Below are 69,896 nucleotides of genomic sequence, written 5' to 3'. Positions count from 1 at the left end.
TCAGGGTATAGTTTCAGTTCAAGGTTTAAATTGTATCTCGAGGTGTGGTAGTTACAGCATCTGTTGTCAATTTGAGACTTGAGAGTAAAGGGGTGGAGTTTAGCCTGCCAATCAGGTCGCAGTTGGTGACCTCATTTGGAGATGCTAAAGAGATAAATAACTCACTGGAGGCAGGACACTGGCTCACTCCCTGTGAGACATCACTGACAATGAGTCTGATGGCGCTATGCTGATGCAGCCAGAGCTCTGGAGCTATAGGAGCCATGCGGAGACCCCGGCCAGCACTGAGATGCTTCCACTGCCACTGGACCCACAAGACTTTCCACCCACTGGCCTGTGATCTTCCTGCATTCGGCGTCACTGCATGTGTTGTGTGACTCTGAAGAGGAATTTATAGACTTGTGCTCAACATATGGGCTAATATCGGACTTATGGACTTGGACCACACTGGGCTGGGATGCTTTCTTAATGTACAATTGCTCTTTGATATAAAACTCTCTCATACACATGAGTGTCTATGAATTTGTTTTTCTAGTCTACCCAGACTAACACATGGGGTGAGACCCTCATGAAGTGCTGTAGTCTCAACTGGTCTCGTAATAATCACTGAGTTCTGTTCCCCATTTTCCTCTTGTCCTCTCAGGGCCCGTCTATGTTCCCAATCAGGACCCCCCATAGTGGTAGCTGGGCACCATCGAGTTCTTCCAATTCGGGGGTATGTGAAAACATGGCTCTTGTAGGCTAGTAGACCTGAAGAAGAGTCTCTTCTCTAAAACGTACGTGTGTGTGTGTGTGTGTGTGTCCAGCCAGAACAAAAGGAGACATCAGACTATATTCAGATCACCGTAGGAGTCTAATGCAATGCCAAAAGTCAATATAGATCTCCCTGTGCTGCTCAGAACGAAGTCCTCATCGGCAGCTGGGAGGCTGAGGGACTTCACGCATGTCCACATTGTCCAGGCATCACTCAGGATCACAGCATCCATGATCCTATCTCATCTGCTCTCAGGGACCCTGCACCAAGAACACTGCACAGCCACCGGCTGCAGGGGGACACGATGCAGACACACACACACACACACACACACACACACACACACACACACACACCAGCAGCTCTCTCCCTTCTCACTCTGGGCACTTGAGTTCAGGCTAAAGTGCCCATCGCCAACAGCCAAGAAGAGGTCAAATTAAGAACGGTGCTCTCTTTAGCAACTACAAAAAGTTCTCCTTTTCTCATCGAGTAACGTTCTCTAATGGCTGGTAGATGAGTCCAATTTCTAATCGGTCCTGAATTGGGTCATTTCCCTCTCAGTGACTCCGGCCCCCCGCGGGGCAGATTGCCATGGGCTCCACGGGCGCCCAAGGAAACAGCAGGAGCCAGCATCTCCCCATCCGGCCGCCCTACCTTCTGGGTTTTAACTCTGCTCCAAAGCCAAAGCTTTACGAGAGACTGGAGGGGGCACAGATTCTGAAACTGTCCCCCTCAAACCGATGCAGCAGCCCACATTTCTTAAGAAAATCCCACCCCTCTTTTCTAGGTTCGCCTAGAGGACATGGGGGTGGCAGGTGGGGTGGGGGTTGGATGGGTGGACCGGGGGACTTACACTGTAGAAATAAATAACCTACAGAAGCACTCTCCATGGGGTTCTTGAGCAAGAGTTTCTGCAGTCGGGGCTGGCAGAGACCCCAATGGGCCCTACCCAGGCAACAGTGAATTGCACCTGCCTCTGGACCAGAAGTCCCCACAAAATGGGCCTCAGAGCTCCCTACCTGGCCCTGAGCATCCATGCCCACCTGTGCTTCTTCCTACCCCATCTGAGCCCAGTGTCCATAAGACATGCAACGCAGGCGCTGCCTGCTCTCCACGCAGTGGCTCAGGGGCAGCTAAGCACCTGGGGCGCTAGCTGCTGGTCATTGCCATTGAGTTAGGTGACCTTACAGGGCAGAAGGGAGCGGGGCTGGGTTCTGTGCCGGCCTCACGTCGTCGCACGCTGGAGTCTATTGCTGTGGCTGCTGGGTCACCCGGCTCGTGGGGAGTCCCCTTGTTCTCACCTTCCTTCCCGCCAGGGTGTGCTTTCCACTGACCGGTCCCTGTGTCGCCGTCCCTGCTTCCACGGACCAGTCTGGTCGCATCTCTTCTACTGGCCTGTGCCTTCTTTCAGCTGCCCACAGGGATAGTGAATGCAGGTTGCCAGGGCCACAGTTGGAACAGGTCAATGCTCCTTGTCATCCATTTGCATTACCCACCTCTCACGTGCATTGGGGGTGATTGAAAAGACCGTGGCTTGGGTCAGACACTTGATCTAGAACACTCAAGAAGCCTTAATAGGACTTTGATTGGGGGTAATGAGGCAGCTGGATATGACCTCACAGTCCCGGCTCTTAAGTCTAAGTCAAATGACTGCTTTGGCCACAGTCCATGCTGTCACCACTGATTAGTGTGCAGGATGCTGGGTGGGGCAAGTGTGGGTGCTGCTAGGTCTGTGCCGCCTTCTCCCAATGCTCTCAATGTTTAAGCACCCACTGTGTGCAGGTGTGTGTGTGGGGGGGAGAAACCAAGCACCTTCCCCGGGGCTCCCATTTGGAGGCTCAAGCCCTCCATCAGCTCCAGCACCAGGTCATCCTGCCTCCATGTCCCCTGGGTCTGTTTTACCACTGACAAAGAGGGGAGACACACCCAAGGAAGTGCCTCTGCCCCCACTGCCAGCTGCCCCCTGCCCTGAGTCTTAGAGTGTGGGGATCCTGAGCCTTGCTGGGCCCTGCAAGCTGAGCTGACTGGTGCCTCCCCAAGGACCTGTCGCTTTGCCAACCATTGACATGCTCTTGTCCTGAAGACCCACTTCTGGTCCACCCTGTAACAGAGGAGAGGCGTGGTCTTGGCAGCAGTCAGAGCCTCCCAGAGACGGAGAAACTCTCTGGGTTTCTCCAGCCCAGTAGCCTCTGGTCCACTTAGCAACCTTCTATGGCTCCCTACCACCCAGGGCAGCCAGGCTGCAAAGCCTGGCATTCAATGGACTCTAAGAGCCTACCTCTTCAATTCCACCCATTCACCACCACCCACCAACACACACACACGCACACACACACACACACACACACACACACACACACACCATCCCTCGGGCCTGCATAGAGCCTTCTCACACCACATCCTCTGGCCATCACATCTGCCACACCTGGCTCATGTTGTACCTTTTCCTGATTCGCTGGCCCTGCCTGCAGGATGCCTGCTCAGAATCCACCCCAGGCCCCCGGCAGCATGCCTCTCGTCACCATGGCTGTCCCCTCCAGTGAAGACTCGGAGCCGGGCCCTGTCACACCTCTGCAGCCTTCTGCCCACATGTGCCAGCTGAGCATGTCCTAAGACGCCTGGGGTCCAACCTGAACCCGGCCTGGCCCCCCCAAGGACTCGGGTGTGGCTCCACCACCCACAGAGACACAGCCACCCCTCTGAGGAGCCAGGAACAGAGGGGCTGCACGGGCCTGACCCTCTGAGGCCACGCCGAGGCCACGCCCCACCCAGGCTATGGCAGCTCTCTGTTGCCATGACACATTTTAATTAAGGGGAAGGATTTGTTTCTTGATAACAGAAAACCTTCTCTTTTGTTTGGATCTGTTTGGGAAAGGAGGTGGGGGTGTGGAGCTCGAAGCTGGTTCTTAGCAGAGCAGAGGGAATGTGCCAACCCCTGTTGCCCCAGTGCCCCTGCTCTGGAGCTATTTTCCAAGGCTAAGTGGTCACTAAGGGAAAGGGGACAGTGCCTGGCAGTCACTCTACTAACACCCTTGGTAAGTAATCTCGTTTCCACCAGGGATCAAAACAAGGCCACAGCCAGGCACTGGAGCAGGACAGGGCCTCTCCGCAGCCAGCCGTGTGCACAGGAATGCACACGTGAGTGCACAGAGTCACACGTATACACACACACACACACACACTTCCCCCTCTCTGGCAGACCCCGCACCAGCCACCCTGGAGCTTATGGTGACCCCAGGTGGGTCGTAAATAGAAGTGTGCTCTGGACAGTCTGGGGAAGTAGGTGACCAGGCCTTTCCTGGGAGGCACCTCTGGGTGGACTCGAAGTCCCTGTCTGTTCAGGGTAGTAGTTCAGCACAGCAGTGATTTGCGCCTCCTGAAACCCCGGCTGCGAGTCCTCCAGGAGCTCTGACTCCGTGGTGGACGCCATGATGCTGAGGGAGGCCACTCAGGGGCTGAGGGACCCGTTTTAGAGGTGAAGCCTCTGAAGCAGGATTCGAATCCAAGTCTGTCTGGCTCCAGACATAGTGTTCTCTGCCCACCAGGCTGTTAGTGTTCCCTGCACCCTGAGGGGCTCTGGGGGCTGGGGTGAGGAGCAGCGATGCCCAGCAGACATCAAATGCAGGGCATGTGGGTGATTTAAATGCCCCGGGAACCGCATTAACACATGAACACAGGTGAGATTCATTTTAAAGATAAATGTTCCTTAGCAACCTGTCCCCAAAATAGTCCAACAGGTAATCAATACAGGAAATGATGGGTGGGCCTTGTCACAGGAAGTCTTAGGAAGCACGAGCATACCTGGCCCTCGTGCCAGCTCCAGGGGCAGACTCACTCCCTTTCAAGTGCTCCCAGTGGTCATGGCCACTTGTTGGACAAGGCAGAGCCAGGCAGCCCCTCCGGCTGGCCGAGGGCTTCAGAAGGGTGGACGGAAGGTCAGCTTCTGCACCCCCAGCTCGTGCAGGAGAGGAACCGTGCTCAGAGGATAGGGGCTTTCCCAGGGCCACAGTCACTTGGTGGCAGGGCTGGGGCCGGAACCCCAGTGCCCACACTCCTGGCTGCTTCTGCTGCGCCTGCTCTCACCCCTCATGCCCTCGCCAGCACCCTGCGGTCTGGCCTCTGGGTCCCAGGAGAACAGAGCTGAGTGACCAGGGAGCAGAGGAAGCAGTTAGGTATCACCCTGTCGTCCCACTGGCCACGCTCTAAGAGGAGGTGATAAAACAGCTGGCACTTCCTGGGGGCCAGCTCTGATGACTCAAGCCCGAGGGGGTGGAAGGGCAGGCCACACAGCTAGAACCGCTGCGCTGGGCTCTGAGCTCAGACCCACCTGAGCCTGGGAGCCCAGTGCTGCCCCTCCACCTCTGCGCCCCAGACTCTATCCTCAGCCCCTCTCTATAGGGGTGGCACCAGCTCTCAGGAGGGCCCTCCGTGACCCTCTCCTTGTGCTCTAGCATTTACCTGCTTGTGGTGGTGGTGGTGGTCGCTGGCAAGTCAGTTCCAAAGCAAAGCGAACCCGCTGCCCTCCGGTCGATGCCAACTGCTCACCACCCCAGAGGACGGAGGAGAACGGCCCCTATGGCTTCCACAGCTGTCGTCTTTGCAGGACAGCTCACTGCTATCCCACAGAGCAACCGGTGGGTTCAAACCACTGTCCTTCCGATAGTGGCTCAAGGCGGAAACCCACAGAGCCACCAGGACTCCTAATCCCCGCCATCCTGAGCTCGAACCCAAGCCCAAGCCCACGGCCATTGAGTCAATTCAACCACATCGCACCCTGTAAGACCCTCAGGGTTTCTGAGGCTGCAAACCTTTGCTGGAGCAGCAAGCCTCCTCTTGCTCCCTCCGAGTGACTGATGGGTTCAAACTGCTGACCTTTGGGTTCACAGCCCAACCTGAAACCCCCGCACCCACCAGGGCTCCTGCCCACAGGCCTGTCTACATTGAACAGGGCTGCCACGGCGATGTCCTCTGCTCATGGTGGCAATGAAGGAAGGTGGCCTTGGAGACGAGACTGTGGAAGACTCCCTCGGGGTCACTCGCTCTCAGGACAGCCAGCCACCATATTGGGAGGGTGCTCAAGCATTCAGGGCGAGGCCGCCGGTGGGAGAGAGCGGAGCCTCTCGCCTGGTCAGCGCTCATGGCCGGCTCAGGAGTAAGTGGATGTCTCCTCTAACACCTACTGCAGCTGAAGAGGACAGAAAGAAGCCCCAACCCCTTGGCCACAGCCTCCTGAGGGACCTGTGCCTGGTCATCAGACCCACAGAACCCGTTGGACACCGCCGTCATTTGGGTTGAAGCCATGTCTGGGTGTGGTCTGCAAAGTGGCAATCGATCATGAATGCACCGGGGCAGAAAGGGAGAAGCGCCAGGCTGGGAGGCCCAACACACTCAGCTCAGCCCTGGACGGGCCCAGCACCATTGCCCCAACCTTCCCAGCCTCAGAGCCCCTGTCCCTCCCCCACCCCGCTGCGACCAGGGGCACTTCTTCCTTCAGACCCTTGGTGCTAAATGGCTCTGTGACACACTCATTCTCTCCATTGCCCACAAGGAATTGTGGCTTGGCCCAGCTCAAATCAGGGGTCAGGCAGGAGACCAGGCAGATGGAGGCAGCAGCCAGCTGGGAGGGATGGGGTACAGCTCCCCGGGCGAGCCTCCAAGTTATAAAGGAGCCCCCCTCCCTTTGCCTGGGCACTTACGCCAATCTCTCTCCTGCTGTTGTCTTTCCCAGATTGCTCCCAGGAATGCCTGGATCCCTGTTTAACTCCCCCCATGGCCCTCACTCCTTCGGAGGCAACGGGTGTGGGAAGTGGCCCCATAGAGCGGGCCCCAGCGAGATGGGCATTCTGGGGCCCAGCAGGATCCAGCAAGCCCTGCGTGCAACCAGTCCACGTGACATCTGCTCTGCTTTAGGGGGACATCGGTCCCACCTGCCACCTTGCGGGCAGCACAGCGTCCGTTCACCCCCTCGCTGTCCTCCCAGGATGGGGTTGGCTATGCTGTGGGGCCACAGCACGGCACACGCACCAGGACTCCCAGCATCTCCAGAGCAAAGCTCCCAGCCCCAAACATGGAGCAAGCCGAGGTGCCTGGGCTGCTGCTGTGGCATCCCTGGGCGACACAAAGGAGCCCTGACGGTGCCACAGAGGGCTACATGCTGGGCTGCTGACTTCAAGGTCAGCCGTTCAAATCTATCAGCAGCTGGACGAGAGAAAGAGGAGGCTTTCTACTCCTATAAAAAGTTACGGTCTCCGTTACTTGGCTTGGCTTGGTTTGGTTGGCACAAGTGCTTGACCCTTCAGCTACTAACAGAAAGGTTGACCGTTCAAACCCACCAGACGCAGCTTGGAAGACAGAGCTGGTGGGGTGATCACAGCCTTGAAATCCCTACCCTATGCAACAGCTCTGCTCTGTCTCTCATGTTGCCATAAGCCACAGCCACCAGGGTTGGGTGTGCCATGGCTCTCAGGTGTTGGCTGGGCACTGGGCTCAGTAGGGCTGAGAAAGAGAGAGTGCTGACTGGGCCCCAGTCTTCCTGTTGCCTTCCTTCTGAAAGAAACTTCCAGATACTGGAGGCAGATGAAGACAACCTCTCCTCACATGCCCTGGCTCAGAATCCTAGGCACTCACAGACATGCTCTGACCAGCCGTCAGGACCTTGTCAGGGGAGTCGTTGAGCTCCCATTGCACATGAAGAACTGAGAGTCCGGAAGCAGAGTAAATCGGCTCAGAGTTCTACAGGGAGTATTAAGGACAGCTGCACAATTTGCAGGTCTGCTGACCTCAAGGTCGGCAGTTCAAACCCACTAGCTGCTCTGAGGGAGAAAGAGGAGATTGCCTGCTCCTGGAAAGATTTAGCCTCAGAACCACTACATGGGGCTGCTTCGCGTTGGAATCCGCTCGATGGCAGTGGGGGGCGGTTTCTAGTAGGAATGTCACGCTGTCAGGGTCAGCACACTCCTGGGCCAAGCCCAACCCAAGACATGTTATTTTTGTAACTCAGGAACTAAAAATGTTTCTTATATTTTTTAATGATTGGTCAGAATCAAACACACAAAAGAAAAACAAACTCACTGTCATTGAGTCACGCCGACGCACGGCGATTCTAAGGGACAGGGCAGAACCGCTCCTGTGCGTTCCCCAGACTGCCACTCTTGACAGGAGTAGAAAGCCCCATCTTTCTCCCTCGGAGTGGCTGGTGGTTTCAAACTGCTGACCCTACAATTAGCGGCCCAACATAACCACTACACCGCGGGCACTCCCTTGGAGGAAATGAAAAGGTGAACGAGCTATCCTGGCACGTCAAGGGAACGCCACCCTTCACTGCCCAGAAGGACAGCTGGGAGCCTGGTGGCCCAGTGCGTCCTCAAAGGCTGGTGAGCAGAGCGCCCGCACCAGTGCCGCGTGGGGCAAGGCTGAAACCTTCGGCTTCCAGAAGCCCTGTGGGTCCTGTGAGTCTGAACAGGCTCAATGACAATAGGGGGTGAAACCTCGAAATGTGTCCATTAAAAGCCTCGTGTGTGTGGAAATTCTCTTTAAAAAGAGATGGCAGCAGCAGAGCGTCAGCGTCAGCGAGGGCTGTGCCACGCGCAGGGGCTGGCTGTCCCAGGGCTCTGAGTGAGGGTGAGCCAGAGGGATGGGGCCAGGACCTCTGTGCAGAGGCCACACGCGGAGGCCTCCAGCCCCCCACAGCTGACCCTCCTGGCTAGGCCTCAGGCTCCAGCGGGCCCGGGGCCCTGATCGCATTAGCGGAATTCAATTGCGATGCCCTCTAATGACCATCTTTTCCTAGAAGCAAGAGGACCAAACTGAATTAACAGGGGGCAACCGTCCAAATTCTCTTTTAGTGGGGAGAAAGGCGAAATTAGATTGCACTTTGTGGGACCTGGGTGGAGCTGTCCGAAGGCCCCTGCAGTTGCATCTGGTCTTTAACACACAGGGGACCCAGAGGGCTGTGGAGTGGAGAGTGGGAGGTGTCCTCTCTCAGCCCTGAAATGGGGAGAAAGCACTGCTTTGGGAAAATGAAGGTGCCCTGTGGACGTAGGGGTGGCCTGTGGGGCTGCTAACTGCAAAGTCAGCTGTTCGAAACCACCAGCCGCTGTGCGGGAGAGACGGGCGCTCTACTCCCGTCAAAAGTGGCAGTCTGGGAAAGTCACAGGGGTGGTCCTGCTCTGGGCTAAAGGGTCGCTATGAGTCTCATCAACGAGGCGGCAGTGAGGCTTCTTTGGAAATTGAGACCACACAGTAGTACTGACCCCTTTGAAAGCAGGGTCATTGAAGGGCCCAAAAGCCAAGCCAAAAACTGCCCACTAAGAAATGTGAAAACCCACGACAATAAATCAGTGTCGTGGAGGTGGTGCCAATTCACCGTGGCCCGATAGGAGACTGTAGCCTGTAGCTGTTGTCGGGAGTGAAACGCGTCGTCTTTCTCCTCGGAGCAGCCAGTGGTTTTGAACTGCTGACCTTTGTGAATCGCAGCCCCGCACATAACCACAGTGCCACCAGGGCTCCTGTGGAAACCCCAGTGCAGGTGAAATGTGTTTTGTTGTGCTGTGGGATCGCGGAGCCCTGTCGTGAGACTACATAGAATTAAAAACAGGCTCTGTTGAAATACTCACAGATCTTTCAGTCGGAGGACCTGGGCTCTCCTTTATTCTGCTCCACCATAAATATTTCATAAATTACATGCAATTATTAACAACGTCAACACTAGCAAATTAATTACTGTCGATTCATATTAATAAAACTGAATTTTGTAATAAATAAAGTTAGTTTACTGCGCGTCCGTCTCGGAGGTATTCACATTTATCAATTGTCCTCTACTTCAGGCTAAAACAAAAGTAATCAAATAACTAATTATGGTACTAAATGTATCACCGCTTGCACGTCAATGAAAACTCCTGGTTATTTATAACCCTGAGCAGTGAATATTCAAATCTGGGCTTATTTCGGCGGGGGCCAGGGGGTATTTTCCGGCCCTTCCTCCCCTCACCTACGCCTGCAGTCTCCCTGGTCATCCAGCTGGGGACAACATGGCCTGGGGCCGGGGCTCTCAGTGCAGATGCCTCAGCCAGCAGAGACTGACTCGAACAAGGTCTGCAGAATGCATGTGCCGGTGCCAGGGAGAGGCAAGAGAGGGGGCTCTGGGCAGAGGAACCCACTAAGCAGAGACCCAGGGGCTGGGCAGGGGGACCAAGAAAACCACGGCCCTAATGGTAAAAGCTGCTGACACAGCCCGGCAGTTATCCTCCGAGGGGTTACTATGCACATGTGACCGAGGAGGAAACCGAGACCCGGAGGGATCAGCAACTGGCCCAGACACCGCAGAGCTTCCCGCAACACGCAAGCTTCCGTTCACAGACAGGTCAGCTGGTGGCTACACTGAGGTGGCTTGGGCAGGAACCAGACCCGGCCTCCTGCATGGAAAGCTAGAGAGGATTCCACCACGGGACCACAGAGCCTCTTCACTAGAAAGCCGCCTTCACTCACGCAACACATGCAATGATGCCGAGTGCAGGAAGATCACAGGCCGGTGGGCGGAAAGTCTTGTGGATCCAGTGGCGGTGGAAACATCTCAGCGCTGGCGTGGGTCTCCACATGGCTCCTCTACCTCTAGGGCTCTGGCTCTATCAGTGAAGCTCCATGTGTCTTGTCAACAGGACTGTCTCACAGGGAGTGAGTGTGCATCCTGCCTCAGAGAGCTATTTAGCTCCTTAGCCCCTCCAAATGAGGTCATCAAGCTGTGACCTGACTGACAGGCTAGACTCCACCCCTTCACTCTAAGAGTCTCAAGTTGACAACAGACGTTGCAACTACCACACCTTGCAGTTACAGGCCAACATGTATCCACTACACCACCAGGGCTCCCTCAGCCAGGGGCTTGGGAGACTCCAAATAGGGACCATCAGCCCAGGAGGTGGAGGGAGGGGGAGGGACTCGTGCTCATGGGCGTGGTCTCATTATGCAAGGGATAATGGAGCAGTAAAAATCAAAGCAGAAGCACACTTGTTTGCCCCACTCCCCCCCCCTTCAAGTCCTTCACAAGAGAAAGACTGTGGCCTTGAGGAGGTCCAGCCTCGGGACCCACAGGCCCCTTCTACTCTAGTGTGTAGGGTCTCTGTGCGCTGGACTCGACTCTATGGCGCGGAGTTTGGTTCGGGTTTTCAAGATCTGGAGGAGCTTGGAAATCCTCTCGTGGGACTCCTGCATTTTACAGTCAAAGGAAGAGGAACCGGGAGGCTGTGAGGCCAAGCCTCAAGCCCAAGACCCTCTTTCCATCACCCTCTGCTGCGGCCGCCTAAGAAATGCTGCTCCTTCAGGAAGGTAGCCAGAAAAGCAGTAGACACACATGCATATATACACACATATGCACATGCACACATCCATCCAGCCATGCATGCACATACATATGCATCGTTTTTTCATGTTTAAAAAAAAACGAATCCAGGAGCTCAAATGTTGACATGACATTGCCTTTCATTAATGATGACCTCATCACTTTCTCTTGTCAACCACAGAGTGAGGTAAGGGACTGCCAACCCTGAGGGTCTTACGTTTTAATAGTAGCTACCAGCACCTTGAAGTGTCTCAAATGTAGTCGCTTTGCATTGAATTGAAATACAGTAAAGGAAAGACCAAATAAAGGTACTTTAACTCCCAGAGGAGGGACAGGGGTGGGGTGGGGGGTTGGAGCATGAAGCAAAGAGGGCACATATTACGTAACTTTGTGAGGAAATTACCCGAACACAAAGACGTGGACCACATTCGACACTGGATATTGTCCAGAAAAATTAAACCTAGGTTGCTGCCTCCTGCGTCTGAATACAAGGAGTTGGCAGAAAGAAAAAAAGAAAGGGGGAAAAAACACATCTATTCTATGAGTAATAGCTTCTGCAGTTCTGGAGAGCAGCAGTACATAAATTTTTTAAAAAGAAAAGAAAGGGTAGGGAAAAAGAAAAGGAGAAAGAGGGGGTTAGGAGAGAAAGAGAAAACGAGTCCTGAGCCTTTTTTTCCCTCCAAAATGGTGCTAATGCATTCGTGAAACTTAATTTTATAATTTACTGGCAGTCAAGATGGCAGGAAATAAAATAATTTGCTATATTCTGCACAACAAACCCAGCTTTTCCTGGGAAGGGGTAATTATCCCCCATGGGAAAAAAAAAGAAAGAGAGAAAGAAAGAAAGAAAAAAAATACGCCATCTCATATTAGGCTAAAGTCTCATCAAGAAGAGAAAAAGTGCCTCATTACACGTAATTACCAGGGAATTAGAAACATCATTTAAGTAAATGAGCGAATAATGCTCAGGATATTGAAGAAACTTGCCTGCACTTCTGCAAAGCACTCTAAGTCCCATTACAAAAATTGCCCCTCTTTAATGGAATAATTTTAGGCCTTGTCTGCCTTGCTTTAAAAATAAAGAGCATCTGAGAGGCAGAAAGAGACTGAACCGGTCACAAACAACTGTTGAAAGGGACTGGGGAGAAGACGCTGTCTCTCCGGGAGCCCAAGACTCAGAATGACTCATAATCCACTGTAATCAGGAAAATTAGGCCTGGGAGTGGAAGGAAGGGCTGCCCCCTTTTTAATTGTCCTCCCTCAAGTCCACCATGTGCTCGAGCGTCCACATTAGAGACGAAAGAGCTTCGGGTTCGGGGACAGCTTCCCTGTTCCACAACAAAGGCCGCTGGGTATGGTCCTTCGATGCTCTCGAAAACAACAAAGAGGAGGACATACCTGCAGACTGATGTTCAGTGCCGCTGCATGCGGTGGGTTTCTAGTCACTAGAAGGCTCCTGGACTTGGGCTGGGAGCCCCCTCACCACCACCCACCCGTCGGTACTTTTCCGAGATTCCAGGATTTAGGATGGAAACCATGAGTGTCGTGGTGCTGCCTGCACTGTTACTCGCTCAGGGAGCCAGGAGAAGGGCTACTGGTCATGGTTGCTTCCCCATTGTTGCTTGACTTTTGAGCAAGTCAAATTCAGGAAAGAATTGATAATGGCCCAGTTATTAGCACGCGTGTTTTTTTTTAAGAGGGGGCAGGGTTGGGAGCAGTCCAACGAGGTCCTTTAATAAAGAAACTGAGTCTGAGAGGGGGCTGCCGAGTCATCTCGAGGACCTTGCTCTGTGACCCAACAAGAAGCTGCCCCCAGTCACAAGCAAAGACCAGCCCCCACAGCCCCCTCATGACAGGAACTAGTTGGGTTAACTTAGGCCCAGAACTCCCCCATCGGTGTCAGAGTTGAACTGGGCTCCCTCGATTTTTCAACAGTGGACGTTTGGGAAATAGATCCCCAGGTCTTTCTTTCAAAGCACTTCTGGGTGGACTTGAACCTCCAACCTTTGGGTTAGCGGCCAACCATATGAACTGGGTTGCTCTGGGACAGTGATGCCAGTTACCGCTCGTCTCACTTAGGAAAGGTACACGAGGTGACCTGATTTGCCTATTAAGACCACACAAGTAGTATGGGGTGACCTTGAATCAGGCATAGATCCATCTGCTTCCAAGGCCCTTCCCCCACGCCCCCAGGGAAGGCCATCTTCTCCAATGAGCATTAAGGACACGCGTTGTGTGAATAACAACACTTAGCTCTGTACAGTAGAGCACTTCAACACGGTTCTCAAAGACTTTCCCCCTGTTCGCTCCACTGAGACACACCTGGATGACACAATCTCCATTTCGCACTAAAATCTGAAATAACCTGGATAAGGTCATGTCCCTGGTAGCCAAGAGCAGTGACTCTCAACCAGGTAGTCATGATAAAACAGTGGTGCTGGTGCTGGTGGAACCAGTCCTGGGAGAGGGTCCACGGCCTAACTGGTGTCAACACAGCTCCATTAATCCAGGTCATCATCGGCTTTAGTTTCTTTTTTTCAATGGAGGCAATACCAGGAGACTTTAGATATTTAAATCCCAGTGCTCTTCTTTCTCATGTTTTCCATTAGATCATCTATCTTGTGTCGTTAGTGAGCCAAGAAGGTTTAAATGATAGGAGCTAGCTCATCAAGATGACACAATAAGCCCACAATCTCTCTCCTTCAAATAGCCGGGCAATGACCGCGAGAATACAAGCGTAGACAAAAATAGACCAGAGTCAGGCCCTACAGGGAAATAGACACAGATCCATAGGGCTACCAGCAGGAAGCAGCAGAGAGGAGCTAGATGCCCACTGGACCAAGGGGGACCACGACCTACGGAGAGGGAGGGAAGTATAGAGAGAGGCGCAAACCAACAATGACCGAGGACCACAGTGTAAACCCTCCACTCAAAACAACCCTGAAGATTAAAATCGGGCATCAAAATCAACAATGAAAAGTGAATGTACCTCAGATGAGATTCCACTTACTGCTTAGCAACCACATAATTTTAATATTTAAGTTTCGAATATGCAGGGTGTAAAAATAACTTTTTTTAATTCAATAAAGGACCCAACCACCATTGAGCCATTCCCATTCATAATGGCCCTATATGTAGGGTTTCTGAGGCTGTAAATCTTTACAGGATCGGACAGCTTTCTCTTTCTCCGACAGAGCAGCTGTTGGATTTGAGCTACCAACCTGGAGGTAGGAGTCCAGAGCTTACTCGACAGCACCACCAGGTCTCCTAGAAAACGCACTATCACACCCCTGGCCATCGAATCAACGCTGCTCATAGTGACTCCGTAGGACAGGGCAGAATGGCCCCTGTGTGTTTTGTAGACTGTGACTCTACAGGGGCAGGGGGTTTCATCTTTCTCCCGTGGACCAACAGGTGGTCTCAAATAACCTTGTGGTTAGCAGCCAAACTAATAACCCTTTATGCCACCAGGGTTCCTAGAAGAAATTACTAGATGGGACTGTAGGGACAGAAAGGATCAGTAAACTGGAAGAGAGTGTGAAAGGACTCACCCAGAGCACAGCAGGGACGGACAACATTAAAGAATGAAAGAGCAATGAAGAGACATAGAGGAATACTTGAAAGAGTTATCAAGCAAGAGTACCAGATGGAGGGACTTGTGGGGAAGCAACATTCAGAGATATGATTGCTGGAAACCTTCCGGAATTGAAGGAGTGTGCCGCATCTTAATTAGCGAGCAAGGCTATGTCAAAACAAATGCAAACCTAGACACATGATAGTCAAACTACTGTATACAAAAGATAGCAAATAATTAATAGCTTCCAGAAGGAAAGAATAGAGATAGCCCTTGAAGAAACCATAACCAGACCACAGCATACCTAACAGAAGTACAAACTATATGCAAATACTGAGAAACTACTAACAATCACCTTAAAATTATATCCAGCTAAACTGTCTTTCAAGAGTGAGACCATTGGACAAAAGGAGAGTGAGAATGATTGCACAGCTGGGAAAATGTAACCAGTATTACTGAATTGTAGCTCACTTAGTGTATGTTCTGCTGTGTATATTTTCAACAACTAAAATACATTACATTTTTTAAAGAATGAGGGTCAAAATAGAGATATCTTAAATATAAACTTGTATTCTCAAGGAAGAAAATTTTCACAAGAAGGAAAAATGAACCCAAAGAAAGAAAATAACCATGGTTGGAGATTGAGAGAAATACATTCATGCACGACCTTGCTGAACTTCTAAAAATTAGGCTTCATGTTTTAAAATTGGGTGAATCTGAAACTAAGAATCAGTGATAAGATGGCGAGAGTATTCGGTAAGTCGGTAGCATGTGAGAGACCATTGCTCTTGTTGGGAAAAGGCGAGAAATACTGAACTACAGTTTGGTAGAAATTGTTGAAGTTCATTTTGAGTGTTAAACTTCTAAAGGTCCTTATCAAATTACTAAGAACAGACTAAGAGGGAACAGGCTGCTCCCGTCAAAGGAATTAGACTCTGAAAACCTCGTGGGGGATCAGTGGACCAAAATCAGAATTAGGAACAATAAAGGAAATATAGCTAGGAAAAGATTGTGTGTTCTTTTAATCACAAGAGAATACTACAAACTTAGAAGATTAGTTTTTAAAATACCTATATCTAAATTACCAAATTTGACTCCAGAAGAAATAGAAAGCTTCAATAAGTCAAACTGAATTTCTAATCAATTTTCCCCATGTTAATTAACACTTAACTCCTGAAAACTCCAGATGATTTCCTGGGAGGATTTTACCAAACTTTCTAGGATTAGATCATCCCTATTTTAAAGCATTTCAGGGAGGTGGGAAAGGGGGAGCCTGCCCAATCTGCTGTTGCCAAGCGGTAGATTTTGTGTTTCTTACGAACGGGAGGAGTTTGTGGCAGCCGTGTCCAGCAGTGCTGTTTTGCCAACACCGCACATTCACGCCATGCTGTCACCCTCTGGTCATTCTCACCACATTCTGATTAGTCTGCAGTCCACCCAAGAAGGTGTGTGTGTGTGTGTGTGTGTGTGTGTGTGTGTGTGTGCGCTTTCTTGCCACACCCGCTTCCTTGTGGCCGCCTAACCCAGCCTGCAGGATCTCTGAGGTCTGCTTCCACGTAAGAATTACTAGTATGGGCGGGGCCCGGGCCGTGTGCTGGGCTAAGCATCGAGCTGCTAATCACACGTCAGTGGTTCACATCTACCACCTGATCCCCGGAAGAAAGATGAGTCTGGCTGCTCTCAGAGAGGAAACTCAGAGGGGCAGGTCTACTCCATCCTGCAGGGTTACGGCGAGTCTCAATCGACTTGATGGCAGTGAGGCTGGTTGAGTTTAGAGCACACTGAGCCTTCACTGTGCCAGGCTGTTGATACTAGGTGCCATTGAGTCAGCTCTGACCCACAGTGACCCTGTGTACAACAGAGTGGAACACGGCTTGGTCCTGTGCCCGCCTCACACTTGTCCCTAAGTTTGAGCCCATTGTTGCAGCCGCTGTGTCCATCCATCTCATCAAGGGCTTTCTTCTTTGTTGCCACTCTACTCTACCAGCATGACGTCCCCCTCCAGGAACTGGCCTCTCCTGACAGGTCCAAAATACTTGATATGAAGTCTCACCATCCTTGCCTCTAAGACGATGCTGCTCTTGCTGCTTTGGGCAGTCCGTGGTACTGTCGATGCTCTTCTCCAGCCCCACCATTCAAATGCCCGATTCTCCTTCAGTCTTCCCCATTCAGTGTGCACCGTTCACATGCAGAAGTCCATGGAAAACGCCTGGCTTGAGCCAGGCGCACCTCAGTCCTCAAAGTAACCTCCTTACTTGTCAATACTTTGAGGAGGTCTTGTGCGGCAGATTTGCCTAATGCAACTCGCCTTGTGCTCTCTTGACTACTGCTTTCAAGAGCATTGATTTTGGACCCAAGCCAGATGAAATCCTTGACAAAGTTCATCTTTCTCCATTTATCATGATGTGAGGATTTGGGGGTAAATGAACAAATGTGGTGAAGAAAGCTGATGATGCCCGGCTATCAAAAGATATAGCATCTGGGGTCTTAAAGGCTTAAACATAAACAAGCGGCCATCTAGCTCAGAAGCAACAAAGCCCACATGGAAGAACCACATCAGCCCATGTGATCATGGGATGTCAATAGGATCAGGTATCAGGCATCAAAGAACCAAAAAAAAAATCCTATCATTGTGAATGAAGAGAAGTGTGGAGTGGAGACCCAAGGTCCATCTGTAGGCAACTGGACATCCCCTTACAGAAGGGCTGTGGGGAGGAGTCCGGCCAGTCAGGGTGCAGTGTAGCAAAGATGAAACATACAACTTTCCTCTAGTTCTTTAATGCTTCTTCCCCACGCCCCCCCAACTATCATGATCCCAATTCTACCTTATAAATTCAGCTAGACCAGAGCATGTACCCTGGTAGAGATAAGAGCTGGAAACACAGGGAATCCAGGACAGATAAACCCCTCAGGGCCAATAATGAGAGTAGCTATACCAGGCGAGGAAGGGGAAGGTGGGAGAGAAAGGGGGAACCAATTACAGTGATCTACATATAACCTCCTCCCTAGGGGGCGGACAACAGAAAAATGGGTGAAAGGAGAAATCGGACAGTGTAAGACATGAAAAAATAATAATAATCTATAAATAATCAAGGGGGAGAGAGGGAGGGAGGGTGGGAAAGAGAAAGGGGAAAATGAGGAGCTGATTCCAAGGGCTCAAGTAGAAAGCAAATGTTTTGAGAACGAGGATGGCAGCAAATGTACAGATGTGCTGGACACATTTGAGTGTATGTATGGATTGTGACAATAGCTAATACTTGTACAAGCCCCAATAAAATGATTTTGAATTGAGTCGTCGTCCACACTGAAGGCTGCAGTCCTTGATCTTCATCAGAGGAGCTTCGAGTCCTCCTCACGGTCACGTTTAGCAAGCTTGGGTCAGTTGCACACCTCAGCTTGTTAACAAGCCCTCCTCTAATCCTGATGCCTCACGCTTCTTCATATAATCCAACTTCTCTAATTGTTTGCTCACCATACCGGCTGAATAAGCACGAGGAGCGGATACAGCCCCATGCACACCTTTCCTGATTCTAAACCATGCTCCGTCCCCTTGTTCTGCTTGCACAGCAGCATCTTGGTCCATGTACAGGCTCAGCATGAGTACGATGGAGTGTTCTGAAAGTCCCATTCTTCTCACGGCTATCCATAGTTTGTTATGATTCACACCGTCAAGTGCCTTTGCACTGGGCTAGGTACTGCATATACTCATGGATAAGCCGAGTTTGTTCAGCACATTTTAATGCAGGTTTTTTTTTAATTAGGTGCCTCGGCTGATATTCTGGTTGGCTTATACTCAATTATATACATTGTTTTATATATATTTTCAAATATACAGTGCGCTCAACATTAAGGCATAATGGTTAGGTGAACCTGGGTGAGGGTAAGGGCATGCACTTGATAGGTCCTGGTCAGCCAGAACGTGAACCCCTAATAAAAATTGTCACAACTGATCACAAAAGCATGTGGGTCCTGTGAGAGGGAGAGAAGGGAGGAAGGGATAGAGAGCAGACAAACATGTGTGATGGCTGGAGATCCTGTTTTAGGAATTTTCACAAATCGGAATTTGCCTGGTTCCACACAACCACTTCCCTAGGTGGGAACTGGTCAGAAGTGTCATCTTGGTATGCATGGGGCACCTCATGATGCCCTAGAGGCCACGGGAGCCAGAAAGATTGTACTTTCTTCACCTGCATCTGGGCAGAACAGCTTTAAATAAGCAAAGGCTTTGAGGGGAGGAAAGGCCTTTTGAAAAGGACTTCACACTTGTCCCTCGTCCTCTTGCTCCTTGTGTGGGTCGGGGGAAGGCTTTACTGTGGGGATCCAACTGTGACATGGTTGTGGGGGGCTAAGGGGTGCAGGTCGAAGGGGCGCTGCGGGATCAGAGGAGACAATCCGAGGGGCTGGGGGTGTCCAGCCACCAAAGGGTCTGCCAGAAAGAGAGAGAGAGAGAGAGAGAGAGAGAGAGAGAGAGAGAAGAGGCCTCAGAAAGCAGTTGCCTCTGTCAGTGGGTCTGCAGGGTCAGGCATCAGAAAGAAGAGCTGGAAGCAAAGTGAAAGGAAGTGGGGCAAGCTGGCACCCACCAGCCACGTCTGCCAGTCTCCATCCCTCCTACCAGATGGGAGAAAACGCTCTGAGAGTAACAGCTGCCACCTCTGTAGGCCACTTCTAACCCGGAACCTTACAGCAAAGGGGGATGCTGGGAAACATAGTTCTTAGCTTAACCAAGCCCACGTTACAGGACACACTGGGCTCCTTTAATTAAATAGACCATTTTAAAGATTATTATTCACATTTGGGGAGATGTACATATTCATCATAATTACATGATAAATACTTCATGGTATATATCTTTTTCATATAATTAGAACTAAAAAAATGCAACCTCAAAAAGATGCTAAATAATTCAAATGGCTGAAGATATGATTAAGGCCCATGATTGAACTATGACCAGAATGTAATTCATGGTCTGCAAATACGATCTCTCAGACAACACGTCACAACTCAGGTGTTCTTGTGAAAAGGAAAAGGTAAGAGTGTTTTAAATAGAGCTAACCCCAAAGTTAAAACTGTGCATGACTTTAAATGTGTGGGGACGGGGGGGTATTGGTAAACAATGCATCCCGCTCATATACTCAGAGAGGCAAGGGATACCTTAGCTTATAAACCAATACCCACTCTCCTCTAGCCATCACCGGGGCCAGTACTCACTTGTTTTACAGACATTATCTTCCCCTTTTCAAGCCCGTTGAGGTTGGAGACCTCACAGCACGTAGGGCAAGAACAATGGGCACGTGGGGAAATAGTCCTTGACAAATGCCCACTGCAGCCCGTGCTCAGTGCTTCCTACTCTATACAAAGCATGGTAGTGGGTACTGGAGAGCTGGGGACCAGAGGGGTCCTTGATCTCTGCTGTTGCTGCTTCTTTCAGCTGTCGTCAAGTTGATGCCAACTCATGGCCACACACCCCCCTTCGCATGAGCAGAGCATGGCTGCACTGGAAGTAGGTGGCCAGTGGGTGGTGGGAACAGTACAAGGGATGACAGTGTACTGTCATGTACATGCAATTTATTTCAAAATAGAAACCAACTGGACTTTGCAAAGTGCTTTACTTGAAGTTCAGGGAAAGAGAATTGGGGAGCAAGGGGGCGAAATGAGGTGGATCGGATGTGGGGAGGCTTCTTACAGTAGGTGGGAGCAGGCCTTGATAGCTGACTAGGGCTCCAAAGGGGTGTGTGTGTGTGTGTGTGTGTGTGTATGTGTGCGCGCACGCGCGTGCACGCAAGAGCTCAGCTAAAAACAAAGGAAATGATTAGGGAATAATACGTTGGGGCGCAATTTTTCAGTGGATCAACTTAAATGTCCCCCATGCTTGTCCTTCAACCTGCAGAACGGTGGGTACCTGTGGATTCTATTCTTACATCTTCAACCACAGGCATGGACACTCCTATCAAGTTTTCAATCCTGAGTCTAAAGAACTTATGTTCTGTGGAGGAGATTAGAAACTTTCAGATAGACTCAGCAGTCAGTCACAAAACAAACCCCAAGCCCCTCACAGTCATCAAGCAGATCTGACTCAGTGACCCTAGAGCAGCGGTTCTCAACCTGTGGGTCACAACCCCTTTGGGGGTCGAACAACCCTTTCACAGGGGTTGTCTAAGACCATCAGAAAACACCTAAATACGTCACAATACATAATTACATATTGTTTTGAGTCATCATTATGCTTTAATGATGTTCAATTTGTAACAATGAAAATACATCCTCCACATCAGATATTTACATGACGATTCATAACAATGGCAAGATTGCAGTCATGAAGTAGCAATGGAAACAATGTGATGGTTGGGGGTCAGTCCCCACCACATGAGGACCTGTATGAAAGGGTCGCGGCATGAGGGAGGTGGCGAGCCACTGCCCTACAGCACAGAGTAGAACTGACCCTGCGGGGTTTCTGCGACTGTCAGTCTTCACTGGACTTGAAAGCCTTCTCTTTGTCCCAAGGAGCAGATGGTGGTTTTGACCTACGGACCTTGTGGGTAGCAGTCCAACTTGTAACCTACTGTGCCGCCTGAGCTCCAGTCATTCACAGACCTGACATTGATGTATTGATTATCTACTCTGGACCGGGCACAGGAGGGAAATCAAAATAAAGACACCTTTCTTACCCTCAATGCCCTTATTACCTAGTACTGAGTCTGAAACTATAAATATTGTATAGAGATGTATAGAATTAATTAATGAATGGGCAGAAAAAACACAATAAAAAAATCAACAACCCGTCAGTGCACAGGCTGTAGATTTAGGGTTCTGCGGGTGCTGGGCGTGTGGCCTGAGGACCTCACTTGACCTCTCGTGGCTTGTTTCCAACATCACTTCTTTGGCTTGCCATGAGGAAGCTCTGCAAGGAAGACTATGAAGGAGTGTCCGTTAGGCGGAATGAGTAAGATATGAAGGACTCTACGGAGAAATGGAGCCTTGGTGGTGTAGTGGTTACATGCTGGGTTGTGGTCCCCGTGGTCAGCAGTTCAAAACCACCAGCAATTTCGAGGGAGAAAGACTGAGCTTTCTACTCCCGTCAATGGTTAGTCTCAGAAACACACAGCGGGCACTGTGAGTCAGCATTGACTCCATGGCAGTGAGAGAAGCAGAAAGGGATAAATCGTTTCCATTTTTCCTGTCCCAAACCGTAATCTACTGACATGCTTAAGAAACCTACACAACCGTAGAAGTGGACGTGCAGAAGTGGAGACCTTTGGCCTCTAAAAGCAGAGACATTGAGTCAAGCCGCATCACCATGAGAAAGCCCCTTGGGGAGCCTCTCAGAGACATCTAGTCTCAAGTCCTTTGAGTCTCCCACGCCCGGCTCCCAAGTAGGCCAGGCTTCAGGCTCCTGGTACCCAGCCTAAAGCTGCCAGCGCTACTCCGCTTTGCCAGGAAATCTTTAGGAGAATTTTGGCCCCCAGAACAAGTAAGCAGGCCATATCTCCCTCACATCTTCCTCCTTCAAAAGAACTGGTCTTGGAAACTCTATTACACCATCCAAATGGCAGTCACCTTCCCAACACGCACACTCGACAGCGCAGGTTGACCATCCTCTAAAACCTGTACCAACGGGGCCCAGATGTAGGACATGGGTACCCACAAGATGCAGTGTCCTAACATGCAGCTAACAAAATATGCTCTGTCACGGTGTCCTCAAAAGGTCCAGTCATGTAATGGCATACGCATGTTAGATCTGACCCAGCGTGTGGGCTGGTGGCCATGCTGCGTTCACCATGGCCACCCTCCACCTCCTGGACCAAATGACACGGTGGTGTCTCAGGCACCCATTTCAAAAGCCCACCCACCAATGAGCACGTATCTCTAAGTCAACTTTTGCACAAATGCCTTTAATTGCCTGGAAGAAAGAGGACTGGTGGGAAAGGAGAGAGGAAAGACCTTCTTCATGGAGGCCACGACCAAGGACGGAGTCTTTAATGGCGTGTCCTTGTCGCTGGCTTCTGGGATTTTTCTCTTTTCTTTTTCTGCAAGCAGTTTATAATGATGGGCAATTCCATTAGTAGGGCAGCCAAGACTCCCTGGCTTTTCTATAAGGCCCTCAATGTTCAACCAGAAACTAGGCCTTCTGAAACTTTCCAGAACCCAATGCTTCTGAAGCCCAAGGCGCTGGACTACCCCTTGGTCAGCAGGTTCTGCTAACAAAGGAGGCCTTTTTCAACCGGATTGCTCCAGTTGTCAATTCCTGACCTTCACCTGTATTGCTGGAGCACTCACCAAAAGGAAGATGGTTTTTTCCCTCATGAAAGTCACAGTGATTCCAAAGATGAGCTTAGACCCATCCCAGCCGCCGGCCCACAGGCTCGCGTCCCCTGGCAATTGTGAGGCTCTTCGTGAAAAGCGGCACTTTTCACGGGTCCACCTGCCCCTCGCCTTCCAGACCCACGAGCCGGTGCTCAAGACAACAAGTACTGAGGCACTGCATCCTTGCCGATCAGGGGGAAATCTGTTTCGATCAACTTGATGAAGGCCAACTGGAAATGTCAACCAGCAAGTGGAGACTACTCTCCAAGAGGGGAGAGGGTGGCCAGCTGACTTCTCGGGATGCTCCTGGCTTGGGACTCGGTGACAAAGAAAAACTGCTCTGAAAATGTTGGCTGGTAACCAAATCAACATCTCGCCTCAATGGCGACCCTACAGAACAGGGTCGAACCGCCCCTGTGGGTTTCCTAGACTGTAACTCTTTACAGGGAATCGAAAGCTGCTTCTTGCTCCTTGGGAGCGGCTGGTAGTTTTGAACTGCTGACCATGCAGTTAGCAGCCCAGTACATCAGTGGGTCGAAGGTCAAACTGAAGGTTGGTCCGGTGACTTTTCGAGTCATCTGAAGAGGCTCGTGTCCTTGCGAGTCTCCTTCGGTGTGTCCCAAACCACAGGCCCAGAGGGCCTTAGGTAACCAAGCTGACTCGGTGCTTGTAGCCTAAAGGGTGCTTCTATAGAAGCACGACCTGTGCCCGACCTCAGTCACACGGTGGCTCAGGGAGTCCTCCAGGCCTGTTGGGTACACGGCTCAAAGCATTACTACAATTAAGACAAAGCACTAACAAGCCTGACCAGATGGATGGACACGGCAGAGCGGAGGCAGCAGCGGGCTCCAACGTGATCTACCATGAGGGTGGCGCAGGACCGGGCACTGCTCACGGGGAGCTACTTAAAAATTTCTCCTCCAACCTTATTTCACTGGCTTCACCTCCAAAATCAGTTGAGCGCAAATTCAGACTTCAGGGAGTCCAAATGAGGGCGCTTTCTCCAAACCCGAGGCATGAATGACCGCAGCGTCAATAGATCACACCAAAGTGCTGCATCTCACTCAAAAGCTCAGTGAGCCAACCTGTACCGGGTTCACGGGCTCCCAGCTAAGTAACAGGGAGCCAAGGTGAGGGCCTAGGTCTCAAGTGGGCAGTGCCCATGCTGGACTTCCGCTGGTTAGCTGAGCAGGATGGGATCACCTGGCGAATGGCAGCAGCGAAGGATGTGTGGGGACGCTCCTTGTTCGTATACAGGCCCTCCATTTCCACCGTCACCTTTGTGCCCGGATGTCACGTCTTCAAAACAGTACTCTCCGGAATCCCTGACACTCCGGGTGAACGGACAAGGAACTCGGCCAGGGGTGGGCTGCTCGCGTGCCAGAACTCGACGGAGGTCCACACAGCCGTTGCTGCAAGCCAGGGCTATGTCTTTGAGGAGAGCGCTGATGACCAAGTGAACGTGAAACACTGCCGGGGGCCAAGGGTGGCTTGGTCCTATGATTTGGGGAGAATGTTAGGGTCTTCCTGGCAGAGGAGACGTGGGCAATCTAACACCAAAGATAAATCACTGGTTCTTTAAGAATACGTTTTTGAAAAAAATACGTGGCTTGTGCTAGGAAAATCTTCCAGGGCCCAGGATTTTGAGAATTATAAAGTGATGTGAGAACAAGGTCAGGAGTCTGGGTGCACACATTTTAAATTACTGCAATAGCCTATACCAGAGGCCTATAAAGGGGCTGAAAGGTGCTTAGTTACCACGCTGGGAAAGCAAACTTCAGTGCTTCTAGGCCGGGAGGTGTGATTTGTACAGCTTCTTCAGGTTGTGTTAAGCGCCCGAGGTTGGCTTGTATGGTCAAGAGGTGAGAGCGAATTTCTTGGGAAATCCGTTAATGAAATAGAACCACTGGATATGAACGTCCAAGGCCAGCCTGGCTCCAGGCTCCGTGAACACGCCATAAAGTTAGGGGAAGGAGAGCGACTTCCCAGACGTTTCTTCCATCCTTCCATTTCTCGCTACAAGATCAATGCTGCCTTCCAGAAGAGCATCCGACGGCTCTGAGGGCTTCCTGGCCCAGAGGCAAAGCATCGGGGTGACTGGAAACCTTCACCCCTCACAGGAGGAAGTTAAAACACAAATAATGTTCGAGGAGCTGACTGCCGAATCGTGAGGGATATCGCAAGTAGGCAGGCCTACTCCTGCCCAGTTTCCCCAATTATAACTCTCACAATCCAGTCTGGTTTCACCCTCAGTTCCGTTCCATCAGGACACAAAATGCTTCCCAACAGACCAGAGCCCTCCAACAAGCAGCCCCGGCCATTCCATGGGGAGCATCCGAAACGAAGCACCGATTCTACATGCCACGGACCACGGAAACGGGCCGAGTACGTGCTCCATGGGCCGACTGGTTATTTGGTGGCCACCAGCTCCCCTCTCTCTCAGCACTAGTTCAAAGCCACGTGGCCAGGTGCCATTTTTAAAGGAAACTGCTGTAATTCATCCTAATGGCTTACACCCACCCTTCCCCACGTGAGATGGGCTCCTCAGACATTCAGAGACTGAGGGGGGGGGAGTGTAGGGGGGTGAGGCGGGAACTCAAACTGTAACTCACTGCCCAGCTGGCACTAAGTACATATTCTTATAGACCCATCTACTGGGCACTGCTACACATCCTCCCGGAATGCACTTCAGGGGAATGCACTAAGATGATCCGGTTTCACCCTCGAATGGCTCAGCGAGGCCAAGCTGACGAGCTTCCTGCTGTCTCCAGGACCCCTCAGCTCATGGTCTGCCTGGTGTTCGCCCTGCGAACAGGAGCTTGGGGCTTTGTCCCGATCTGCCACGGAGCCACTGCTGATGCTGAATTGGGGCATGAACATAAGCGGTTAGTGGGCTGCTCACTGCTACGTCGGCAGCTCAGTATCATCGGCCACTATCTACTCCTAGTTTCTGAAGCTCAGGGAAGTTCTACACGGTCCCATGAGGTTGCTATGAGTTGGCATCACCCCGATGGCAGGGAGCAAGATACTTACAGAAGGGGGGGCCTGGCAGCACAGGGGCTAAACCCTTGGGTCCCAAACAAAGGCCAGCAGTTCACACCCACCACCTGCTCCGAAGGGGAAAGGTGTGGCAGCCTGCTTCTGTAGAAGCAGCCTTGGGAATGCTGCAGGGCAGTCCTGTCCTGTAGGAGCATCACCGGAGTGGAGTTGATCCCCATGGCAGGGGCCTCATGGCAGTGAGGCGGGGCGGGGGCCACTCATTGGGAGATGACAGCCCAGGCGAACCCAGAGGGCAGTGTTACTGTCCCCCAGGGCTGACGGGAGGCAGAGACTTGGTGGCGATGGGTTTGGTATACTTAATGGGAATGGGACCAGTGCAGGGTGCGGATGACGTGTTAATGGTATGTGCAAGGGTTTTCTTTTAAAAAGGAGACCAAAGTGGCAAGATAGAACCTGCCGAGTCTGGATGTGTGAAAGTTCATCAATGAAAAACACACAAAAACCCGTGGCGAGTTTAAAAACTGGAAATCCCAAAGATGGTTGTGGGTTCGGCCAATTTGCTGACGTTAGCTGGCTCAAAGACAACATGGAACGAGGGCTCAAATTCTGCGGGAAGTCGGCGCCATTCCACGGGTGGAACATTCCGCAGTGCACTTTCCATCTGCCATCTCGTGGCTTAATCCTGGGAGATCAATCTGAGGCTCAGAAATGGAGCCAACTAGCTAGTGGCACAGTGGGTTCAGCAGTAAAGTCAGGGTCCAAGATTCACACTACCTCAATCAGCCAGACTTTACTCAGGGTGACATGGTCCAACTCCTTGTTCTTTTAAATACTAACCAGCTGCTCTAATGAGCTCTCTGTCCTCCAACCTGCTTTGCTAGTGTCCAGGCTCTCACCCCTCCTGCACTAACCCGGGGCGTGAACTTACTACACTGAAGGAATCACCTGACTTACCTGCAATGAGGAGCACACTAGCAGCTCATGGACGCACGGGCTGGCCGAGGGCATGAAAACAAAGCCTGGTCTCACTAAGGCACCCGCTTTATTGCTTTGCATGCTTGTCTCCTACCAGCCACCCCCTCTGCCCTTCTGAAAGCCCAGAGTTGGGGACTGAACTGTCCCCAAAGTGTGTGTCCGCACAGCTGTGCAAGGTGCGCTACTGGCTTCTCCCAGTGCAGAGCAGTGAGGAACCCAGAGTGAACTCGGCACCATCACGAGATCAGCATAGGATCTAGAAATTAAACAGTCTATGGGGGGGGGAGATACTGAACTTGTTCTTTGAAGACAGCCAAAACTGAGGACAAGACGAAGCATGCAATCCATGCCCCAAGCTACAATGTGAATGAAGGTGTGTGGGTGAACGTTGAGCAGGTGAAGGAACTATTACAGGTAAAAGGCTCCCAAGGACCGAGGCTACACAACGCTGCCCTCAGCTGCATCCGGGCAGCCCCACGGCTGGGCAGAGGAAGGCACAGGGCAAAAGGAAATGAAGGCAATCTGGAGAAGGGAGACCAGAAGACCACCAAGGCCTCCTCACCTGGGTGACTCAGGTCTGGGCGACTCATGGAAAGCGGGGTCAGCAGCCCCTGGGGAGGCAGAGAAAAGCTTGGTCCACAGGGACCACCTACAACACTCGCCGTACATTGAGCTTGCAATGTTGCTGAAGATGTTGCTTGAATTTGCCCTTTGATGGTATCATGTTCTGTTATACAATGTCTTAAAGTTTTGTCTTGTCTCTCACCCACTTACTATCGGCTGCAAACAGTCTGACTACAGAACCGTGATATTGAGCTCCTTAGAAACCTGCAGTTCCTTATTGACTGTGATCTCTTGATCTGACATGTCACCATACCTGTGCCCTTGCCTCTGCTAGGCCCCCGTTGGGTCAGGCCTGCAGCTACATGGCCTGCACTCCAAGAAACCTCTTCCATTCACCCCAACCCCACTGTCGTTAATCATCGTTACCACTCTTTAAACAAAAGGGGCAACTGAGGCAAACTGTGGGCACCAGCCACGTCCACTGGGCCTTAGGCTGTAGGACCCATGGCACCACAGCTGCGATCGATGGTCCAGGCTCGGGGACACCTCACAGCACTCCATCTGTCATACGGCGTATTTTGCATAGCACCTTAAAAGGGTGGCGAAGTGCAGGGGTAAACGGCACTGTTTACGTCCAAGGGCGTCTTCGCCTGGATCAGCACGGAGGAGGTCTTGTCATTTGGCAACACTTTGGGTGCGTGGGTGGAGACTTCTTTGGCAGCAGGACACCTGCTGGGTGGCCAGTAGCGGGAGGGTCGTGCCTGGGAGCATCTGGCAGCTGCCATGGCCTCTGTGGCTGCCCAGGGTGCCGCTGGTCCAGCCAGAGGAATGGCAGGGCTCCAAAAGCTGAACCCGGGTCAGAGCCGGCGCGACTGGCCAGGCAGCCCCCCCAGTGGATGGAGGTAAAATGTCCCCCAGCAGCCGGCTCTTGATTAAGGGGACAGTGCTTTTGCAGAAGCCTGTGAGAGTAGGAAATTGCACTCATTACCAACGTTTATAAACATCCAGCGTTGAAGGGCTCTGAACCTCAGCTTTATTAGACAGCACACAAATAACCGGTCAGATGGTGTGACAAACAGAACACGGCTGCTCAGAAAAAGCCTTGGGCTTGGGGAGGGGGGGGCAGGCGGTAAGGGACACACGGAACAATTCTTCAGACCCCTGCACAAGAATACAAAGACCCCTGATCCTAAAACGGCATCCTGTAGCACACGGTACACAGACAAGTTTCTTTTTACAACAGAAAAAGGAGAACCCCACACGCTACACCATGTGTCCCCGAGGACCACGCCACGTCCCTGAGGGGTAATCATGTCTTTGTAGCACGCACACCACGCTTTCCACAGAGAAACCACTTTCGCAGGACGGTTAGGTAGACCTGCAACGAAGAAGAGACATTGCCGGTGAGGGGCAGATTCAAACTGTTTGCAGCGCCGTTGCCCCGGACACGGAAACAGGGCGGTGTATGCGCTGGAGCTCTTTGCACAGCGGCAGCAGGGAGCAGCACACTCCAATCTGGGAGAGGACAGGCCCTGCTCGCACACATGCACTTGCAAAAGAATGAAATGAACGGCAGAGAAAAGGCCTGGGCACAAAGCTGCCACATGGGACTCCCTGAGTCGGCCTGGCTGAGTCCACGTTCTGCTTCAGTTTCCACACAAAATGAAAGCTCCTCCCGATCTATCATGGTTTTCCTCTGAACCTTCAGCCCCAACGCTGGGCCACTGAACTACATAAATGTCAGGAGAAATATGTAAACCTCATTAATGTTTCCAAAAATTCATTTAGAGATAGAAACAGGTCCAAATAGATGCCTGTCTAAATGTACTGCAATTACGTTACAATTATTTTCCAAATCCACAAATCTGCTCTGTCTTTTCTCAGTTCATTACTGACTCAAACAATCTGCCCTTCTGGGATCAATTGTTTGCTAATAAATAATTGTTTCCAGTCACAAAATGATGTTAGGAGGCTTTCTGATTCGTTTTCCTTCTGCACCCTAATAAGATTGAAAACTAGCTGATTCCCCAGAGCCTAACCTTAACCTCGCTTTGTTAACAGCCCAGGAAATGATGAACCATCTGCTTCGGCAAACAACGGCCGGCTGAGAGGAAATGCTGTTTAATTGCAGATTAACCTCCTCATGAGGCAGCCTGAAGCTGCTTCCGAAGCAGCCACAAAAACCAGCAAAAGCAACAAGCGGAGCCTTTGCCTCTCGCATCTGAGGCCCAGAAGACAGGACAAGAGAGGTCTAAGCCGTCTTTATTTACAAACACTTATTTCTACAGGGGACACAGACGTCACCAGCCACTGCTCCCTGGTCTGTTTGCCCAAAGACCTTGCACAGCAAATCTTCAACCCATCTCATGTATTTAGTGTTTTTAAAAAGAACATTGGGGGGGTAGGGGGAGGCGGGGTGTCAATAAAATCTTCTTTTCCATGATTTTCAGGTTTTTATAATATTAAGGTAGTACTTTCCCCTGGCTTCTTTGTTAAAATCAATCAGTCCACCACTAGGGAGGAGGAACTGCTTTATTATCATCAACATGGCACTTAAGTAAATCAAATCTTGTCAAGCACATGGTGACCTACAAGTTCAAAAGGAAAGAAGAACAGAGTGAGATCACAAAGGCTGGCCGGCCGGGACGACACACACACACAAGTGGCTACATGCAAACACAGGCCCTCAGCCAAGAGGCTCCAATGCCAAGTCTTTTCTAGAGCCCAGGCTCTGACAGAAAAACTGGCTACTCTGCCACCTGGGGATAAGATGGGGAGGGGGCCTCCAGCCAGTTCAAAGAGCACCACACCCATGTTTACCCAGAGGAAATCTAGGCCCCTGCTACACTCTGCTCTGCCATAAATGTTTACTGAGACCACCCCTCCAGGGGCTGAAAACAGAGGGGCCACCAACTGGACAGAGAACCTTGGGATTGGTATCTTATGGCATATCGCATGCCCTGGGATCCATTTTCCTTCAGCAGAGGGGAGGTAAGTCAGTGAAAGAAAGCAAGACGCCATTTTGGGGGGGGGGGGCGTAATCAAAAATTGCCCATGGTCTTCTCCCAGTCAACAGTTACGACCAAGAGCCAGAGACATCAGCGAAAATTTCCAAATTAAGGAAATCTGCTAGTCCAGACAAGACCAGCGTATGCAGTATGACCTGAAGATCATTCGTGCTGTGTAAATATTAGAGAAATAACCTCTGTGGAGAGAGAGGATTTTTGGCAGTTCAAATTCTTAGATATCTTAAATAGAATTTGCTCAAGCAAATTAGTCTTGAATTCCTCAGCTTCATTCCGAAGCACTGAGCTGGTCATGACTGCAGGGAGGCAAAGAACAGTGCCTATTCAAGAAGGAGGGAAGCTTGACATTCCTCTCCGAAACCCAACTGCGCGCCACTTTATCCGCCAGCCGTCTATCAACCTACGGATATTGAAAGCTTGGGTGAACAAGATAGCATCAGCTCCAGCCCTACAGCCAGCGGGAGGATCGAGCGGGCATCAGCAGTGCTGTTCGGGACTTCAGAGAAATTAATAAATCCTGGGTGGAATGCAAGAAAAGGCTCACACACAGGTGAAGCATACTCACTTGGGTTTTGTTTCTGCATCTGTCACCTGGCGAATGAAGACACCGTCTTCAGGATGCTCCGTGTCATCCATCTCATACATGTATGACGATGCTATGGCCAGCGTGGTCCCATCGCTGCTGAAGGCAAGGGATGCGATGCTGGTGGGGTACCGGTGGAACTGGCACAGTCGCTTCTTGTTAAACGGATCCCAGATATTCACAAATCCATCAGACCCACCTGCAGGGAGTGTCAGTCGTTTATAGGGTTCTTAATACCACAGACACAAGTCACCATGATCTTCACAAAGTTTAAGTTAAGGACGTCACCTTTTCCCCAGAGTATTTGATCACATGCCCTCAAACACTAACTACTACAGAGAACAAGTCTGGTTCATCTGTCTTTCCCGTCCTGCCTAGGTCCAAATGCTCAGTGTTCTCCGAAAGGAAAACAGAGGGCGCCTTGGTCAATGTTACCTGTGGCAAACGTATTGTGGATGTTGTGGAAGGAAATGGCATTGACGGGGTAGATCTGCTCAATGTTATTCTCCTTCAGCCGGTGGCACTTGAAGGCATACTTCTTCTTCTGTACCTCAGGGCTCGGGTCCAAGTACTCCACCGCCACCCGGCCCTCAATGGAGCTCAGCACGTAGCCCTGCCAGGGAAGGGCACACATGGTGAAGCCAGTGTCTGCACACAAAGCCCTGGTCCCCACATTCAACCCTTAAAAGAGGAGAGATAATTACTTCAAAATCAAAATGACCATCTAGTGAAATTGTAACCCAGTGCCAAATGGCACTGACAGAGCTACAAACATTTCAAGAATTTAATACGAATCCGTCTTCAAAATGACAATCAGGCTGCTGTCCACTGCCTCCTCCAAATGGTGCTTCCCATCTGTAAGCAAGGAGTCTGAGCAGTTTGTCTACCGGACAAGAACTCTGACGTGTTTCCGTATCATTATTTGTTATTATCATTATTTGTTATCTGCTGTCGCTCACACTCCACTCTTTCTGTTCAAGTTCTCTTTGCCCCAACAGCTGCAAGAATGCTTTCCTTCACTGGGGGTGGGGGGAGAAGGGGACACACGACACACAGCATTCACCTAAACAAACCTGGCTTACTACTCTTCTAAACATTTCCTCGTTTTTCTTGAAGTAACAAATATGCCAAAGGCAGTCCAAGATACAGAAAATGCAAAATCCACTTTTCATGCACGGAGCCAGACGCAGCCCCGAAATAAAGCTTCAGAATCACCCTACTCTGCTCAGCGGCTGACGTAGGCTGAGCTACAGGTGGGGTGGGGGGGAGTTCTCGGGGAAAGTTTAGGCTACAGTCAACAGCAATGTTCACGGGGGAAGTTTCATTGCATATTTTAGCCTCAACAAGTCCCAGGGAACTGGAATGCCTGATCTGACAGATTTACAACTTGCTGAATAAGAGTGTGGTCATCATTTGAAGTACTGAGGCAGAAGAGCCCAGGCGTAACTGCTGCTGTTCATGGTCTCCAGCCACAGCACTGCTCCAAGCCACTGGAGGCACTGCAGGGACAGTCACGGGGTTCCCAGGAGAGCTGGTGTACAGAATGGCTTCTTACGGAATTCCAACTGCATGCTGGCCCCCATCACCAACTCCCCCTAGAACCTCAGGATTTGGGGGTGAGGCTAGTCTGACAGTAGTTGTGATGGATGGGGACCCAGCCCGGACTCATTATCTCCAATCTAAAAAAAAAAATCTGAGTTCTGCAGTCAGATTGGTGAAAGAATTCAATCATTTCAGGGTTACAGAGAAACAAAGGCGGGGGGGGCGGGGGGGGAGAGCGTGCAGCAAAATTCATAAATACAAATTTCCATGTTTAAATTTGACTCCACTGGATTGTAAATGGAAATATCTGCAAAACTCTCTTCGATTATCACGTACCTATCAGGCATCTGGGGCCAGGAAGAACAAGGCCTCCCACTGGGCAAGCCCAGGCTAATTACTTAACCTCTCTGAACAGCCTGTCATTTCTCAAATGGAGTTACCACACAGACACAAGGCTGGTGAAAAGATTCCGTGAGGTTTGTCTGCAAAACTCTGGAAAATTCTGAATCACTACTCAAAAACCAAACACCAAAGTGACCACACCGTTCCATCTGGGTACCTGCTTGTTGGGGAAGGCCCGGATGCTGCGCGTCTGGTACTTGAGGCTGGACTCCCGGCGCTGCTGCACGTAGCCCATGTTCCGCAAGTCCCACACCAGCACTCGGCGGCCCGCCGTGCCCACGATCAGCCGGTCGCCAGACACGGACAGGGTGTACACCTTCGGAGAGAGATCCAGACTTGCTACAAGCCTTTTGTGAACCAGGAAACATGCGCCCAGAGAGCGCATCAAAATCGTAACGCCGCTGAAATCTTAAAATAGCTCATCAGACTCAAACGCAGGAATTAAGTTTTAAACGCTAGCTACACATAACAAGTAACTCACAAATAACAAGTCACGGTGCCCCTCATACTTGCTCACTATTTATTGTGTGACGTGCACTATAATTCATTCTATTTAGGAGCTCCGCAACCTCCATTTTCGTCATTCCCAAAACAAATTAAATCACTGAACTAATTTTTCCTGCTTTGCTTGCTTGTTTCTCGGAGACACAAACTGTGGAAGAGTAAGTAGCTCAGGCTATATACGGAGTCAGGCCACATTCCCACCGGCTCCTGGCAGTTCAGAAAGATATACTTTCCCATGAGCGTTTCTGGAAGGAGACATCATTTGGAAACACTTCCAAAATTGCCACTTCCTCGGCTGTCACCCCGAGTCAACAGGCCTTTCGAGAAAGAGGGAGCCTTCATTAATTAGCTGCCCCTTGTTTTTGGTGGCATGCAAAGTCAAACGTAGAGATCAGTAGAATGGGGACTGGTATATTCCTCTGCCCTGATGTCACAGTCACACTCAAAGACAGAAACTCATCGTTAAAGAAAAAAACCTTATAGCATTATTCTCCTGGAAATGTGTGCTTTTTCCTTTTGTAATGTCTTTTTCGAAATTAAAATAGCTTCCAGATAAAGTCCTTCCTAGCAAACCATGGTATTTCCTGAAATAAAAATGTAATGTGGTTAATTTTCCCATCTAACGTTACTTGGGGCAACAAGTTTGGCTAACAAATTCATAAAAATGGTGGCAAAAAACAAATTTTCCCCAATACTGAAACATTTTTAAATCTAAACTTCAGATAAGATATGTGACTGTACTCTGTACTACCACTTTCAATTCAAAAGCAACTAGTTTCATCTGATCTCCTTTCGAAACCTGCAGAACAAGACACATTGAAAAACGGCCCCATGACAAAGACAGACATCTCGAGAATTAAACCGCCTGGCAAATCATCGCCAGCGCATTCGCTGCACAAGTGAAGCTCAACAAAGCAAGGCCCGGCAGCAGCGACCACGTAGCCTGGAAATTCAACTACACCGAACAAGGAAAAGGAGTTATAAGGTTCAAACTACTGATTATAGATGGAGCGCAATAAACACAGCGGATGTGACATCGTTTTGTTTGTTTTTCAGTTTGCCATCATGTGAAGATTAACCAAAGATGTGGAAAAGAAAAAAAAATGTCGAAACAGGAAAAGCTCGATTTATAATGGAACAATTGTATCTGGAATTTTATCTTAAATCTTTACTGCACAGGTGACACACCAGGGGTCTGGCCAGGCTTTTGGTCCCCACTGATCGTAAATCAAGTGAAACCACTGTCATGCCACTGACGAGGTCTATACATTTATCAAGGGGAGTATTAAAAAAAAGTGACATAATGAACCTGGCTGAACCAATAAGCAGCTTGATTCAGTGGGGCTGTCCATTATATGACATTCTGTCAGCAATTTATCACAGCTGTTAACATGCTACACACAACCATAAATCAAAACTAGAAACAATGCAATTATTTTATTCAGAACAAAGGTCTTGCCAGGAGTAGATTCAACTGTGATGTGACAAAAATAATGGCTTGTTGGACGCACTACAGTATATAATGATGGCGAACAGGCGCCGGCTGGCGTATTTACACCAAGGAAACAGACTCCAGTGAGGGATACCTTTAAGCTGCTGAAACGATCCATCTTGAAAATTAACTACCACCTGATCAGGTCTGATGAGGCTACAGCAAAAATGTTCAATTACGCTTTCATCACACAGATCAGAAGGTTAGAACAATGCAGCAAGTTTCGATTTTAAGAAGCCTCATTCACTAGTGCCTTCAGACTACAGCTGACAAGCATCAAAAAATATATAAGCAAACAGCAAAAAGCCAGGGACCTGGACCACCTTTCTCATTTCCACTTGAAATAAGCCATTTTGCCTCCTTAAACAGTCAAAGCAAAGGAAACCTGGAGGCCTGGAGGAGGGGCCGGAGGTGAGCCTCCCCATGCCCTGGTGTGGAGAGATCAAATCCAGCCCAAAACAATCCACCATCTTTGCTAAATGACATCTGCTAAAATGTAAAACATACATGGAAGCGGGCTTAACGTAAGCTTAATGGCCTCTTGAACAAGCATAACAAACAACTGGAGAAAAGTTAGTCACCTCAAAGTTGCAACCTCAGTGGCAACGAAGCCAAAGTCAAGTTCCTCCTACACTGCATTTCCGTGTCGTTACAAAGCAGCGCCTGCATCAAGGTTTCCCAGCTAAGAGCAAGGTTTGTCATCCAACAATCACATCCAGTCAAATCAGCCAGGACAGTAATTCCTGTTCCGATCAAGTACCGACCTTTTCCGGCTGCGAGAAGGTTCCAGCATTACAGGGCGTTCGAGGATCCCACAACTTAACTGTCTGATCCCAACTCCCAGTAACCATCACATTCACTTCTGGACAGTACTCAACACATCTGATGGGGGCGTCATGGGTCCCGACAAGGTTTTCTATAAAAGAGGGTGGGGGAAAGGCAACACCTTGTTTAACTGATTCCTCACTTGAACCAAGGAAACATGCATTCAACCGTAAGGAACCAACTACACCAATTCTATAGAAATGACTGCAGGCAGCAAGTCCACAGTGTAAAGTTGGCCATTTGTCTCTCTTCACCTTACAGAACAGAGTTCAGTCCACTTCAGGGCAACTGCAGCAGTGGCCTTGAATCTCAGTCTACAAAAAAATAGTGGCCTGCCTGGCTCTTAAGTTCCCCTCTTGTTTCAACGTTCCTTAAAACCGGAACTCTGTTTCACTCTGGACCTCTGATTGTATCTGGTGCATAGTAGGTGCTCAAGAAATACCTGCTGAGCGAACAAGTGAGTGAAGAACTCTGATGCTTACAAGACACTCGTGTGCATGGTTACAGGAGTAGCTGAGAACCTGGGATGAGGAAGGAAGGGCAGGCGGGGGGGGGGGGGGGGGGGGAGCGGGGGAGGAATCTTAGTTCATTTGTTTTTCATGTGGGGCAAGCGTCCAACACAAACTTTCATTCTCTCAACTCTTCACACTATCTCATCCACTCATCCAAAAGCCATCACTGAGTGGCCTGGAGGTGCCAGTCTGCCACACACCAGGGCAAAGCAAAGGACAATCTGTGGTCCGGACCCTCCAGCTACTTCTTGAGAAACACACCACTTTACAAGAGAAAGCAAAGGTGAGTGGTCTGGCAGTGCTTTCCAGAATAAGCAGTCAGATCCCTAGATTACGGCAAGATCTCAAATCTGCTTGCTTTCCAGTGGTCCTTCTGCCCTCATCTTTGCAATATTCCCATCCCTCACCACCAACCCATGCCCCCACCAATTTTTCAGCAAAGAGAACCTAAGCCTGTAAACTTACCAAGTATCAGTTATAAGTGACTTGCACAAATTTCTTTTGAATTGATGGGCTGTTTTTTTGACACAGTGTTACACCCCTACTTGCCACTGTCCCCTCCTCTACATTTAGTCAGATCTCTGTGCCCACCTACGTTTGTCTAATACACACACTTGTCCACCCCAAGACTCAGCTAGAGTCTGTGGGTTTGGGCTCGACTCCAACCTCTGCCCCAAAGGCACCAAAACCATGGAGACAAGTTCACCCCACAGTTGGACCTCAAAGAAAATATGGGCTCTTGATCCTGACTCAGTTAGCCCAAGTGAAGCACATCTTACTGCTCAATAATTAAACGAATAGAGCGCTAGAAGGCAGTTTAGACAACAAAACCTCCTATCTCTCTTAACTGAAACAAAGGTAGCTGCAGGAAAGCGTTCTGAAGCATGAGCACGGTGCTGAAAATCTCTTATGACCCACGGATCACCGCAGGATTCGGTGCGTGGCCTGGGACAAGGGGAGCACTGAGAACTACTTCATGTTAACACCTGGGGTCCAGAGCACAATGAACTTCTCTGCAGAATCACAGGGCTTCCAAAAGTGTGTGGAAACCTAGCATTGGCAGACAATGGAATTTTTCAGCCAGCTTTTTAAGCCCCCTTGTACACACGTATGTATGTACACATCCAAATAACAAACATTTTCTGATAGGGGCATGAATAGACAGTAGTTAAATTTTAGAAGTCCTCAATTCCAGTTACTTCTATCTGTGACTATTTCAGGAATGACTCCCCTGAGATAAACCCTTATCTCTTAGGCCCCAGAAGCTACATACTCCGACCCAATAATTCACCAGCAACATGGTGGTTATATTACCTTGATCAGTATTCAAATCATGCATTTTCAGTTGATGATCTAACCCCCCACTCCAAGCATGAGTTGGATCCTAAAAAATAAAAAGTTTTCAAGTCATTTAAAACTTCTGGGACTTTCTTTTTTCAAAGCTTAAAAATTCCTGTTTCTACAGCTAACTCTGGTCTGTACTCTGAATGACATCTCCTGGGCTCAACTATAAAACGGCTCCAAGGTCCAGAGGAGGCAAACACTACGCACCAGGTTCACTGTGCCACCAAAGCATTGATTCTGACTTACAGGGTCACTTTGGGCTACTGCAAAAACCACCCCCATCCCCACCACCCCTGTAAATCTTTGGGGGGTCCAAACGGCCTCAGGTTTCTACTGCAGCGGTGCTAGAGGGTTTGGACCAGGCAGCCCAAAGCCTACCCCACCGCGGCACTAGGGCTACTTCACCAAGCTGCTTGTGAGTCCCAAGGCATCCTTTATAAACCTTCCTCTTCGGAGGGCGGTCAGATTGTACTGTTTCACTGCCAAGTTCCAATTCAAAGTGTCACACACGTCCAGAGAGGGTCCCGGGCTACTCTACTGGACTCAGCCGGAAAAGGAAGGCCCCCCAACTCAGGGGCTGCCAGATGCGCTCCACCCGGCGGCCCCCAGAGCCCGTGCGGGCCGGCTGGGCGGCACCTACATAGAAGGCGCAGTCCAGGACGGCGCCGGTGTGCTGGTACTTGAGCCGCATGGAGTTGGCCGGCACATCGTAGAGGCGCACGGACGTGTCCCACGAGGACACGAGCAGGAACTGGGACGTGTTGGGGCTGAACTTCACCGACGAGATGCCATCCTCGGGCGGCTGGTTCAGCTTGAACTCGTTAGAGCCGGTCATCTACGGGAGAAGAGCCCAGTGAAGCCCCCACGTGTCCCGGCGTAGAGGGGCTAGGGAGCCCGGTGGCGGGGCGGTGGGGGTTTGCAGGAAAAGATCCCACGCGGGAAAAGAGAACTGGGCTTCGACGCCAAGCCATCGCTCCCGCCACCGTCCGCCGCCCCTCCCCCGCGCCCCCACCGGCCAGCGCGGCCACCCGCGCTTCCTACCCCGCCCGCGAGGCCGGTAGCCCGAACGCTGCCGGGGAGGAGGACGGTGGAAGCGCACCGGGCTCCCCTCCGGACGGCTCCGCCAGCTCGGGGCCCGTCGCCTGGCTCTCTACCTTAAGCTCCGCTCAGAAACAACGCTGCCGCCGCCGCCGTTCCCGCCGCTGGGCCACTTTCGGAGCGGTAGCGGGCTGGGCAAAGGAGGCGGAGAAAAAGCTCTAGCGGATGCCTACCGTTGGCTGGTTTCAAACGCCAACGTCTCACCCTAGACAGCCGATTGGTCCGCTCAACGGCTCGCCTTCAGTCAACCCAGTCATCCAGTTCCGGCTCAAAGGGAAACCGCGGCGCTTCCGGTCACATGGTCTCGCAGTACACCCCGGGTGAGGCACCCGCGCGAGGGCTGCGCAGATGAAAACTACAACTCCCAGCGAGCATCGCGCAAGAGCGGATTTCACGTTCTTTCCTGCCTGTTTGCGGCACGCTGGGAGATGTAGTCCTTCTGAGTCGACGCCCTGCCGGGACTCAAGAGTCGTAATCCGGACAGATGCTCCTTCTAGCGCTTTTCATAGCGCTTTCCTAAACCCAATCTCTTAGGCAAAAGAATCTTCTTTTAGTCAGTACTCCTACAGAGCCTGTGAATTTGTTAAAAATTAGGGTGGAAAAGGAACCTGATTCCAATCAAGTAAATATTTTGCCCTAATTACCCCTTTGCTCCCAATTCCCTGGAGTTTCCCCCTAAGAACCAAGGTCTCACATTTTGCATTGTCTTGAATCTAAGTGAACCCACAGATTTGTATCCTTATTTATACTACGTTTTCCTCCCTCGGTTGGTTTCATCATCCCGCTAACACCTTTAGAGTGCCTGCTGGGTGCCACCTCTGATGAGAGGCTCTGGGAGCGGTGAGTTCAACACAGGAGCCCTTGCAGCCTGCCCAGGAGGCATAGACCACACTGGTGAACAGGGCAGGAAACCGAGGATGACTGCAACCTGTTAAGACTCAGACACATTTAGGAGATGCCCTGGTACTCCTCAGAGTAAGGAGTGGGTTGCCCATTGGGCTACTAACCACAAGGTCAGCAGTTCGAAGGCCCTAGGTGCTCCATGAAAGAAAGATGAGGCTGTCTATTCCCATAAAGAAACCCAAAGAGGGCAGTTGTACTCTGTAAGAGGTACGTCAGAATTCACTTGATGGGTGTGAGTTACTCCCCAGAGTTGCTAGTTCCTGGTGCGCCCTTTGCTGCTTCTTGAATCCTCTGAAAATACCAAGATCAAGATGGGTCCTTCAGTCTGCACAAGTGATTTGATCATCATGAAAGGAAAAACACAAACCAAACTCACTGCCAACAAGTACATGCCTACCCATAACGACCCTGTAGGACAAGGTAGAACTGTCTGTGGGTTTCTGATCCCGTAATAGCTTAGGAAGTAGAAAGCCCCATCTTTCTCCACATGAAAGGACCCACTGTAATATTTAATTACTCACTGGAATGCAATGACTCTTGAATCGTAAACCGCTCTATGCAAATGTTTAACTCAATCTATGCTTTTTGTCCTTTTTCACTACCTTTTGTGAAGGAGAAAAAACTCACTTTATTACTTAACTTCGTATGAAGTGGGGGGATATTGTTGGGGTTGAAGCGCTCAACTTTTAAGGTGCACTAAGGAGTGTTGTGTGATCTTTCTGCCTTCACACACCCTTCTCTGACTCCTGCTACAGCAGACCTGTACAGCAACCTCCCTCTGCCATGGCACTGATGATACTGTTGCTAAAAGAGATTATTGCCCTACACACACACACACACACACACACACACACACACAACCTCATACTTAACTCTCCAGACCTTCTCCATCAACAAGTTAATGGCCAAGTTCAGAATTTTTAAAAGGAAAGGAAAGGGGGGAGGGATGATCTTTGCCTCCATTTTAACTTTAGCTAAATAATTTTATCTTCTGTCTTATTTGGTTCTCTCTCCTCGTTGTTTATTTAATTCTATTAGTGTTTGGAGAGGCTGGGCAGGAATGACCCGCTAATAAAATCTAAGTGTATTTCATTATCCTGTGTGCATGATTCAGGTCCCCCTGGGCTCGCAGTTGCAGGCGGACTCTATTTGAGTTTCAGGAGACGTCAGTCTTTTAAATCTAGTTGAGAGCTTGAGAGAAGGTTGATGGTTTTGTTGATTATTCAAATGAATTGATGGTCTTGAGATAGGCAAGCTGCTATTGGTGGAGTCTTGAGTAACATTTGAAATCCACATGCAAGATCTATTTCTGTTGTACTCATACTTAGCTGCCCTAAGAAAGGAATTCCTTGCATTAATAACTACACCCTTGGGTCACCTTTGATGGCTAATTTCTAGATTGGGAACAAGGAGTCAAATAGACACTTCCCTGTTTTGTCCTGAAGCGCCTTGACTGACAGGAGCTAGAGGAAATTGCTTCCTGTAAGGAAAGTAAGCGTGGGACGAAATTCAGTGCCCAGGCATTGTTTAAACCCGCACAACTCCAACTCATATCTAGTGAAATGCAAGTAAATATGGGTGCCGGTGGGCTATTCCTAGACATGCGGGTCTAGAGACAGCTTGGTTATTTCTGCGTGAATTCCTTAGGCGTTTGATTCGAAAGGAATCAAATAGGAGGCAAGAACTTCAGTTTTTAAAAAATGTGTGCGCTGTGAACCAGAAATAAGAAAGCAGAATTCCAGTCGCTTTTGTTTCCCGGCGGACTAGTTGCTATTTAGTGAAGTGCTCTGCATTGACTAACGCCGGGCAACTATAGATGGAGCTGCACTGCGTTGAAAGGAAACGAACGCTTCCTGGTAGATGTGCGTTCTGAGCACCATCCTTCTGGCATCGCTTTGGGAGAGATTGGAATTTTTTTAATGAAATCTATTGTGAGAAGAAGAAATCTATAGATCGCCTCAAGGTGAACAAAATCAGACTCGTTGTCGACAGGCAGTTGTAGTCGTTCTCAGACGGTTTACAGCTATCTTACAGATTCTTACAAAACGGAGGTAATATCAACGGTTCTCAGCTGAAAGGACCAAGTTTATCACACACCCCCTTCTCGTGGCTGAGATCAGGCCCCAGTGCGGCAGGCCCCAACAATCATCCGGCGTGAGGGTCCCCGGGGGTCGGGCATAAAGGACCAAAGAATCCACTTTCTGGGCCCCGGAACGCTCTACTCGCTCGATGCTGAGGTTTCCTTTCCCCACGTTTTACAAAGGAACAGGTGGCCCAAAGGGCAAGGGCACGAGAGACTGATTTGCATGACACTCCTGCGTCTATTCCCTGGGATCCGATCGGCGCGCTCCCGGGCCCCGCGCGGCGGCAGGTGTGCCTGGGCGCGGGCGCCGCCGGGCTTCACGTCTTGGCTCCAGCAGCGCGCACCGCAGCGTTCTGGCCGGTGATCTGGCCGCTTCGCCACGCACCTTGCGAACTCTTCACCACCAAAGTTGGGGATAGGCGCCTTGGGCTCCCGCCCCTATTTTGATTAATCAGCGGAGTAGCCTCTGATCCCTCTTCCGCCGAAGCGCAGACTTGCCGTCAAGTTCCCGCGTCGCGCGGGAAGGGAACCGGAGCCGGCGAGTGGCTGCAGAGAGTCGGTCACGGTCACGCCTGGCTCCGCGCTCCGAACCAAACGAGAGCTTTGACGGCTGGCGCAGCGCCGCTCTGCGGACTCCGCGCTCTGGAACGGGAAGCCCGGGGCACAGCGCTGCAGCCGAGCCCAAAGCAATCCCAGTGCGGGCACCAGGCTGCCAGGGCTCGGTCCGGCTCCCCAGCGGAGGCAGCCATGCCCAACAGTCTGGCCCGCCTCCCAGCCTCATCCATCTCGGCACAGGCTCCTGAGAGCGCGCCACAGTCCTGTGCCGGGAATCTCAGCTCCCGGAGTGGGTGGGGTGGGAGGTGCCTCCAAGGTCCCGACCTCCGACCCCTGGCCCTGGCCCCACCCTCCACGTGGGCTAGAGGCTGCAAACGCTCCCACGGAAAATCGAGAAACCCTTTGCGCGTTTGCACACCCCGGAATCAAGCCCATCTAAGGTAGCAAAGATGTTCAGAATATTTTATTTTTTCCCCTCCTCTTTAAAAATATTTACAGGTCTGAAATCGTCCCTTTCGCCCCTGGGGAAAGGGGAAACAGGAGAGAAAAAAAAAGTCGAATCGCTCATTGTCCAGAAGCCTCCAAGGGGCTGGATTGGCCAAGCATATGTACATGTACACACATATATATACAGGTGTATATATGGGGCGTGGTGGGAGGTGGGCCTGCTTTTATTAGTGGTCTTTTCTCTGTCTCCTTGTTCCGAGTCTACCAGCCAAGGCTGATGTGGCCCAAACGGCCCCTCCCGCCACCACGGGAGACCGTTCCCCCTCCAAAATGTTTTCCAAAGCGTATTGGTCAGTGTGGGTAGAAAGCAGGCGATCTGGCTTGAGAAGTGCCTATAAATACCCGAAATAATCAAAAGAAAAAGGAGAGCTGAGGCCATAAATAAGAGCTCATGAATACACATGGTGTATAAATTGCAGGAGACCGAGGGGCCGCGCTGGGGGCCCGGGCGGCGGCGGCTCAGTAGTCCAGTTTGTTGTAGAGATTGTACAGCGGTAAGGCCGAGAGGTTGCCGCTGGGGTAGTAGAGCGGCGCGGGGAAGGCGAGCGAGCGCGGCACGGGCACGCGCAGCAGCGAGCTGTCCCGGAACACCAGCGGCATGCCCACCAGAGTCTGCGCCGACGCGTGCGCCATGTTGGCGGCCTCCAGCTCGGCCGAGAGCTGCCGCTTCCACTTGTTGCGGCGGTTCTGGAACCAAGTCTTGACCTGCGTCTCGGTGAGCTGCAGGCTGGAGGCGAGGCAGGCGCGCTCCGAGCTGCTCAGGTAGCGCTTCATGTCGAAGGTGGACTCCAGCTGGTACACCTGGCTGCGCGAGAAGACCGTGCGCGTCTTCTTCTTCGTGGCGCCAGCCTGCCGCTCGGCGCCGCTGTCCCGCGGCCGCTCGGGCCCCGGCGACGGCGAGCCTGCAGACAAGAGCCGCTCCTTCTCCTCCTTAAAGTCCTGGTGCGCCGGGGAGAGGAAAGGCGTGCGCTCCGAGCCCGCCGACCCCGCCGCGCCGCTGCCCTTGGGGGGACCTGGGGAGCGAGAACAGACAGGAAGGCTTTGGGGGGCGCGAGAGCCTTGGGGATCCCTCCCCCCAACTCTTGCCAGGCCATGGGGCAGGCTGGTGGCGTCTACAGCTATGATCCCATCTTATCAATTCCACCTTCTCCCTCTGGCTGGTACTGAGCCCTGCACCGTGGCCTTTTAAAAAGCCACAAGAAAGGAACCCCGTGCCACGGGTCTGGATAGTGGCCCAGGGTCTCTGCGCTCCCATCTTCCTGAAAGGACAGGTGGCAACGGTGGCGGGGTGGAGGTGGGGGCCGGAGGGGAAGAGGTCTGGTGGGAGGAACAACATCCTTTTAAAGGGGTATTTTGCCTCCTCAGATCTGAGCCGGAAGAGCCCTGCGCTGTAGAGGGGGCATCGTGTCACAAGGCTGTTAGTTCAGAAATCGGCTCACGACGAACGACGAACGCGTGGCTCCCCTTGGTCAGATGTGGCAAAGAGGAACCATTTTTGAGATGCACCCTTGTCAATCATCTTGGAGTGCTAATCACCCGAAGAGCAGAGAGGGGAGCAAGAGGGCTCCGAAAGAGATTGAAGTAGAGACTAGCAGATTCGGACTAGAGACACGGACGCGGCTCCGACCCCACTCCAGACCTCCGCCAGGACTAGAACACTCCCACGTGCAAGGGGACTATTGAGGGCACGGCCCTGTGTGTGATCTCCCAGTGCCCAACCTGCTGTGGTGCCCTCTCCATCCAACCTCACCCTCTGCCCCTCCAATACACCCGAGCCACTCGGGATCCGTGTCCCTCGCGTGCTCGCGTGGCAATGTCCCAGGAAGCAGCTGAGTGCCGGTCCCCTCCCCTTGGCCCTGGAGCCTGGGCGGGGTGCACAGCCTCCCTCCCCTGGCTCTCACTCTCGCCTGGGCCGGCCCGGCGGCGCGCTCTCTTACCCAGACCAGGGAAGGGGATGGGGGCGTGGTGCTTGGGGCCCAGCTCCTTGGGGCCGTGCGGGTCCGGGCAGAAGCAGGCGGGCGCCTTCCAGCCATCGTCCGGCTCCTCCTCCTCCGAGGACACGGACAGGCTGCGCTTCCTGGCCGGCCAGCCGCTGGGCTCCGGAGGCGCCTCCGAGGGGCCCCCGCCCAGGATGGACTGGATGGTGAAGCTGGAGACGCCGCCGGCCGCGGGACACCCCTTGCCGGCATCTTCCTTGCTGCCCATCCTGGGTTCATAAGAAATCGGAGGAAACCAAGAACTCCTTTAGAGATGATCTGGGTGGAAGGTGGTGCGGGCAGGGGGAGGGGCGGGAGAGAATGGCAGGGGAGGGGGCAGCGGGGCTGGCGCGGCGTCCCCTCCGCGCGGGGGACAAGCGGGCGCGGGACGGCGGCGCGGGGTCCCTGCCCGCGCGGCTCTGGGTGCGCCAGCCCAGCCCCGGCGCTAATGCCAGCCTAGCAAGCTGGCTCCCGGGGCTCGGGCGGCGGGGGCGGCGCGGCCTCATTTGCATAGAGGTTACCGGCTGCGGCCAATCGCAGCGCCGCCGAGAGGCCCCGGAAATTTCAAAAAGGCCGGGCCTGCCACGCGTCTCCGTGCGACCCCAGGTGCGCCGACCAGCCGGCGCCCCGCCGCCGAGTCCTCGCCCCCACGGGTTACGGGCTGTCTGGTTGCGGGGACTCCCACCGCGAAGACCCCGGCCCTTTAGCGGGGCCGGAGCAACCGCCGGCTCCCAGATGCAGCAGCCGGGACCAGACGGCTCCAGCGCCCTCCGCAGGCCCTTCTCATCCAGGACAGCGGCCACCTGACCCCGGCGCCCCGCGCTGCGAGGGGATAGGGACCACGAGGCTGGGAGCGGACCCACGAACTTCTGCAGCCCGCACCTTTGCCACGGCTCTTGCGGGGACTCGGCGATCTTTGAGTCAAGGCAGCAGGCCCCAGATGTGGAGTGTGAAGACTTGGGTTCGAGTCCCAGTACCGGCACTTGTGCACACGCTGCCTGAACTAGAACAAGCCTGCCTGGCCTCAGCTTCTCAGACCTGTCAGATATAAAGGGGCCTTAGCATGGTCCCTTCTCCAGCTTTGAGGATCACAGTTGCTAGAAGGCTTAGAGGGGGCAGTCAGTAGGGGGTCCTTAGGGCTTGGCTGACTAGGCCGTGGCCCACCAGCCCTCTGAGTTTCCCTGAGTTGGGGAGGGTTGTGGTAAACATTGATAGTTTCGGAACTGTTGCATAAACAAAGGTGCTTTGCTGCCTGCATGTGGAAGGAACAGAGAGGCAGGGGCGGAAACAAGGATTCAGAATTGGGCATGGTTCCTTTCCATTCAGGCTGGACAAGTAAGTTGCTGAACTTTTCCTGAGCTTAGGTCCTCCCTGAGGATGTAATCAGCAACTCCCTCGCAGAGACTCAGGGCTGGGTCCCAGGTAGGCTCCCAACACCCGCCCCCACCCCGTGCGTGCTTTCGGGTCCTTGCCTTCACGCCCCCCTGAGCCCTGCCTCTCCCACGTGGGTTCCCAGTTAAGCTGTTACTGGACCTCGAATCAGTCCAGCCCCCAGCAGAGCGGTTCGGGGCCACAGTTCTCCAGGGAGGCCAGGCGCCCACGTACCCCCACGTCTGGGTCTGTGGCCTCAGGATCACTGGGCAAGGAGATTCCGTGAGCGCTGACCCCCAAATGCGGCCTGGAGTCGCGAGCCGGGCGCGAACCAGTGCCCAGGAATGTCAGGCACCCTGACGCTGCACTTCCCGGCGGGCCCGAGCTCAAGTTCCTGAGTGAAGCGCCTATAATATCATTAGCCGCCGCGAGTTCGCGACGGCGACACCACGGCCCCGCCCCGCCCGCAGTGAGCCTCGCCCTACTTAACTCCTTCTCGGGCTCGTTAATGGGCTAATTGATTAGGAGTCCGCGGCGCAGCCGGGGCTGGGTGGGCGCGAGGCGGGGGCCAGGCCGAGGGAGCGGCGGGCGAGGGGCAGGTGCCGGCCTCCGTCACTGCATTAACCTCTTCAGGGCTCGGCGGCGGGGTCGAGACACATTACAAATGGTCAGCTTTAATCATGGTGTCAGCTCATTAACCCGGAAGGACCCGGTGCTGAAATACAATTTGGGCGGCCTCCTCCGAGCGGCCGGGCCTCCGTCACCGCCAGGTCCCACGAGCGGCCACGTTGTTGCGGGGTGAGAAGTCTCCAGAAAAGCAATGCCTGGCTGCCTCCCATTGGGACTGGGCGGTGGGGGTGGGGGTGGCTGGGTAGGGGGGCTGGGCCTAGGTGTTCCCGCATGACATAGAGCCAGCCTATGACCAGAGTCCGTTCTGCTAAACCGAACCGGTGACTACTTGGTCCAGGGAGCGTGCTGGAAACATCCTTTCTCCACTTAAACTGCCTGTGAAGCAGAACTTTCTCCCCAATGTACAGGCGAGTAAAGTGAGGCTCAGAGAAAGAGGGCCTTGCCCCAGACTGGCCCCCATGCCCTTGGGCTGGGGTTGAGGGACCCACCCGCAGGCAATGGTGCAGTGGCCCAGGAAGCCAGAAGCACACAGCTGTTTCAGATCTGCAGAGACAGGTGTTTGAATAGCATGGGGGGTTTACTGGGGGAGTGGGGGGCCCTCTGCCAGGGTGGAGACAGTCCAAGGTGGTGGCCAAGCGGGGGTCTGTCTGTGGAACCCACCCAGCCTGAGTACCCTAAAGCAGAGTCTCCTCAACACCTCACTTCTGGCCTTTCATCCCTTCTAGACCTAGTCTGGAAAGTCTGAGGGAGGAGCAGCTTCCTCCTCTGCCTGCCAGCTGCATCCTCGATGGCAGGACCAGACCATTAGTTCAGATCAAGAGGAGCAAGTGGCCACTGCCCAGCCCTTGAGGTCGCCTCCACCCCACCCCTCTCTCCTGGATAGGTGAAGGGAAGTAGGGAGAAGGCTGGCCACCGAGTCAGGCTGGCCACTGGTGGGCACTCACCTAGGCTGAGGGTCTCCTGCTTCCCAGGCACCTGATGGCAGAGCCTGAAACATCCCCACTGTTGCTTTTTGGGCATCTAGGGATCACCACCCCACCACCTCCCCCTGGCTACAGGGGAAAAAAAAAAACAAACGAAGGCCCAGACTCTAGCTACTGTAAAACACTTCCCAGAACCTTCAGCTCCAGAGTCACGCTCCTAGCCCCCACCCCTCCAACCCCCCAGTCACACACACCTGGCCTCCTGGTCTCCTAGTCCCCAAGCATAGCAACCCTTCCATTCAGCACCCTCCCACCCCTCGCTCCCTCACCCCAGTCTCTAGGCTAGCTCCTCCTGCTCTCCTAGTTACTGCTCTTTTTCCCAGGAGGGTGGCCCCCTGCATCATCTTTGGGATAGCCACCCCCCCCCCAGGAATGAGGCATCACCAGGGCCCAAGGAATGATAAACTTTCCAAGACCAGAAGGATACTTAAAGTCTAGGCCGCAAGCTGATGCCCGCTGCTCGATAGGAAAGCGGCCCAGAGCAAACTGGCCAAGAAGCCTAATAAAAATTGATCCTCTCTGCTCTGCGGCAGTTGGGAAATAGGCTGGCCGCGCGGGGTAATAGTGGAAGAAGGCTCCCTCCGAAATGACAGATGAAGTCATAAACAAGTTTGATCTTGGAATCAAGCTTCGATAAATATTAAACACAGTCTCCCCCACCCCTATACGCCAGTGGATTATGATATATGGCGCGTCCAAACTTTAAAATAAGGAAATACCAGAGAAAATGATCTCAATAAATTTTCTAAGTATAAACGTTGATTATGTTTCGATTTTCATTCAAGGGCCTCTGCTGTTCGTTCTTTGGTGCAAATGACATCTCGCAATAGGCTTTTGGGGGGAAAGAGCTCCCTATTTGAAAAAGAAAGCCCCAGAGGTGTGCAATTTATGTAATCTGCAGCTGGAAAATGAATTGTGTAATTTATTGGAAAACAGAAAGTCATGAAGATTGGATCAGCATAGCCGAGTCCCGACACCACCCGACACCCCCCACCCCCAATCCATCAAGTTCCAATTAACAGCCTAACCAGAGAGCTTTAATGGGTTTCCAATCTAGTGGCCTGATAGACTCATCAATTCCTCTGGGAGAAATTAAGAAAATCGACCGCCCCTTGGCGACGCAGTGTCATTCCTTTCTGCAACTATATGTCAAATTAAAAACACAATTAAAATTTAAACTGTTTCAATCAAAGGGTGCCCTGCAACCTATGTTTCACTTAATAGAACTTTGATGAAAATCTGATGCCTGCACTCCATCACCAAGGGGGGCGAGGGCAGCGGAGGAGCTCCCAAGGAAGAAGGGGATTCTTTCTATTTCTTTAAGACAGTAGCTCTCCGTGAGACTCTCCAGGTGACTTCCACCTCGTTACTCCGCGGGCCCAGTGACCGGCGCGCCGCATTCCACTCTGCGCTCTACAGCTCGCTTGCGCGCTTCCTGCCGCCGCAGCTCTTGTTCCTATCAATCCACCGCAACCCAAGGGAGCCCTCTGGGGCCCGGTGACCCAGACTTGGGTCGCTTTCGACGGAGAGACGTATCCGTCTGGGACCTCAGCCAAGGAAGCGACCTGCACCAATACCATCGGTGTCCACCGGCCAGAAATTCTCCGGCGAGCTGCCGCGTGCTTGCTGGCTCCCAAACCGCACAGGCCGCAGACGCATGAACGCGGTTCCACTACGGGTCCCGGAGGCGGAAGGGTGGGGAAGAATTCCAACCGACGGGTCACAGGGAGGACTTGTGCAGTGGCTCCATGGCGACTCCGGGCTTGACCTCCAGGTGGAGGCAGCTCCTCGCTCCCCTCTCCCCCGGCATCCCCTGGCACTTCCGGAAAAGTAGCGCGGCGGTGCAAGTGCACCCCAAGTAGTATCCCAGGGATCTGGCACAGTTTCTGCAGCTTGGTCTCTCTCCTGCTGTCTCCCCAACTGTTTGCAGGTCAAAAGGTCAACACCATCCGTTGATCCTGCACACCCAGATGCACTGATGGTTGTCCGCGCCCCGCCCCCCCCCCCCCCCCCCCCCCCCCGCTAAATCTGGCGGGCGGGGCAGGGTCCGGAGCAGCTAGTGGGCTGGAAGCCAGGAGGAGCAGCATGCAGAGCGCCCCTAAGAGGCCACGTACTTGTGCGGGCGCTGGCTGCACCCCCTGGGGCGGCAAGGCTGAATGGTGTCCACCAAAAGGATTTCTGTGCCCAGGCTCTCAAACCTCAACCAAGCTCCCTCAGCTAAGGCTGAGAGCTCCCTCTCAGGGTCACTAGGGCCTGGGCCTGGGCTGCCTGGACAGGTGAGGTCAAGAAAAGTCACCGAAGCAGGCTGGTGCACCCAGGATGGCTGCCTTCCAACCCCCCGCGGATCTCAAGAGGAGCTCAGGTGCCCGCTTGGAGGAGTGGCAGCTTGAGAGTTAGGTGGGCACTGAAAGGCCCAGCAGGCCAAGCCTAGCAGAGCCCCTTCCAGGCCTCTGGCGACAGAGCCCTCCTGCCCCAGACACTTCACCCCACCCCACTCCCCAAGACTCAGGCCCCTTGGGAGTCTGTCCAGCAAGTGCTGGCAAGGAAGAGCAAGTGAGTCCCACCAACCTTTCGGCCTCCTTCTCCCAGAGAAACAGGCCTTCTCCGGAGTCGCTTGCAGCATCTCCCGTGGCCTATAGTGCCCAGTGGCCAGGGTAGTTTATATCTGTCTTGCTGTTTGCTGTACACATACCCCCTCTATTTACTACCAAATAAAAGAAATACATCTGTGTTGCCAACAGAAACAGCTCGGGAGCTGGTTCCACTGTCTCCCAGAGGTGCTCAGAGCTGCAGCATGAGCATACCGTGGGAACCGTGGCTCCGAGTGGGGTCTGGACTGTCCACTGTGGTGGTCTGAAGTGGTCTATGATGGGCTCCGTTCATGTGTCCCGAGTTACTGGAAGATGAGAGGGAGTGGTCCCTGTGAAGGGTGTTTCCGCTGGAACACAGAGGGGGCCTCCTCCCCCAGCTCCCTGACCAACCCTTTCCCAAGGATGCCTCCCACAGCTGCCCAGAGCCACCTCCAACACCATGCAAGTGAATAGGGCTTGGCCAGGCTGTGACCTCAACACTCCCATGGGTGCTTCAGCTGCTGTGTCCCTGCAATTGCACATACATGCATACTACTGGAGGGGATCCCACCCCTGTCAGTCCTGTGTTTGCTTGGGGGACAGGGTAATATAGAAAAGGTCTCAAGGGAAGACAATGAATGCTGTTTGCAGTGACTTAAGGCTTCATTAGGATGCAGGTGGGGAAGGATGAGAAGTTGGAATGAGTCAGGAGAATGTTGGGTTCCACCACCTTAAGGGGATGAGAGGGTAACTCAGGAGTGCTATTGCAGTGGTTCAGAAGAGGGGAGGTGGGATGACTGATGGAGAGGGGTGGGGTTGGGGAAGAAGTTGGAGAAAGCACCCCTGTTCCCCAAATTGCCCCCCTTCAGCTGAGTAATTCTGGAAACTTCAGGCAAGCATCCTGGGTGGGCAAAGATGGCCCAAGCTAGCTCTCTGAGATATGACAACCCCTAAGCACTCCCTCACTCCCTTGACCTCTCCTGCTTCTAAGGCCTCCAAAATCACTCAATGCCATCAAGTCAACACTAACTTGTAGAACCTATAAGGACAGGGTTGAACTGCCCAGGGGAATTTCTGTGACTGTTTATGCAAATAGAAAGGCCTGTCTTTGCCCTCCCCTTCCCCCAGGAGAGGAAGGTGGTTTTGAACAGCCGACCTTGTGACTCACAGTCCAACTCATAACCACTATGCCACCAAAAGACCACTCTTATACTGGATGCTGTGTGCAGAGTGGCTTGGAGCCTGGGTTACCTCTGTCACTAGGAGAGGAAAAGTTTTCGGACCCCCACTAGCATGGAGGGCAGCTGAGGCTGCCACCTTTGGTGAGCTTCCTGATCCACAAGCAGGCAGGCACCCATCCTGGGTCTCCAAAGGGCCACTGCCTGCCCCCCCTCCGTAAAGGGCCATGAAGCCCCAGGTCGAGGGGTTCACCAAGAGAGGGCAAGGGAGCTGGGGTGCTGGACAAAGGATATGGCTTCTTGTAGAGAACCAGTTATTTCTTGACTTTGTAAAGACGGGGTGGGTCAAGAACCGTTTTCCAGAATCCAAACACAAATAAAGAAGTCTTTCCTTGGCGCTTGATAGCATCAAGTTCTGGCTATAACAAACCAAGAATGTGTTTGCTTTTGCAACATTAGTTTTAATGAGCTGTTATTGGCCTGTCCCCCAGTTAGTATTACCAACAGTAAAAGGCATCACTCTGTTTGCAGGTAACACAAGCACAACATATTTTGACCCCGAATTTCTGTTTATTTTTCATTTACGACACATGCCCGCGTTTTTATTCCAAACCAGAGGGAAATAAAGGGCGATCTATCTTCACTGGAGGCCAGGCTAAAATTTTGCCATAAATACGCGTGCTGGTTTATTTGAGGGCGGTTTTCCATCAACAGAAACGATACTCGACGCTTCAGCCAGAGTAGAATCAATTGTGTCGATTGAGTTCGAGGAACCGGCCACGCGCTGGGCCAAGGCCAGGTGCGCTGGCGGGCAGTCACTCCCTGGTGGTGGACGCGCCCTGCCTGTGCGCTCCTGGCTCCTCCCCGCTGCGTGCCGAGCTCTCTAGCTCGCGTCTGGGTCCCAGTTTCCAGGGTGCCCTGCCTGAACCCCCAACTTCAAAACGGGCAGCTGCGCGAGGTGGCGAGGGGCGCTCAGGCACCAGCTTCCGCTAGGAGCGTGCTGCGGGACTGGGACGGAGGCCCCCAGGTAGGGCTCTCGCAGCGTTGGGTGCCACAGGGGAGAGAAGGGCTTGGCCAGGCGGGGACAACGTGCTCTGTTCCCTGACACGTGTCACTTCAGGACCGCTCTCCTATGCCAGCCGAATCCAGAGCTACCTTTGCTCAAGGCCTGGGAAGCTCCCCGTTTCCAGCGCCTGCGTCGCCAGGGCTGGTTGGTCTCGTGGGAGCCAAGCTCTTATAGTCGGACTACACCCTTCTGTCCCCACGCCAGAGGCCATCGCAGCCCCTCCAGTGTTCAGCCCGCTGGCCAGTGCCTACAGAAGCCCCTGGCAGGAGCGCTGGGCTTTGGAAGTCCCGGCGAAGACCAGGAACATTGCAAGCCTGTGCTCAGAATCACCAGCCCGTGGCATCGCTGCCCTTCACTCCGTTTGAAATCTAGATGACCTTAGGTCTCCACCCAGTCTGCCCGCAGGGCTCCCTGTTCGCAGAGCATTTCAAGCTGGGGGGATACGAAAGAGCCCCTGATCTGGAACAAAGCAGCCTCTGTCCCCTTCGCCTCCTGGATTACAGGAGCGGTTGGAGCCGAGTTCCCAGGACTCTGCGCTGCGAGGGGGAAAAAAGTGGTCCTATGTGAGACACCGGAACACAGGAAGCCTCACATTTCGTTTCGTTTCTTTTTTAATGAATTCATTTTCACGACAACATTCAGTGTAACAACATTTTGTGGTGTTTTTTTCCCCTTTTTTCCCCCCATAAAAAGGGACTGACCCTGGGCAGAAGTCGGGTAGGTAGGGGGTGGGGTAGGGAATGAAGGGAAAGCAAAGGGGATAAACAGGTGTAGCCGACAGAAAGCAACCAGACTGGGACCCAGGCTAAGGAAGGGAGGGTGAACTTTACAAGCAAGCTGTACATTATCAAATAAGTTAAAATTCTCCTAAGTTGATTGTCCTTCACTTAAAGCGCTCCAGTATGCTAACTTCCTCCTCTGAGCATCCATACCTATCTTTAGTTCCTCCCTTCCCCTCCTTCGTTTTCTCTCCTTACCCCAACGACCAGGAATATACAGTGAAAACATCTGCCCCTCTTAGCAAAGGAAGAAGCAGGGCTCGCGGGAAAATTTGTACAATATTGCACAGGTCCGAAGTACAACATTACGGTGAGGGGAGGAGGAGGTAGGGGGAGAAGTTAAAAGATAAGTGGGTTTGGTTTCCCCCACCCCCCCCCACCCCCCCGCCACTCTTTCCTTTTAAATATCAAAATTACTCTCTCAAAACCGGGCACAAATAGCAACAGTAACATGAATGGTAATTGATCCAGAAGTAGAAGTCCCCAAATAAAATACCGCAGACAAATAGGACCACTCAAACCCAGGCAAGACGTGGAGTTGTTTTAACACCGAATTCTCTGGTTTTTGGAAGAGGCCTAGCAGGTGACTGCCCTCTCCCAGTGAGCAAAAAAGCTGGAGAAAGGATTCTCCTAGAGGCCTATTCAGATTCTAAATATTGGGAAGAGGATCCTTGATTGCAGGCGGCCCACCCAGACATCCAAGTACTATGCTATGAACTCTCTGACTCCCGGGACTTCTGGAAATACTTGTATAGAAATACAGGAACAAGAGGGATTCGTCTGTGCATGTCTTCTTCTATAAAAATAAAACCCAAAAGCCACAGCGCAGTGCAATTTGGGGGCGGGGGTGGTGTTGAGAGTGAGGACGGAAGTGGAGGAAGGACTGGAAATGTTATAAAAGCTTTCAGCGGAAATATTTGCCCCAGAAATTTCGTTTTCGTCCTCCTTTCTCTTAATATAAAGCAAAACCAAAAATAAGAGGGGAAGCGCCTCAAATCCAGTAAGGGTGAATTGCACGAAAATGCGTTGCAAATACTTACAAAACGCTACCGATTGGGGGAAGAGGGCCGGGCCCATGCGCCCGAAGCCCGGGGTTCCAAAAGGCCGCTGGAGGGACTCGGGTGCCCTCGACCCCGCCGGCCGCCCGGCCCAGTCTTCGCCTGCCCCCTGGGAGCTCAGACGGGCCGCAGGAGCGGCACAGACGAGACCACGGGGTGCGAGTAGTAGACTGGGTGAGGGAAGGTGAGCAGCGGCTGGCTGACTGGCACAGGGGCGCCCGCGGCCGCCGCGGCCGCCGCGCCCTCGGCCGCCGAGTTCTCGTGGTAGAGGATGGGCACCCGCACGATGCGCTGTGCCGCCGCGTGGCTCAGGTTGGCCGCCTCCAGCTCGGCTGCCAGCTGCCGCTTCCACTTGTTGCGGCGGTTCTGGAACCAGATCTTGACCTGCGTCTCGGTGAGGTGCAGCGACGCGGCCAGGCCGGCGCGCTCCGAGCTGCTCAGGTAGCGCTTCATGTCGAAGGTGGACTCCAGCTGGAACACCTGGCTGCGCGAGAAGACCGTGCGCGTCTTCTTCTTGCGGCACGCCGGCTTCTTCTCCGGGCTCTCGGCGCCCTTCTTCCAGTCCTCCGCGCCCGGCGCCGCCGCCGCCGCGCCCAGGCTTGCCCCGGCTGCGCCCGGCGCCGCCTCGCCCTCCTTCTTGCCTTCCTCCGAGTCGCTCTCCTCCAGAATGATCTCGTCCGGGCTCTTGGAATCCAGCTCCTTGTGGTCCGGGTCGGCCTTGAGCAGCGGCTCAGGAGAGTCGCGGTCAGTGCCCGAGGCAGGGGAGGAGTCTCGCAGGAGGATTTTCTCTGAAGCTGCAGAGAGAGACAGACAGACAGACTCGCGCACACGCACACGGACGTGAACTTCAGAGAGGCCCTGCGCCCCGGGGCCGCAGCCCACACCCTCATGCTGGCCTCCAGCCCCAAGCCCCGAGGCCTCCTCGCCCTCGCCGGCCTCCTTCCGGCGCGGCGAGGCTGGGGCCCCGGGGTCTTGGGACCTGGGACCCTCCTGCTCCCGAGAAGCGCGAGAGGCCGGGCTAAGGACAGCCCTTGCGTGCCCTCAGCTCCTCCTCCAGGGATCCAGGGAAAGATTCGCCCCCAGGCAGGGGAGGCCCCCGGTGCCCCCGGCTTCCAAGGCCGCATCCTCGCCTCGGCAACCGGTCAGTCCTCAACCCACTCACGCCCGAAGCGATTTGTCCAGGGCAGCGCGCCGCGCCCGGGACTCCCAACTTCGCCTCTTTTCTCCCCAAGTGGGATTGGGTGCCAGGGCGGCGCGCCGGGACGCGTGGACTGGAGGCTCAAGCAGGGCCCAACAGTGGATGTGAGGGTGCAGGGACCCCGGGCTGCGGGGGCGGCAATGCGGGAGGGGGGGCGGGAGGGAAGCGAAGAGACAACGAAAGTTCAAAGAGCGGTTGATACCTTCGGGTCGCGGGAGGAGGCCGCCGGCGGGGGTCAGGGTGTAGGGGTACCACCAGGCCGGGGAGCGCTCCAGGTAGTGCGCGGGCAAGGCAAACCTCTGCGCCGGGATCTCAAAGCGAGGGAAAGCCAGGTCGCCCACCTGCGAGAGCGCGAAGCCCGCGGCGCCCTCCAGGGCCCCCTTGGCCGCGGCGGCGGCGGCGGCAGCGGCGGCCGAGGCCGGAGCGAACAGCGTCCGTGGGGGCGGCTGTGGCTTGGGGGGCGGCCGGTGATGGTCTCCGTTGAGCAAGTTCTTAATGGAAAACGGGGACTCCTTGGGCGCGGGCGGCTGGGGAGGCGGCGGCGGGGGTTGCGCGCTGGCGGCGCTGGGGGCGTCCGGCCCGGGTTCCGGCATGGTCCCCTCTCCTCCGGGTCCCCGGCAGGGAGGGAGCGGGACAGACGGGCGGCCGGGCGAGCAGGCTGGAGGCCGGAAATCAGACCATCCACGGAACTCTGCTACCGGGCGCAAAGTCGGGGGCCGCCCGGGGCGGGAAGCGAGCGCAGGGAGGGCGGGGTGAGGCCCGGGCCGGGGCGGGAGAGCATGGGGGAGGGGGCGGCGGGTGGGGAGAGGCCGGACCGCGGCTCCGAGGAAGCTGGGCGGCGAGGCGGCTGCAGCTCCGGGGGAGGAGGCGGCAGGAGCAGTACCCGGCTCGGGGCTGCGTCAATCCGGCGCCGGATGCTAATGATGAAATCAAAATGTCATCCAAGTTAAATGCGGGGAGTATACGGCGATTGGGCGCGTACAATGGCAAATGGGATTAGGCTGGCGAAGGCGCAGCCGAGCCCGGGCCCCGCAGCCGCCTCCGCCACCGCCCCCTCTTCGCCTTCCCTCGGATTTTGGCGCTTTGGCTTCGGGCTATAAGAGCCCGCCTGTTATTGGCTTTATATAGTCCAATTAGGCAGCAAATGAGGACAAGCCTATTAGCACAAAAGGATATTGGCTCCCGCTAAAGAGGCACTCGGAGCGCTCCGGCGAGCGCAGGAGGCGAGCGAGGGACGCGGAGCCGCCGGCGCCCCTGGCCGGAGCGCACTGACAGCCGCGGCGCCCAGAGCCAGCGCAGCTCTCTCCCCCCTGCAGCTCCGGGACCGGCTTCGCGCCTCCAGGCCCGCGGGAGGGGGCGGGGCGGGCCGGGCCCGCCCGGGTCACCTCGGGGTTACCCGCGCTTGCAGCTGCCTCTCCTCCGCCCCTCGGGGCCTGGCCAGAGCCCCCTCCTCCGCTGTTGGAGAGTGTCACCGTGCGGGGGGGGGGGGGCCCAGGCGGCAGGGCGCGACTTGCGGCCCGCGGCCACCTCGGCCCTTCCCTAACCTTTGGGGTCCGGGGGGCCTCAACACGCTCCCCAAAGCCTACTAGGAAGTGGGCACCACTACAGAGAGGTTTGGGTCCCTCAGCTACTAGCGATGGGAAGGGAGTTGGATGGAAGTTCTGGCACTGCCTCTTGGGGCTCAGGAACCTGCGAGGCCTTGGCCTTCGGCCCTGGAAAACCGAAGCGTGAGCCTGCCGGCAGGAGCACGAATGGGTGTGCATCTTCGCGCACCCGCGTGTGCGCGCGAGGCCGGCCACAGCCCGCGAGTCACTCGGAGGAGCCGCGGCGGGCAGCCGCGGCCCGGCACTGACGACATAGGCGTTCGAAAGGCACTCCGGACCTCTGACCGCCAGTTGCCAGAGGCATGGGAACGAATTCCGAGCCCGGGCCTCCAAGGCAGGACCTTCGCCCCTGGAAGACCCCCTGGCCTGCGTTCGGAGCTGCCCAACACTAGAGATAGGAGAAAGGCGAGCGGCCAGTCACAGTGGCGAACTGTCCTCCGCCGTGGCTATGGCCCAGGCGCCCTCAGAGAGCCCAAGGGGGGGTCCAGTCTCAGTGGGGCCAGTGGGGCCTCTCAGAAGAGCCGGCCAGAAGGTCGCTCGAGTACAGAGTCCATAGGCTTTAAAACCTCCCTAGAGAATTTTGTGGAGCAGGGCATACAACACTCAATTTAAGCATCAACAGTGGTTTGGGGATCCCATCCCAAGAGGCATATAGCAAAGTGGCTATCGCCCCACTTCCGCCCAGATGCAGACCTGTTCATTTGAGCTTTTCGTTGTTGTTGTTCCATGGAGACCTCGTTTAATGCAAGGCATTGGCAGCTGAGATCGCTTTGACCCCCCAGCTAAGAAGCTGGTACACACAGTTTAAGTTCTGGTTGCGGAGGGGCGGGGGAGGGGGGCGTCGCACCCTCCACTACCAAGACTCCATGGGGAGGGCGCAGTTTCTTTCAGGGAGCCTACAGTAGTGACTCCCAGGCTTACGCTGGGCACCTGGAAGCATCGCCAAGGAAGCTTCCATAAACAAGGGTGGTCGTGATATTTCCTGGAGTTTCCGTAGGGTTTGCCGTTGACAAAAAACCGCTAACACGGTCCAAAGTCGGAGCTAAGCGCAGCCTCGAGAACCACTGGTCTCAAGGACGAATTTCAAATTTGGAATCTGGCAACCAAAGAGATAGAAATAGGACCAGGGTCATCCAGCACGTGCCGGACACCCGCTCCTGTCCCCAAGACCTTTTATTTTCCCCAACCGCAAAACAGCGCGGGCTGGTTGTGATCTGAGGATTGTGGCTTGGTCTGCACTCTCCTGCCACTTGGCCCCGGACCCGCCTTGAGAGGCCCCTGCATGTGTGTGTGTGTGGGGGGGGGGTTGCTCGGGCGAGCGCGTGCTGTGGGCGCTCTGCTATGCTGAGCCGGCGCGCGAGGACTTGGCCAGTGTTCTGACACTCGGAAGCTGCCTTGAAACTGAGACGACGAAAAAGCTACTCTTTTCTCCATGGAACAAGGAGGGTGCGCCAAATGTCATCAAAGAGGGTCTGGCTGAGAAGGTGGGCTCTTGGCTTAAGGCAACTCTGGGGACTGGACTTTGGCTGGCAGGACAGGGGGCTGCGATGGCCACGCCCTGCATCCGCTGAGCAACTCCCCTTTGGAGCCTCAATTTATCCTGCTCTCTCCATCTCCCAGGGGCGCGAGAGGGGCACTGGTATTTGCGCACGTTTTGACAAAGCGCTCCCTTGTCAAAGGCCTTCTTGGTGCCAGTACCATCGTCCCAATTTCAGGAATGCTGCTTAGAACACCCTCCCGATTAGTGGCAGCGCGTGGGAGCCAGGCACGGCGTGTGAGCGCAGCCGCCCGCTCGCCCTCTGGCTAGGGATGTTGCTGGAACGCCTCGCGCCTCGGCCAACTGCGCCTCCTTTTCCATCCAAAGTCGGGCAAACGGCGCCCTCTGTGGGACAGGCTCGGAACGAAACACGCTCGCCGGACCCTGGAACCACCGACTCTTCCTGACCGCAAGTGGATCAGAAAAGCATTTTATCTCTTAGTTCAGGAGAAGCAAGGGATGAACTCCTCGCACGTTTCCGCTGATCTTTATCGTGCCTGACCCTCCCGCCCTTGCTTCCCCTGGCCCCTTTTAGAGCTACATTCCCTGTGCAACCTGGCTCCTAGGTACAGTAACGGTCAGGCTGCACAAATGTGAGCTCTGGGGATGCAGGCTGAGATTGCTCTCTCCAGGAATCAGCAGGTCTCTCAGCTAGGGCTGCTGATGCAGGAGAGAGTGAGTGAGTGAGTGAGTGAGTGAGTGAGTGAGTGAGTGAGTGAGTGAGTGAGTGAGTGAGTGAGTTCACAGTCCCCACTGCAGGGGACTGGCCCAATTGATTAGTGTCCTTCTGAAAACCTGTTTGTATTATATCCAAAGACAGTCTTCAGAAAGTGGAAGACCGCCAATTTAGAGGATCCATTTTACAAAGCCGCAGAGTCCCGGGCACTGCCCAGGCAGAGCCAAGGCAGGTGGAACAGGTGTCTGCTTCTCTCCCACTGGAACACAGGCCAGAAGGGCAGAGGGGGTCTGGCAAAAAGCCTGCTTGGATGAGACCCCTCCCTGGCCATTCCCCCCACCCCACACACATATACAAATATACATTTGCACTGGGGCAGACCAATAGATCGTTCCTACTGTTCCTACCAGGAGTGATGGGCTTGATCCTACGACACCCTTTTGTTTATCAACCAAGTATTTAACGATTTTGGTCCCAGGGCTCTTAATGTACACAACTTCAGGCCAGTACTTGGGGCTTCTCAGGGAGCCAGAGTAGGGTCCTCCTGTCCAGGACAGCTTCCCCCAACAGCCCGCCTGCTTCTCTGGAGGGAGGACATCCTGAGCTCCTCACAATCAGCATGTGGCCAGAGTTCGAGGGTCCTGAGAGCCACATTAGGAGCCCTGGTGACATTGTGGGGAACACATTGGGCTGTGAACCACAAGGTCATCAGTTCGAAACCAGCCACTCTTTGGTAGCAAGATGAAGGTTTCTGGTTCAGTAAAGATTATAGCCCCAGAAGCCCACTGGGGCAGGTCAAGCTGGCCCTACAGGGTTATATGAATTGACTGTCTTCTTAACTTGCATGTCCTCTTATCGGGCAGAATGGACAGAAGCCTAGACTTGTGCTTCTGGGAATTGGTCCCCCAGACTGCCTGTACTCTGACCGGTCCCTCCTCAAGCCTCTCGCCCATCTGCTAGCCCATGTCTAGGGTCAGAAACGCTTCCAAAGTTCCCCAACGAGCCCCTGGGAGATGAAATGGATCATTGCCCTGCTGCCCTGGGCCAGGATTGCACTGTTCTTTGTTACACACATGTATGTGACATGTATGTGTTACATACATGAGTAATGGGATGGATGCCATTTCCTCAGAGGAAAGAGAACAACTTTTCGGAGTCCATATGAGCTGGAAGCCTCTGGGTGATGCAAACAGTTCATGTGATGGATTGCAACCCCAAAGGCTGGCAGTTTAAATTCACCCAGAGGCCCCTCGGAAGAAAGGCCTGGTGATCTACTTCTGATAAGTCAGTTGCTGGAAACTGTATGGAGTATGGAGCACAATTCTACTCCGGTGGACATCAGGTCACTATGAGTCACAATGGACACAATGGCAACTGGTAAAGTGGATTAATTTTAGCAATTACTCATACTGAGAAGTGAGGAGTTATTTTGAGGACCAGGGTATGCCTAACCCAAGCCATGGTATTTTAGGTGAGCTCACATGCCTGTGAAAGCTGGGCATTGAGAAGGGAGAAAAATCAATGCAGTTGAGCTATGATACGGGAGAAGAATATTGAAAGTATCATGGGCCACCAAAAGAACCAACAAATTTGTCTTGGAAGAAGTACAGCCAGAAGGCTTTTTAAGGCCAGGATGGTGAGACATGGTGTCATGTCCTTTGGACATGTTGTAGAGACCAGTCCCTGAAGAAGGACCTTATGCTTGGTAAAGCAGAGGGGCAGCGACAGAGAGAAAGACCCTTGATGAGATGGGTGGGCACAGTGGGGATGGCTAAGGAGCAGGAAGTCTCACTCCGTTAGTTATACGGAAGGTCCCTGTGGGTCGGACCGGACTCGGTGGTGCCTAACAGCAACACTGATGACATGCTCCCTATGTGCTGCCCTGTGGGAGAAAAGTACTGGCAACCTGCTCCTGTAAAGATGACATCCTAAAAAAAACCCCAAAGAAACAGAAAGCGATTACATCCCAGAAAACCCTGTGCTGCTAGGTGGTTCTTTGCCGTCCAAAGGGGTCGCTGTGCCTTGAACGGTTTCAGCACTGGACAGCGCCTAAAAACTAGGAGCGCTGTACTTTACATAGACTAGCCTGTTGCATCCTCAGCCAACCTTGGTGAGGTAGGGACTATCATCACTCCTGATGGACATACAGAGAAAACAAAGCACTAAGTGTGCCAGAGGCCAGTGGAGAAAGGGCCCCTTGGCCTCCGAGGGGTCTTATAAGGACTATGGAGCACACAGTAAGTACTGGTGTTGCTGGCTGCTCTTTATTCTGCCCCCACTGCAGGAAGAACCCGCTGGGAAGAATCTTAGGGACCTCTGTTCTGCTTTGAGAAGGCAATGTAACTTAAGGATGCTGCCTCGCCTCAAGGAGGCCCCACTTGACTCTCCCCAAACCCCAAACCAGTGCCATAGATTCATCCCCAGACCAAAGAAACCAGACTCACTCTCATGAAGTTATTTTCAATTCATAGTGACCGACAGACCAGGATAGAACTGCCCCTGTGGGTTTCTGAGACTGTAGCCCTTTATCAGAGTAGAGAGCCCCCTCTTTCTTCCTCAGAGCGCCTGGTAGTTTCACATGGCTAACTTTGGAGATAGCAGCCCAACTTATAATCCCCTGTGCCACTAGAGCTCCTGGCTGACTCATAGCAGCCCCACACAGGGTTTCCTAGCCTGTAAATCCTTACGAGAGCCGTCAGCCTCATCACTCTCCATTAGAGGTGCCGGTGGCTTTGAACTGCCGACCTTGTGGTTAGCAGCCCAATGCCTAGTCCACAGCACCATCTGAGTTTCTTTCATTCTGTTGTTAGGGAAGGCCAGCACCCCAACAGAGAGACCGAGTATTGCTGTGCGTGAGAGTTCGGCAGATTGCACCCCTCCACGGATTCATGGGAGAAAGGATTTTCTGGTCTGAAGCTGGGCTGGTGACAGCCTCGGGAACTGATGGGGCTGTGGTTCTACTCTGCCTACAGGAGCCACTATGGCCAGGAATCCATTGGTCACTAGTAACCAGGTGAGATTGAAATGGAGACTCTAAGAAGGTGAGGTGGTAGGAAGTGTGTCCCAGGAAGGGTTTGCTTCAGGGCAACAGAGTAGGAGAAGCTCTTGGGGAAATGGGGAGCAGGTCACGTGTCTTTGTTCTGAGGCAATAGGGGCCCAGCACAGAGGGATTTAATATTTAGTTAGCTAATTTGTATCCTGATAAAATATATGATTGTGGTAGTTACATAATTTGGTGTCAACTTGTGGAGGGGTGTGGTTTGGCTTGTCAATCAGGTCGCAGCTTGATGACCTCATTTGAAGATGCTAAGGAGATAATTAGCTTGCTGGAGGCAGGACACATATTCGCCCCCTGTGAGACATCACTGACGATGAACCTGATGGAGCTATGCTGATGCAGCCAGGAGCCACGTGGAGACCCAGGCCAGCACTGAGATGCTTCCACCGCCACTGGACCCACAAGACTTTCCACCCACTGGCCTGTGATCTTCCTGCATTCGGCATCACTGCATGTGTTGCATGAGGACTTTATAGATTGGTATTGGATATATGGGCTAATATTGGACTTATGGACTTGATCTGGCCTGGGCTGGGATGTTTTCTCACTATTCAATTGTTCTTGTATATAAAGCTCTTTCTTATACATGTGAGTCTCCCTGGATTTGTTTCTCTGGTCCACCCGGACTGACACAATGATTAACTCTTGCTTCTAAGGTTCCAGGTCTTACACGCGCCTCCTTTGTTGTTTTGTTTGGTTTTGCCTTGTTTTTGCACTTATTAATGTCTCTACATGTCTAAGATAGGCGGGATAAACAATTCAGAGAAGGAAACAATGTGACCGACAGTTCAGGGGACACGGGAGAAGGGGAGGCGGGAAAAAGGAAGGGGGGGTGGTGGTCAACCAACCCAGAGACAAGTGAACTAAAATCAATGGAGAGAAGGGTGTAGGATGCCTAGTGGGGCTTAATCAAGGGCAATAAAACAGTGAGGAATTACTGAAACCCAAATGAAGGCCGAACATGATAGTGGGACAAGAGGAAAGCAGAAAGAAATAGAGGAAAAAACTAGGAGGCGAAGGACATTTTTAGACATTTACATTATACGTAAATATATTTATATATAATGATAGGGAAATAGATACATGAACCTATATTTATATGTTAAGTATTAATGTAGCAGATGGACATTGGGCCTCAACTCAAGTACTCCCTCAACGCAAGAATATTTTGTTCTAATAATCCGGCATTCTGTGATACTCACCTTCCCAACACGATCCCTGAAGAAAAAATGGGTGCATAAGCAAATGTTATGAAGAAAGCTGATGGTGTCCGGTTATCAAAAGATAGAGTCTCTGGGGTCTTTTTTTCTTACTTTTATTGGGGGTTCTTACATCTCTTATCACAATCCATACATTCCTGTGTGTCAAGCACATTTGCACACATGCCACCGTCATCATTTTCAAGGCCTTCTCTTCTCACTTGAGCCCCTGATAGCAGCTCCCCATCATCTGGGGCCTTAAAAGTTTGAAGATAAACAAGCAGCCATCTCGCTGAGAATCAACAAAGCCCACATGGAAGAAGCACCAGCCTGTGTGATCATGAATGTCCATGGGATCAGGTATCAGGCATCAAAGACCCAGAACAAAAACCATACCAATGTGAATGGGGGGTGAGGTGGCACAGAGTGGAGACCCAAAGCCCATCTGTAGACAATTGGACATCCCCCTTCCAGAAGGGTCACAAGGAAGAGAGGCGCCATTCAGGGCTCAGGATAGCACCAAGGAAACACACATCTTTCCTCTAATTCTTTAATGCTTTCCCCACTATCATGACCTCAATTCTATCTTACAAATCTGACTAGACCAGAACATGTACACTGCTACAGATAACACCCCTCAACACAGGGAATCCAGGACAGGCAAACACCTCAGGGCCACCAATGGGAATAGTGATACCAGGAGGATAAGGGGAAGGTGGGGGAAGAAAGGGGGAATCAATCACAAGGATCAACATATAACTCCCTCCCAGGGGGATGAGCCACAGAAAAGTGGGTGAAGGGAGACAGTGGATGATGTAAGATATGAAAATAATAATTTATAATTTATCACAGGTTCATGAGGGAGGGAAGATGGGTGAGGGAGGGAAAAATGAGGAGATGACATCAAGTAGAAAGATGGCAACATATGTAGAAAATATCCTTGACACAATGGATGTATTTATGGATTGTGATAAGAGCTGTAATAGCCCCCAATAAAAATATTTAATTAAAAATATATGCTAAAAAGTTATAGCCTCAGAAACCCTATACAGGGTCACTATGTGCCTGAATTAACTCAAACAGCAAGGGGTTTGGTCCTTTCCCCCCACCCCCATTTCATGAGTGTTCAAAAAACTCTCCATCAAGAGTGGTTTCCAAGGGGACCTGCTGGGCCAGTTAAATCCAGACGCCGAGGTCAGCGCAGAACGTATGGTGACTTTCTTAGGGAAGTTCCAAGGGGTCATCTTGATTTTCTCAAAGGATGCAGGACAACTATGGGGATTGATTAAGAAGAAATTTTAAGAAAAATAAAAAACTGTATTGGTGAGAAAAAGGCCTGGAAAATTAAAGATCCCTCCCCCCCCATGACAACGCTCAGTCTTCGAGGGCAGCAAAAGCTGTCCTGTGAGAGTTTCTTTGGGACACCTTACCCCATTACCCTACAGCCTTGATCTTGCCCAAATTCAAAGACTATTTCAAAGGAGCATGATTTGAGTCCCTCAAGGGCTCAAAATTGCCATTCGATGTGATGTAAATTGGAGAGTCCAGAATTCTCTGAGGGCCAGTTTAGAGAAACGGAAACTTCACCATCAGAAGTGTTATACTTGCATGGAGGATAGAGCAAGGACCAGTGACTTCATATTTTGATATTTGGGTTTAATAAAGGTTTCTATGGATTTTCCCCCCAGCAATACTTCATGGCTTACCCCTGTATATCTAATATAGAGCGCAAAACCTTTGCTTATTCGGTAGTTTTTCAGTGTATAATTCAGCGAGGTTGATTATGCTCACCGTGCTGCATGGCCACTGTCTATTTTTTTTTCAAATTACTTCTTCATCATTAACAGAAACTCAATGGCCCCTCCGCAACAGTAGCCCCCTTCCCATGTCCAGTAGCCCCGATCATCTTTGGTTTCTATGGTATAATCACACAAGACTTGCCCTTTCGTGATTGACTTAGGTCACTCCGCATAATGTTCCCATTATGCTCACGCCTAAGAACCAATGGGAAGACGGCTCAGGACTGGGCAGCGTGTGATTCTGTTGGGCGCAGGGTCACTGTGGGACAGAACCAACCGGATGGGACCAGACAACACCACGGTCCATGCATGTCATAGCGCGCATCAGAACTTAATTTCTCTCTGTGACTGAGTCACCGTCCATTGTGTGAAAGACCACATTTTGTTCATCCACAAAAATGGTTTGCTTATTGTTGTCGTTGCTTTCGGAATAGTTTACAATGCAATCAGATGCACACATTCTGAGAATGCGGTTTGATGAGCTCTGACGAATGTAAAATCTAGTCATGGTTATCCAAATCTGTGATAGCACAAATCAAAAGCTATGGAATCGTAGTCTTTCCATAAGTGAATTGTATAATATGTAGGAGATAATCACAATCAAGTTATTATAGGAAAAATCCCACCTCCCCGCCACCAAGGGCAGGTGCCTTTCCCCACAGCCTCTTGTCAGGGAGCTGTGTGACTGGCCTAGGGGTCCAGCCTTCTCACTCAGCTCTTGTTTCTGCTGGTGGTTGGGCAGAAGGTGAGAGCCACCGTGACCTGTGCTGTCATCCCATGACGGCGGTAACATGTGTGCTACCCCAATGCTGGAAGTTATGCCACTGGTATTTTGGATACTAGGAAGATCACCCATGGGGGATGAGTTTCAACACAGCTCCTGGACTAAGACCATCGACTTCCAAGAGTCAGTCAATGCAACCTCAAGAACCTCACACAGCATTCTCTGACCCAGTGTTGGAAGGTGAGCCTCCCGTGTCTAAAGACATTCGAGACACACAGTGACTCCCACAGTGGGTCGGGCCCACCGACACCAGAAAGGTGGTGGAAGACCAGGTGATGTTTCGTTCTATTGTTTGCGAGAGCGTCAAAAGGTTCATGAAGAAATGGATTAGGAAAACAATGGACTGTTCCCATGACCTTTTTGAAGCCCTCTCAAAGTGGGGTCCCCGCGAATCGGGGTCTGAGAGCACACTAGCTAGCAATGATGACCATGCCTGAGAGGTTGGACTGTCTGTTCACCCGCGATGGCTCTGCGCCTGTCAGACCACACCGTGGGACATGGCGGTGACGGTGGGGGCTCATGAGCGGTGGGAGGTGAAGGAACTGGTCTTGAGGGAAAGGCGTAGGGAAGGTCAGTGGGCTGGAAGCCAAGTCTGGGACACAGCCTCTGGCCCCAAGGTTGTCCGTGTAGGAGGCCAGCGTACAGGCTTCCCTGCCTCTGCTTTGAGTAGTGTTTGGCCAAGGGACGATGGGGGTTTGGCGTGGGCACATCCACTTGCAGGTGCTGCCAGCTCATTTTGCAAAGTGGCTCCAGGACCCCAGGGCAGCCAGGCTCCTGAGGAGAACCACAGGTACTGACAGGTGGAGGCAGAGGCACCTGAAGTGGTGACAGATTGGGCTGGGCTGGGACCTGGGGTAGAAGGTGTCTGCTGTTTGTTCCAGGACCCGATCAGTATGGCGGAACACCCTTGCCTTGTTCTGCGGCGGCAACAGAACCCCAGCCCACTGCTCCTGGACCTGGGTCCCCTCAGATCAGACCCCTTCCTCCTTGTCACTGACCGGACCCAGGAAGTAAGGTGTGCCCGAAACAGACACGGCTCTGGTAGGGTCACACATTAGGGGCCTGACACGGCTCTGGTAGGGTCACACATTAGGGGCCTCTCCTTCTTTCCCTGTGCTGACCACAAAAGAAGGCAGACCCTCTCCGCCTGTTCGCTGTCTTTGGAAATTTGTGGCAACCATTTCAGTTTAAACATATGACAATGAAATCGTTAGGTGTTCCGATGCCGAATTAATTACCCAGCAGCAAAGGGATCGATTGGGTAAATATATCATTTACGTAATGAGTCCTGCCTGTGATTTAGATGTCCAGGATGGTTTTTCTCCTCGCTCCTGTCCTGAAAACAAGCCCAGGCTCTGGGCCAGGGCCCACGATCAGGACTAGTCCCGGGCAGACAGCGGCCCAAAGACAGAGGTGAGGGCAGGTGATCCCGGGCTGAGATGGTGGGGGAAATTGGAGCAATTTGCTCAAATGAGGCCAGCTCCGATTATTCTCTCGGTCTCTGCAGAAAATGGCTCTTCAGAAGCTGGGGCTGGAAGTTAAACCTCCCCTTAAAGGACCCTTCAGGGACGGCACGTCTCCCCTCAGCTCCCGGCGAAGACATCAGCGTTCTCTAGGGAGCATCTTGCCTTACAGAGGAACACACAATGGGTTCCTGGAGGCCGAGCATGCGCCCAACGTGGAACATTCTTGGGGTTTTAAGTGCTGCCCATCGTGAGCCAGGGGACACATCCGTTTCAGGCCACCACCCGGCGGGGGCCTCCGGGACAGACAATCCTTGTTTCACGTTTTAAAATTCCACTCAAAGCGACATCAAAACTCACGGCTATTGAGTCAACTTGACTCGTGGTGACCCTATAGGCCAGGGCAGCCCTGCCCCTGAGGGTTTCCAAGACTGTAACTCTTTACTTGACTAGAAAGTCTCATCTTTCCCCTGCAAGGAGTGACTGGTGGCTTCGAGCAGCTTTGGAGCCCAGCATGTACCCACTCAGCCTCCTTCCTGAGCACAGACTCTGTGTCCCCACCCCCTGGATCCTGGGCCAAGTGGAACCTCTGACCCTTCCCCATGGCGGCATCGCATCTGCTGCCTCTGCTGCTGTGAACACATGGCCTCTGGGCCGGGCCCGCGCTGCCTCTCCACTGGGAGGCCAGCCCACAGGGGAACACTCAGAGGATCAGAGAAACACCCCAGAAGATCCCTTGCCTGGGGTATCATAGGGTGCTGTGGGGAAGGGGAGCCTTGAAGTAGGGTGAAGGACTTGGAGACACGGCCAGATTCCACCCCCCCCCCCTCAGAGAACTGCTGTCCTCTGAGGTGCCCCCAAACACCCCATCCTTCTCCTGAGTCATCTCCCTTCCTCCCTCCTGTTCCAGGGACACAGGGACCTAAGGTTCACCCCTACCCAGGGACAGATTACCCAATAATCAAGGCAGGCATGGGAGACATGATCTCTCTGGACTAATCTCTGATGAGCCGTTTCACCGAGTCATTGCTATCAGTGACTTGGTGATACCAGTGAACCTGTTTCTTACAAGTGAGCATGTAAACCCAATGAAGTGATGTGGACCTTGCCCACCTGCCTATGCCCACAAGTCCTTGCCTAGGACATTCCCTAGGAAGAACTGGCCTGGAGGGACGTGAGCTGATTTGAGTTTTCGGCCCGGTCCTGCTGGGGTGTTTGGTAAAGCATCTCATGCAAGGCCCTTGCATCTCAGCTCTGTTTCCTGACCTGAGTCCTGATGGACCTTGAGACTCCAGGTCATTGGCTGGTCCCAGACCCCCTGTCCTGGGGGGGGGGGTGGGAGGATCTTCAGCTCCTGCCCTTTGTGAATGGATGAACTTGGAACATAAATGACCCAGGAACCCTTGGCCTTAGGGAAAATGAGATGGGAGGGGGTAATTATGTATCAAATGGTATGTATTTGTCAAGAATTCATTGCTTAATTGATGCTTTATTGCTCCCACCAACACGTGTGATCGAAATGAAATTGCATCTACTGGGAAGGAAGTGGAAATTTATTTCTGCTTGTATCTTAATGGCGAGAATAAGCATCAATTAAACAATGAAGATGACAGGTATTTGACGGATGACCCGAAGAAGGAGAATTACTCACCACAACATTACTATATGATTTTCAGGAATGGAGCACCTGGCACGAAGGGAGAGGGGCACAGTTCACACACTCTCCATCATTTTAAGATAGCAAAACTCCATCATTATTAAATAATACGAGACGACTTAACTTTCAGTAGGATAGGATAAGAATGGCACCAGCAAGTTCTCTGCTGACCGAGAACAAGCACGTGGGAGAGGAGACGGGCAAAGCAAGGAGAACACATAGACTTCCGGTTGTGCTGTACGGTTTTCTCCGTTGAGCCCTGCTTGGTGCTGCAGTGGGTTCCCAATTGGGCTGCTAGCACAAGAGCAGCAGGGCCAAAGCCGTTGGCCACTCCTCAGGAGAAAGACAAGGTTTCCTACTCCCAGAAAGATGCACACTCTTGGAAACCCACAAGGCAGTGCTGCTCTGTCCTAAAGGGTCGCCGTGAGTGGAA

General features: G+C 52.6%; 3 protein-coding genes across 4 annotated transcripts; all 3 read right to left on the bottom strand.

Annotated features, from left to right (window-relative positions):
• Positions 1–28,511: 28,511 nt before the first annotated feature.
• Positions 28,512–39,022, bottom strand: BUB3 (BUB3 mitotic checkpoint protein). Of its 2 annotated transcripts, none has more exons than XM_075533800.1 (8): positions 38,886–39,021; positions 38,372–38,566; positions 37,702–37,771; positions 35,815–35,966; positions 33,212–33,370; positions 31,546–31,723; positions 31,093–31,309; positions 28,512–28,879 (listed from the first exon to the last, which is right to left on the bottom strand). In XM_075533800.1, exons 2-8 carry the CDS (start codon positions 38,564–38,566, stop codon positions 28,870–28,872), a joined length of 981 nt encoding a protein of 326 aa, XP_075389915.1. In that variant the 5' UTR covers positions 38,886–39,021; the 3' UTR covers positions 28,512–28,869. The 2 variants fall into 2 exon arrangements, with proteins under 2 accessions (XP_075389915.1, XP_075389914.1); XM_075533799.1 differs by lacking the exon at positions 28,512–28,879 and adding an exon at positions 28,929–30,089 and having other exon boundaries at positions 38,886–39,022.
• Positions 39,023–43,336: 4,314 nt separating this feature from the next.
• HMX2 (H6 family homeobox 2) lies at positions 43,337–45,082 on the bottom strand. Its single transcript, XM_075535102.1, has 2 exons — positions 44,815–45,082; positions 43,337–43,890 (listed from the first exon to the last, which is right to left on the bottom strand). The coding sequence occupies exons 1-2, from the start codon at positions 45,080–45,082 to the stop codon at positions 43,337–43,339; spliced, it is 822 nt and encodes a 273-aa protein (XP_075391217.1).
• An 8,733-nt stretch (positions 45,083–53,815) lies between these two features.
• HMX3 (H6 family homeobox 3) lies at positions 53,816–56,322 on the bottom strand. Its single transcript, XM_075534352.1, has 2 exons — positions 55,889–56,322; positions 53,816–55,282 (listed from the first exon to the last, which is right to left on the bottom strand). The coding sequence occupies exons 1-2, from the start codon at positions 56,277–56,279 to the stop codon at positions 54,606–54,608; spliced, it is 1,068 nt and encodes a 355-aa protein (XP_075390467.1). The 5' UTR covers positions 56,280–56,322; the 3' UTR covers positions 53,816–54,605.
• Positions 56,323–69,896: the final 13,574 nt, after the last annotated feature.

Source organism: Tenrec ecaudatus, chromosome 16 (assembly GCF_050624435.1).
Source record: "Tenrec ecaudatus isolate mTenEca1 chromosome 16, mTenEca1.hap1, whole genome shotgun sequence".
NCBI classification, from domain to species: Eukaryota; Metazoa; Chordata; class Mammalia; order Afrosoricida; family Tenrecidae; genus Tenrec; species Tenrec ecaudatus.
The sequence above is the reverse complement of the archived record's forward strand: the minus strand, read 5'-3'. Positions and strand labels throughout refer to the sequence as shown.

Excerpts from the sequence above, each read along its gene's own strand:
- HMX3 (XM_075534352.1), bottom strand. The coding sequence starts at position 56,279 with ATGCCGGAACCCGGGCCGGACGCCCCCAGCGCCGCCAGCGCGCAACCC. Across the intron at positions 55,283-55,888 it reads CCTCCTCCCGCGACCCGAAG|CTTCAGAGAAAATCCTCCTG; the intron begins GTATCAACCGCT and ends CTCTCTCTGCAG.
- HMX2 (XM_075535102.1), bottom strand. The coding sequence starts at position 45,082 with ATGGGCAGCAAGGAAGATGCCGGCAAGGGGTGTCCCGCGGCCGGCGGC. Across the intron at positions 43,891-44,814 it reads CATCCCCTTCCCTGGTCTGG|GTCCCCCCAAGGGCAGCGGC; the intron begins GTAAGAGAGCGC and ends CTCGCTCCCCAG.
- BUB3 (XM_075533799.1), bottom strand. The coding sequence starts at position 38,566 with ATGACCGGCTCTAACGAGTTCAAGCTGAACCAGCCGCCCGAGGATGGC. Across the intron at positions 35,967-37,701 it reads TGATTTGAATACTGATCAAG|AAAACCTTGTCGGGACCCAT; the intron begins GTAATATAACCA and ends CCTCTTTTATAG. Across the intron at positions 31,310-31,545 it reads CCACAATACGTTTGCCACAG|GTGGGTCTGATGGATTTGTG; the intron begins GTAACATTGACC and ends CACTCCCTGCAG.